We start from the raw sequence: 72,089 nt of genomic DNA, 5'->3' as shown, positions 1-72,089 counted from the left end.
TAGGATCAACAAGTTGGTCAAGAGAGCTGGCTCAGTTATCGGCCTTACCCCAGACTCACTTGAGGTCACTGTGGAGAAGAGAATGAGGTCAAAAGTCAAAATGGTTCTGCTCTTTGAAGGCCACCCACTCCACAGTGTTTTTAAAGGACTCAGTAGCTCTTTCAGTGAGCGACTGGTTATGCCTCGGTGCTCAACTGAACGACTGAGAAGGTCTTTTGTATTTTAATGAACACTGTTAACTGTCCCGCTGCTTTCGCTGCTAGTTTCTTAAAGAAATAGCAGTTTTGGTAATATAATTTAAAATAATTTGGTAATGTAAATTAGTCATTACAAATTACTACAGTCATTGGTTACCCACACAGCACTGTCTGGTGCCAGCCCGACACAAAATACAGCAGTTAACACACACAACTATTAACCATTTACTTATTATTTATTAATTATTTTAACACAGTCTCAGGTCCCTTTGCCTCCAGGAAAATCCTATGCTATCAAAGCAGTCTTCCACCTCCTCCTTTTCTAAAACAGAGCCACAACAGTGTCATCACCTGGTAATCTCACGCTAACGTTACAGCTTCACCAATGACAGATATAAAAACAGTGACATAATGTTAACGTTCACAGACTTTTATAACCTTATGTTAGGTCTTCAGTTCAGATTAAACAGTCGCACTGAATGTTACCTCACTTCACACACACACACACACACACACACACACACACACACACACACACAGAGTCAAATCTACTGCCAACTCACACAAAATAAATAAGTTCATACACAACATACCATTTAAAGTGGCCACTGGTCTCCTTTTCTGTCCTTTTTGCCACTTCCAGATTGTTGTTGTTGATGCTGCTGCATCTGGTCGTGCTTCCTGATAACGTCTGTACGTCTTACGATGTCTTCTCTGGCGATGCGTTTACTGACTACCGTAATAACTGGTGTTTGTCTGCACGCATTTTTCCCCCATTCAATGTCAAAATCAGGGACATTTTCGGGGACAGCTTTTACCAGGGACAGGTCACCCAAATCGGGGGCTGTCCCCGGAAATAGGGGACGTCTGGTCACCGTAGGTTAAAGTGGGAAGAAGCAGCGGGTTTATCGGGCAGCTGAGTGAAGCTGAGTGAAGTGGAGCCTGGGTAGGAAACACTGGGACGTCTGAATGTAATAGTCAGTAGAGGTGCTGCGGTGCTCGGCTACACAGATAGGTAACGAGGCAAGTGGGGGGTGGGGGGGTGGCGGTGGAGCACAGAGGTAGAGGGAGGTGTGGCTCATGACACACTTTGTTTTGGTCTACAGGCAGTGCACAACAGCAAACCTAGCGGTGAAACGATTTCGCTTTTTGTCCCTTTAAAACAAACTTCACAGACTGCGTTTTTTCATCTGCGTAATATTGCGAATATTAGGCCTATCCTGACCCGAAAAGATGCAGAAAAATGAGTCCACGCTTTTTTACCTCTTACTGTAATTCCCTATTATCAGGTAGCTCTAGTAAATCTTTAAAAACTCTCCAGCTAATTCAGCTCTCAATGGTCAGGATCCGTCATATCTTAGAGAGCTCATAGTGCCTTATTATCCCACCAGAACACTGCGCTCTGAGAACGCAGGGTTACTCGTGGTCCCTAAAGTCTCCAAAAGTAGATCAGGAGCCAGTCTTCAGCTATCAGGCTCCTCTCCTGTGGAATCATCTTCCTGTTACGGTCCGGGAGGCAGACACCGTCTCCACATTTAAGACTAGACTGAAGACTTTCCTCTTTGATAAAGCTTATAGTTAGGGCTGGCTCAGGCTTGCCTTGTACCAGCCCCTAGTTGGGCTGACTTAGGCCTAGTCTGCCGGGGGACCTCCTATAATACACCGGACACCTTCTCTCTCTCTGTCTCTCCCTCTCTCTCTCTCTTGCTAACACTCATGTCCTGTTACTGCATCTTGCTAACTCGGCCATACTGCATGTCCCTAATGGCCCGTATACACTGTGCGATTTTGGGCTGTCCCAGACGAAAGGTGACCATCATGGGAGAAACGTAGCTATATCTTTGGTCGTGGCTCTAAAACGGTGGTCTTACGTCGCACTGTGAGACAGGTTCAAGGACGGCCCGCTGTCAACGTCTTGCGGCCAAAGATAACCTGAGATAAAATTCTGACAGTGTCAGAAATTTAGGATGATTATCTCACAGCGTGACAGCTGCTACGACCTACGGCTACTAATCAACCAATAGAAATGCAGCAGGAAATATAATCGCTTGCCATGGAGGCAAAATGCGCAAAAAGAAGTCTGTTGAACTCGCAAAAAGAGGAAAGTTTGGTGGAGCTGTGGCAGCAGAAGCCTTGTCTATTTGATGTTTCCTCCAGAAAAAAAAGACGCTGCATGGAAGGATATCGTGGAGGAACTGCAACTTCCAGATGAGCAAGCTAGCAGCTAGCAAACACAATACACACACACACACACACACACACACCCACACCCACACACACACACACACACACTCTTGCTCCTCTTTTGTGAATGAAGAAGCATTGGGTTTGTGTTAAACGTGGGGTGGAGGGGAGTTTGCAGCCTGTTTCCTACAAAACTGTGGTTTTGAATTTGGGTTCTGAAGGAGAGTGGGTGTTGACTTGGGGAGGAGGGTTGATATAAGAGTTTCAGTGTTCTGCAGAAGATGGGCCTGTGGTTGCCAACGATGAGGGCTTCCGCAATTGGACAGGGCTGGACTTACTTCCTGGTTTTCTTGGCCAATGGGGTCTAACTCGCCATTTAAAAAAAAAAAAAAAAAAAAATTAGTTCCTCATCCTGATTTGACCCTGTCCCCTCCTCTTTGTGGTTCATTTTGCAAGCGGCAACTCATGTTTGGGGCTGTGTTTTTGTTGTTTCTGATATTCCAGATCACAGGAGCTTGACTTGTGATATGTGACTACTAGTTTTGTATTATAAAAAGTTTATTGGTTATGACTGAAGAGGAAAACATGTTGATTATTTATGAACACTAAGTTGGTTTGCTTTTTTGTCGGTCTCAGTGTATTCTCATGATGCACTTTTTAGATTGATCTTATCCCCCAGTGTGTACAATGACAGAACTAAATTTTGAGCAGGGATGTACGTTCCCTTTAAGATAGCTTAGTGAAATTATCTTGTATAGCAAAGGGGTATGATTATGATGTTTATATGGTTTCTATCACAACTTAAATGGGATTACCTGACAGAAGAAGTTAACAGTGTTGAATGATTTTCGGGAAGGAGTGTTAACATATTCTGTGCTATCAGTCTGGGTGTCACAGTATATTGACATGTCCCCTCTGACACACACACACACACACACACACGCACACGCACACGCACACGCACACACACACTCTCTCTCTCCTTTCTCACACACTCTCTCCCTCACACACACTCTCTCTCTCTCTCTCTGTCACTTATACACACATGTAAAATATGTTTATCTTGAAGTTTACATTCATATATTTTTAAAATGTTCATGAAATTTTGTGTGTTTTTATAAACCTCAATTTGTGAGAATATGTTCTTGTTTTTGAAATTTTGTGTGTTTTTATAAATCTCAATTTGTGATAATATGTTCAAACATCACAGCACTTGGAAAATATGTTGTATATGATCGTGTCTGTTTTAAAATAAATTAAATATTTGTTACAAAAACAGCATCTTCATTTTACATTAGGCAATTATTTTGCCATTATTGATTCACAGTATTAAAATTAATGCAGTAATGCTTATTACGGTAGTCTAATATTTGCAGTAATAAAAAATACAGCACTCTATTACTGTGATGACAATGACAGTACAGTTGTTATTACTGTAAGAACAGCTACAGTATTTTATAATATTACAGTATATATGATTTACAGTAAACATACTGCAGAATGTACTACAACTTACTTGCCAGTTCACCCTTTGCTAAGGCCCGCCCCCCCTTAGTTACTGTTGCTAAGTCCGACAAACTTTCGATTTCGGAGCTAGACTGGCATGGCGCTCCCACTGTCGCTAACTGCACTCCCTCAAGAAATACTCACAAATTTTTGGAAAAACAAAAAAGCGATTTCAGACAGAAGCAGACAGAAGGGTCTACAATATGCATTTGAAGGATATGCAGTGTGTGCAGATGAACAGTGTTTAGCTTCACCCCCGTGCCGCTCCCAGCACCCAGACTGGCAGCTGAACTGTCGGGGGGCTGTGGAAGAAGTCAAAAGACGTTCATCTGCGCACAATGTGATGACACACAGCTGGTTCAATATCAGCAAAGTTTCCCTGCTTCCCTTCACTGGTTCCTGCACAGCAGGGGCGGCTTTTTTTCACTGTTATAATCATTAGAAAGCAAAAGCAGCATGTGTATACATTCAGTAGGCTACAGTATATCTTCAGTAGCTAGCTAGCTAACCCTACACTTTTCAGGGTTTGATTTTGGTTTTGGAACAGGAAAGAAACGTACATCTTTTTCCAACCTCTCCAGGTAACGAGTATCATTAATACACAACGTGCCCCATGGAAAAACATTTAGCACACCAAATCCACAAAACCAGCCTGAAAATGAAGGAAATCTGAAACAACTACATTAGAGTAAATGGAGCAAAGCTGTGTTGTTGTCGGACCCTGGTCTGAGCCGGCCCGGTGCTAAGTTATGATTGGCCAGTCTGTGTCTGAGGGCGGTACTTAGTGAAGGGTCAATTGCTGTCAGCAAGTTACTGTACATTTCACAATGTTCTTTTTACAGTGTAGCTTTGTACTTTTTGTGATTCCATTTATGCTTCAAAAATCATGGGGATTATCAAAAACTTTTGTTTGCCACAGACCTTATTTTCTGCAGTATTCCAAAATCCAATGGAAAAAATGTATGGGCTTTTGTTGAAAGAACCAGGACGATGTTAACTTCTAGGTCAGCCAACGAAGAAACACCATCCCCACAGCAGTCTATTAAAGAGCCTTTCACTGTGTCACTGGGACGCTGTAGTGCCGGTTGATTGAGTGGTGATACAGTGTATCTGGTGTGTGCTTACAAACTGTCTGCCTCAGCCTGGATTTATGCCTTTATGGAAACATGTGCAAATGTGAATGAATACGAATATATATAATACAAATATGAATACGAGTATAAGTTGATGAGTAAATGATTGAGTATTCCTCCACAGCTGTGATGTGACAGGCTGGTTTTATTAAAGGGATCCCGATATCCTTCTGGTTAATTATTCATCACATAGCTCCACGAGCACTCAGCTACCTGCGCTTCGCCGGCTGGGTGTGGCCAGGCGGATTTTGCAAGTTTGGTACACCGTGCGCCTGGCGCAGGTACTCCTCTTTCAAACCTCCGTCCCTCCTACCTGCGCAAGTCGGAAAGAGGGAGGAGAGAAGGCGTAGAGTGGGTTTTACACACATCACACCAATCAAATGAGCCCCTCTCCTCGCCCTTAAATGCGCCGCACAAAGGCGTAATGAGAGTTTACTCAATTCGCCATGGCAGAAGAGAGCAGCAGCGTCAGACGGCCAAACTTCTCCCAGGAGGAAACTGATGTTTTGGTCTGGGAGGTCCAAGCTCGCAGTGTCCAAATATACGGAACTGCGAGCAGACCTCCACGGGCTGATGATGCAAAGGTAGCCTGGGAGGAGGTCACCACAATCGTAAATCAATGTTGCGTTTCTCTCTCGCGCGCGCTCTCTCTCTTTCTCTCTCGCAGTCTGTTTCTTTTCTTTTGACTTTTCTAAGATGGCAGATGCTGAATACATACTCCCTATCTGATGCTGTGGCTGTTTGTGGTTGGCTGAGAGGGATGTGAACTCATTAGTTTGCAGCTGTGTTAATCAAATCAAGTTGGGTTTCCATTACGCGTGCCAAACGGTGCCAATCCCCTTTGACCTGACATCAGATGTAAGGGGACAGTCGGTATAGAGATAGAGATTTATGTGCTGATTGCAGATAGTTGCATTGAATAGTGTGTTTTTTTGGGGGGGGGGTATTTATTGCATCATTAATGTGCCTGATATTCTGGAAACTTGCCTGTGAGGTTTTGGTGACGTGTACGCACTGTCCGCCGGTCAGCCAAACTTCGGCTTACACCGGCTGCGCTCCGCCTGCGTTGACAGTAGACCTGGTTTCAGCTGGCGAGCTTTTAGCGCACCTTCGGCGAAGCCTTTTGGCATGAAACTGTCACTGCACCAAGCTGGATCTGTCGACACCTCCCCCTGCTGCGCCGCCACACCCATCTCAGCGCACCTCAGTCTGCCAAACTACCAAACTGAGCATGCCTCGGGTTGCGCTGCTCGAAACTAGCTCTGCGCGGGGTTCGCCACCCTGCGGCACCCTGCGCTGTGCCGGGAAACTAGAGCCCTACATCTCGACCTCTGTGGACTGAAGTCTTGCCTTCCACTTTCCGTAATTTTTCAATATTTGAATATGTTAAAGTTATACTGTGTTACTTTTGATTTGCTGGGGTGAACTGTATTTAATTTTTGATGAATATGTATTCATATTTCTATCTGGAGTCATTTTAATATATTATATTTTTAATATCTTTGATCCATATCTCATACCTAACTCCCTTATTTCAAAACACAGATGGCAGCCAACTCAGACTGTCTGGTGCTGTGTTTGCATACTAACTGTTTGCCTTCCTGCGCCCATAAATCATCAATCTGTCTCATATATCTTGAAAACTCAATTAAGAAAAGATCAAATCTTGAGATTACCTTTCTGCTAACATACTCCAGAAAAAAAAATCTGGTGTTCATTTTATCTTCCACAGCAGAAAATGTTGTTGGAAAAATAATGTTGCAGGTCCTTGGGGTTGTTATTATTAACATCAAGGGCTTCAGAGAGCATTGCTTCAGGTTGCAAGGGGCTCTATCACTGTGGGCTGCCCTACTTTAATCATTAGGTCTGTTTTTATGCAGCAGGCTGCCAAACTAAATATTGCTGCTCAGTGGGCCCAGTCACACAGTAGAGAGAACAAAACCAGCCCAAGTTGCTGTTGTTGATTGTGATAAACGCAAATGATGCTGTGATGCAGATGAGTCAGTAACAATGTTTTTTTTCTCAACTCCAAGTTGCTTAAAAATAACTAGTCTCAGATGTATTGTTGAGATTTTTGTATCACAGAGCTGGCCTGATGCATAATTGAACTAAGTGGCTGTATTGGGCCCCATGGTGAGCAGAGGGCCTACAGGAATACTTGAAATGTCCCAATGACCCAATGAGCCAGGCAGCCCAACGCTTTCTTTTTTTGTACTGGCCAGAATTACTGGTCACTTGTATATGAGTACTCTCATATAGCTCATGCTGCATTCTGCAGTACTTTAGATGGCGGTATGCACTTTTATGGTTGCGATGCGCTATGAAATCAAAAGAAGAAGAAGAAGCACTAGCTGTTTAGATTGGACAAATATTTTAGGGACCATATTGGGCCAATCACATTTGCTGCATGTGCTTTACGTGCTCCTCTCTCACATCTCCGTTCTTGCAAGCAAAGGATGTAGCTGGGCAGGTAAGACAAAATGTCTTTCTCTACCTTAAAAAAAATTAAAAGTTGACTCAGAAAATAGAAAAATCAACAATGAATGGACAGAGCAAAGCATGTGTGCTTACAAATGCCTCTCCATGTCACGTATTAATTGACATGAGACACTGGAGAGGTTGTTTAGTGCTGTCAAGAGATTAAAAAAATGGAGAGATTAATTAATTATGATCTGTAATTAATTGATCTAATTAATGTCTTTTATAATCTCATCTCAAAATTGCAGAGAAAAGCCCTCAACTTGAGGTATTTTCATTTAAATTCATTACATTATTGTGGCAGATGATCAAAAGATTGATATATATATTACAAAAAGTGGTTTTATAAAGTCATATTCATTGTTTTCAACAATAACACATTTGAACACAGATGCAGTACACCTAGCCATTACATTCTATTGTTTTTTGAGATTAGTCCCAATAAAGAGTGCTGCAACCTTCAGTCTTGACCAAGCCCCAACCTCCGGGGGAGATGAGTGAGACCAATGCGGAAGTGCCAAAAACTGCAGTTCACTGACTGTCCACTTGAGGCTGGCTCCGGAAGTGAGTCAATTCCCATAGACCCCTATGTTAAAATGCCCAACTTTAGAGCAGAAATAAACATGTTTACAGGCTGGTACAAAAAATGGTTTTGGTCTCTATAGTTAAGTTCCCCTTTCATGACAACTCTGGGGGGGGGGAATTTTTTTCTAACTCTTCCGTTTAAATGTTATTAAGGTTTGAAATTGTGCATAATTAAGGGCGTGGTCACTTTGACTGACAGGTCGCACCATCACAGGTGGCTAACTAGCATGCTAACTAGCCGCTGGCTCTGCTGCAGAGCTGAGCCTCGATTCGGCCGTCTGCTCGGCGTCATCTCAGCCAATTCGTGCCCATGTTCAAGGCATTGAACCTGTACTCTCAGCCGTGTTTGCGCCTTTCGGATAATTTTTCAGGCAAATATTGGAGTAATATGGCTTGCTGTTCGACTAATTATACCAACAGACCGTCCAAGAAGTCTGTGCTCCAGGTTTTTACTGGTACTGATTTTGCAAATTATGACAGTCCAATTATGATGGACTCCTAATCCATAGGTTTTATAATTACTGTTATAAATCTTTTCATTTATTTCATGTGTACTTTTTGTAACATTTTAAAATGGATGTTTTCATGAATGCAAGCTTTGACTTAATTTTGTTAAACTGTTTGTGAAATGGTTCGAATTTTTGTGATATAAAGAGGATCAGACAAAATTTACTTTAGAGTAAAAGCAATTTTTTGAAAGCTGTCTTTCATCAGTTTCCTGTGATGATTGGAAATATAGTGATTTAAACCTTTAACAAAATATAGTAGTTATAAATGGCATCTTAATGTTTTCATTTATGTCTTAACATTTACCCAAGTTTGCATTTATCTTAGCAGAATGTAAAAAAAAAAAGAAAATGAAAAGCTGATGTTATGTGCTGGTTTTGTTTGAACATTTCTTTAAGACAAATGAAGAAATTTCACTGAGAAACTCTTCTCCTTTTGTGAAAAACAAGGAAATATCTGCACATTGAATAGTTTTAAGTCCCGTAGGAGGTATTATTTATTTGTGACGTTGTGACATATGAGAAGGTTCTGTGGGTATTGCTCGGTATTGAGACTTATATAGTGAGGCTAAAAAAAACCCAGCAACACATAATTGGCTGATTATCTTTCTGCTTGCCTCACTATAAAAACGTCACAGTACCTTTGCCTGATGAAGACCCTCTCAGAGTTGGCAACATAGCGAACAAGTGATACCTCCTTGGGGGCTTCAAAACTATTGTGTCCAGCTAATTCTTTGTTTTTCACTTTGAGCCCTTTTATCCAGTCACATTCTTCTGTGTTAAAACTAGACTTCTACAGAGCAGCAAACAAAGGTTACTCTCCAAAATCTTCTCAGGCTCTGCTGCTGTGTGTAAGATGCTTAGTTATCTTCAAGTGCAAAGTTAAAATAATCAGGCCCACACAGAAATGGACAGCTTAATTTTTTGTCAGTGACAATGTTAAACATTAATGCTTTATGTTTTGTCTGTAGTATATGATTTGTTTGTCCTTTCAATTGACACAGATTTGATTGTGAAATACAACATTCAGTCAGTAACAAAGACAAAAGGAGTGCAAATATAAATAGAATTTATTGAAATTTTAAACAAGTTATAGATGAATATCAAAAACTCAACATTAGCCATGACAGCCTGGGCTATGATCAGGCCTAACAAAATGTGTCCTAAAGGCCAAATTCAAAAGCAGTGACACTGCCAACAGTAAGCAGTTCACTGCGTTTGGAGGTGGTCTTTAAGACAATTAACTAATTTACTTAAAAACATATAATTTCCCCTAGGTGTGAGATGAATGTGTCTGATGTGAGGGTGCTCAATTATGGCACCATTTAAACTATGAACAAATGTAGCCATAACACACATTTCCTGGCCTTATCAATCTTTGCTGGATTGCCACCAGCCTCCCACCTGCATCTTTGGGCCAATGAAGAAAATATTATCTTAATGCCAGGATGCTGGAGGTGAAGCTGGTGCAGGTCCTCCTTCATCATGCTGACCAGCTTCTTGACACTGCTGACCTTCCCCATGTCACTGCCGCCACAGTGGATGATGAGGACATCTGGTGCTGCTCTTCCTCGCAGGGAGTGCGAAAAGAAGGAGAGAAGGCCTCCCCACTGCAGTCAGCCAAACCAGCAGACACGGACGCCCGGCATGCTGAGGGTACTTCCCAAGGTCTCTGCAGCTCTCTGGACACCACGCCGGACATAGCTGTCACCAAGGCACCGAGGCTGGACCCTATCCCAGCTGACATCAGGCGAGAGGCAGGGTACACCCTGGACAGGTCGCCAGACTATCGCAGGGCGGACACATAGAGACAAACAACCATTCACGCTCACATTCACACCTACGGACAATTTAGAGTTATCAATTAACCTAGTCCCCAATCTGCATGTCTTTGGACTGTGGGAAGAAGCCGGACACGGGGAGAACATGCAAACTCCGCACAGAAGGGCTCCCACGCCCGGGATCAAACCGGCAACCCTCTTGCTGTGAGGTGAGAGTGCTAACCACCACACCACCGTGCCACCTTTGCGCTGTCTTCTCTTCTTCAAACTACAACACCCATAATTCATGTAGGAACTGCTGCAGCTAATGTGCAGCCAGTGGGAGCTGCATGACAACTCAACCACCATGATCAGTTTTTAATGTTTTATCAGGCAGTAACTACTCCAGACTCTGCTCTAGTGTAATTTTCGGGACAATCAGGGCCGAAAAATTCGGCACAGTCCCGAAATCCAAGCAGTTGTCCTGAATCCTGAATCCTGCCCTGATTGTCCCGAAAATTACACAGAGATTGCCGGAAAGGTCAGATACTTGCGTGCTAGGGCAGACAGCTTTTCATAGGCTCCTGAGTGAGCAGACCGCCACTGCAGGGGACACTCATCAATGCTGATGCTGGGCTCTGCTCTGTAGCGCTGCAGCTCTCCCATAACTCAAGCACAAAGAAGCCCAATCGTATGCCTACAGACGGATTTTTATAAAAGGCAACTCTGTGGCATACAGAGACAGTAAAGTTAGAGATTAAAAATGAGATTAATGCAATCAAAAAACATAGCGCATTAAATATGGCTGTAATTAATTATTCGCAATTAACGCGATAATTTGACACCCCTACCTATTCTATAGTCTTTAATATTTCTTTTATTTTATCATAACTTCTCAGAAATTACTCAAAAATGTATTTTTTGTGTGCTTCTGAGCACACAGGCAGACAATGAAGTTACATGTGACGGTCTGTCAGACCATTGCGGCCCTTGGAGGGGCGCTGTAATCCTGGCAGTCCTACTGTTAAGAGTGGGTCAGCTCGATCTTACAACTCCGTCTTAGTGAAAGATCTTCTTAAGCTAAGAATGATCTGGGAAACACGGCCATTATCATGTCAACATACAGGGAAAATGTGTCCAGAGTTTATGACATTTACTGGGAGAGCTAGAGCCATTTGACTAAAGCTGACGTTATTACTGCTGTAGCATGATGTTATTAAGCTAAATACTACATTTCTAACAGTGTCTGAGCTGATTTATTGACACAGCATGCTTGTAGGCTGCTGTAATGGGGCACGGCACAAGCGCAGCAAACCAGTAATATCAGTGGGGGCAGCAATGCGCAGTCTAGTCTGCCATTGCAAACAAAGGAGAAGAAGAAGAAGAAGAAGAAGAAGAAGAAGAAGAAGAATAGTTTCTGAGTTAAGGCAAAGCAAGTTTGATTAAAAGAATTACAGTTGACTTGTTTTTCGTTTTTCGATTTCCAATTTCCAAACGAGAAACGGGAGACGACTCGTTTCCCATTTTTTGTTTACCTACATCAAAATGAAAAAGGAAAATAGGATTGTTTCTCATTTTTTGTTTACCTACTTCAAAACGAATAACGAATGGCCACAAAGTACACGGACCGTTTTAATACTTGTGTCATTATAGTGTGATCATGTCTGGCTTAGTGGTGTGTGGCCCTATGGAGTCTTTAAAGCCACTGATCAGAGGCTTGCACTCTGTAATGACACCCAGTGGGAGAAGGATATTGCTCAGTGCCAAGGTCCTCCCTTACTCTGAAACCATCTGCTTCTCATTCTCCCTCCTCGCCTTTCCACCTTACTTTGATATATCTTTTATACGATCTGCTGCTCTGTCCTTCACCCTCCATCCTCTCCGTATCCCTTCGTCACTAAACCTCTGGCCCCCCAAACCAACCAAAGAATCAGTTCATCACATTTTAAAACTGGAGCCTGTCCTCTTCCCTCTGGTAGTGTAAATAATTACAGAGACACTGTTGACATGTGTTTATGACACATGACATTTTTGGAACGTGGAGGGGCTTCTAAGCATCTATTTTAACGCTTGTATTAATAATGAAAATAATCAAATGTGCGTTAGGTTGACAAAAAAAAATGCCCTGTTAACAAGTTAATTTCTGACGTCGTAAGACATTTATTATGGGTGCAACCATTTCACCAGTTTTGGGGGGATACTGGGAGATTGGGAAACTGATGAAATAGTATTCAGTATACATTGTATTAGTAAGTGCCCATTTGATGGCAGTATTAAATCAAATTAGAGTACACAGGGCATACGTAGTGTGTAGTCATCTGTTCCGAGTATGTGTTATGGATTTACCTTAATTCTTTCATTTCATATTAAATGAGTGCCTAAAGTTTTGTTGTTGTTTTTTTTACTACTATTTTATATTACTGATATCTCTGTGGTCTTCTGCTGAATTTGGCATCATGTTTCGCTCAGTAAATCAGCGGTGAAAAAAATGTGTAAACTGTTAAAGCAAATGAGCAGAGTATTAGTTAAGATCACATTTATTCAATTTACATGGAGCCATAGTGGGTTAAAAACCCCACAGCCCAAACCCCCAACCCCATTTCCAATGCTCTCCTCAAGTCTTCAGCTTCACATAAGAACAGAGGGAAAGAAAGAATGGGCACTCTACTAGTATTTTACAAATACCAACCTGTTCGAGAACAGTAACACAACATCCATGTCCGCCCTTAGTATGTTTTCTTGTTTCAGCGCTCTTCAATGAGGAAAAGTTACACTAATGGTGATCTTTGTTTGTCCTAAAATTTCTTTTGAACATTTTTTGTTAATCAGCTGTCGCTCACAGGTAGAGTGGGTCGTCCACTAATTGGAAAATCTGCGGTTCAGTCCCTAGCTCCTTCAGTCTGCATGTCGAAATATCCTTAGGCAAGATACTGAACCCCAAAATTGCTCCCATTGGCTGTCCCATCGGTATGTGAATGTGTGCGTATGGTTATTGAGTAGCAGGTGGCACCATGTATGGTAGCCTTGGCCACCTGTGTGTCTGACTATGTGTGTGAATGGGTGAATGTGACATGTAGTGTAACGCTTTGCGCTTCGAGTGGTCGGAAGACTAGAAAGGCACCATACAAGTACAGTCCATTTACCATTTTCCTAACATCCACTCCAGAATGGTTTAATGGTTAAATGGTTCTTAAGGCCCAGACACCCCAAATTGACTTCAGAGAACCAGCTGCAATGATGGCCCCCTGCTACATCACCTGGTGTCACTGTGTCTCAGCCAGGAAGTTGCACATTAACACACTGCAAAGACTACAGCTGATGGCCAACCAACGTGTACATTCTGCACCTGAGAGAAAATAATTCTCCACACCAGTAGACAGCAGTTGTCTATATTCGTCACTCATAAAGGGAATGCAGTGTAAACCAGGAGCAAAATGTGGATGTTTACCAGGCAGGTTTATCACATTGCATTATGAGAATTCAAGGGGTCCTTGGTTTTGCAGGTTGACTCATACTTGACTAAAAGTAAAAGTGATTTTGACCATTAAAAATGTGTCCAACTTTATATTCAATTTTTCAATTTTATTTATAAAGCCCAATATCACAAATCACAATTTGCCTCACAGGGCTTTACAGCATACGACATTCCTCTGTCCTTAGGACCCTCACAGCGGATAAGGAAAAACTCCCCTTTATATGAATGTATTGTTTCTTTGTTTTAATGTTTAAATGCAGGAATATAGGATATGACATTTAAACCTTATTTCAAAGTCACTGCATCTAGAGCTGGCCAATATACAGGTATTTTATCAATATCGCGATAAAAGATTAGAAATCATTTTAGATTGTTAGATTGTGTTGTCTTTTCTTCAATCAATCAATCAATTTTATTTATAAAGCCCATTATCACAAATCACAATTTGCCTCACAGGGCTTTACAGCATATGACATCCCTCTGTCCTTAGGACCCTCACAGCGGATAAGGAAAAACTCCCCCCAAAGAAACCCTATAACGGGGGAAAAAAAATGGTAGAAACCTCAGGAAGAGCAACTGAGGAGGGATCCCTCTTCCAGGATGGACAGACGTGCAATAGATGTCGTACAGAACAGATCAGCATAATAAATTAACAGTAATCCGTATGACACAATGAGAGAGAGAGCGAGAGAGAGAGAGAGAGAGAGAGAGAGAGATGTTTAAAGTATATATTAATATCTGGCAGTATACATGTGTGACAATAATCATATGTGTATAATAACAGTAGAAGTGTGACTAATGACTAATGATGGCAGCAGCAGCAGGAGGCATCTGGCAGGAACACGGCAGCAGCACAACCACACACGTCACGCTGTCCAGGCACCGCTGCGATATGAGTTAATCTGAGAGACAGTGGAGCACAAAGGCTCCGGAGAAGAAGCCGAGTTAGTGACATCCAGAATGGCCGAGTTAGCAAGATGCAGTAATAGAAAGAGAGAGAGAGAGAGAGAGAGAGAAGGAGAGAAGGTGCCCGGTGTATTATAGGTGGGTCCTCTGGCAGACTAGGCCTAAGTCAGCCTAACTAGCGGCTGGTACAAGGCAAGCCTGAGCCAGCCCTAACTATAAGCTTTATCAAAGAGGAAAGTCTAGTCTTAAATGTGGAGACGGTGTCTGCCTCCCGGACCGTAACAGGAAGATGATTCCACAGGAGAGGAGCCTGATGGCTGAAGGCTGAAGGCTCTGGCTCCTGATCTACTTTTGGAGACTTTAGGGACCACGAGTAACCCTGCGTTCTCAGAGCGCAGTGTTCTGGTGGGATAATATGGCACTATGAGCTCTCTAAGATATGACGGAGCTTGACCATTTAGAGCTTTGTAAGTTAACAGTAGGATTTTAAATTCAATTCTGGATTTTACAGGGAGCCAGTGCAGAGAAGCTAAAACAGGAGAAATATGATGGAGAGTTTTTAAGGACTTACTAGAGCTACCTGATAATAGAGAGTTACAGTAATCCAGCCTTGAGGTAACAAAAGCGTGGACCAATTTTTCTGCATCTTTTCGGGTCAGGATAGGCCTAATTTTCGCAATATTACGCAGATGAAAAAATGCGGTCCGTGAGGTTTCTTTTAAATGAGAATTAAAAGACAAATCTTGATCCAATGTTACTCCGAGGTTTCTTACGGTAGTGCTAGAGGCCAGAGCAATGCCATCTAGAGAAACTATGTCATCAGATAAAGAGTCTCTGAGTTGTTTGGGGCCAAGAACAATAACTTCAGTTTTGTCTGAATTTAACATCAGGAAATTGGTGCTCATCCAAGTTTTTATGTCTTTAAGGCAGTTATGGAGTTTAGTTAATTGATTACTTTCTTCTGGCTTCATTGATAAATACAACTGTGTATCATCCACATAACAATGGAAATTTATAGAGTGATTTCTAATGATGTTACCTAAAGGAAGCATATATAGAGTAAATAGGATTGGTCCGAGCACAGAACCTTGCGGAACTCCAAAACAAACTTTAGTACGTAAGGATGATTCATTATGAATGTCAACAACCTGAAAACGATCAGCTAAATAAGATTTAAACCAGCTTAGTGCAGAACCTTTTAGGCCAATTAAGTGATCCAGTCTCTGCATTAGAATTTGATGGTCGATTGTGTGCTTAAGTAGCCTAGTTGGGATGGGGTCTAAGAGACACGTTGATGATTTAGATGAAGAAATCACTGCGGTCAGTTCTTGAAGAGAAATTGGGGAGAAGCAATCTAAATATATATTAGGTCTTACAGCTGTGTTTGAGGGCGGATAGGTACTATCTGAGGACAGGAGGTCATGAATTTTGTCATTAAAAAATCTCATAAAATCATTACTGCTAAGGGCTAAAGGAATACAAGGCTCAATAGAGCTTTGACTCTCAGTCAGCCTGGCTACAGTACTGAAAAGAAACCTGGGGTTGTTCTTATTGTCTTCTATTAATGCTGAGTAATAGTTTGCTCTGGCATTGCGGAGGCCCCTCTTATAAGTTTTGAGACTGTCTGCCCAGATTAAACGAGATTCTTCCAGTTTGGTTAATCGCCAATTCCTTTCAAATTTTCACGATATTTGTTTTAACTTACGGGTTTGAGAGTTATACCAAGGAGCGAACTTTCTTTGCTTTGTTAACTTCTTTTTAATCAATCGATTTTATTTATAAAGCCCAATATCACAAATCACAATTTGCCTCACAGGGCTTTACAGCATACGACATCCCTCTGTCCTTAGGACCCTCACAGTGGATAAGGAAGAACTCCCCCAGAAAAACCCTTTAACGGGGGAAAAAAAATGGTAGAAACCTCAGGAAGAGTAACTGAGGAGGGATCCCTCTTCCAGGACGGACAGACATGCAATGGATGTCATACAGAACAGATCAACATGATAAATTAACAGTAATACGTATGACATAATATATATATATGTATGTTAATTTATTATGCTGATCTATTCTATACGACATCTATTGCACGTCTGTCTGTACTGGAAGAGGGATCCCTCCTCAGTTGCTCTTCCTGAAGTTTCTACCGTGTTTTTCCCCGTTATAGGGTTTCTTTGGGGGGAGTTTTTCCTCATTCGCTGTGAGGGTCCTAAGGACAGAGGGATGTCGTATGCTGTAAAGCCCTGTGAGGCAAATTGTGATTTGTGATATTGGGCTTTATAAATAAAATTGATTAATTGATAATGAGACAGAAAGAGAGAGAGGGAGACAGACAGAGAGAGAGATGCAGGATAGACGGTAACTAATAGCTTACAACTACATTAATGAAAGTAATATTATAATTATGATTTTGGCTATTGTGGTACAATATGCTGAAAGTATATATTAATAACTGATGGTATACATATGTGACAATCATCATATGTGTATAATAACAGGTGTTAAAGACTGCATTACAATAAAGTGAAGTAATTTTCTGAACTGGCAAGACTGTTCTAGCTGTTCTATTATTTGACTTAAGCCACTTAGTCATTATCCACATTACAAATGATTATTTATCTATCATATTTTGTGAAAGTACCAATAATCACACCTCCAATATTGTTGCAACATTGATATTGAGTTATTTGGTAAAAAAAAAAATATTGTGATATTTGATTTTATCCACATTGCTCAGCCCTAACGGTACCTTTAAATTAAAAATTAAAAAAGTCCCTACAAACTTGTAGAAAGTTGACTCAATGGGCAGGCTGTTCTCATTAACTGTTACTATGTTTTCCAATGAAAAGTAATGCACCCAAATTTATACATATCCCAAATGTGATCAGTGTGCTAACGGGAGTAAGCAAGGAAGCAGTCATGAGCGGTCTTGCAAGGAGGCAGGTTGGGGTGGTGGATGGGTCATAAAAACCTAGACTTTCCTCCAGGACTTTCATCTTGAGACGTGTTTTGGGAACTGTATGAACTTAGTGTAATTTTTGAGGAACGTCCTCACTATGTTTCTGCTCCTAAACCTAACCTCCCTCACTCTACTATCATCATGTAACTTTACGTTAAGGATATAGCGTCATTGGTGGGGCACTAATTTGTAGGATACCATAGAAACTATTGTGTCTGCATTTTTGTGGGATATCATACAAACCATTTTATTAGAATACATTGCTGTGGGTGATAGATGTATGCTAGGGTTAGTATGTGTCTTTCTTGTTCTATTCTTATTCTTAATGTAATTGAATAAGAAAGAGACTATGTCCTATTAGTGGCAGTGCATCAGTGGAGAGTTGTTCTTTTATTGAGCAGAAAGCTATAGTGTAGTAATGATGTATTCTGCATTTGAAATATTTGTGCTCTGGGTTTCTTTTTTTGTTTCTCCACCGTCTTTCTTCTTAGTCCTCCCTTCTTTCTTCCATCCTCTTTTTGTCACTTATGGTGCAGAATCAGAAACAGGTCAGATCCCAGTCACAAAATCTTTTCTCCCTCTCTTCACCTCCATCTCCATCACTCTCCTCCTTCCATCATCCTTTACTTCATCAATCCATCCATCGGTGCATCTTTTCTGGTCCCCTGTGAAGCCAATCCCATTCACACCCTGAAAGAGAGAAACACCTCTGAGAAGTGTGTGTGTGAGGGTGTGAGATAGAGAAAGTGAGACAGACAGCAAGAGAGGTGAAGAGGCATCATCAAAACAAGATGGGCGAGAAGGAGCAAATTTAGACTTGATAAAAATGGATGGAGACACAAAAAGAGGACAACAACAAAAGAAAAAAAAATTCAAATTCAATTTTAAATAGCAGGAGCCCTTCTCTCTCTCTGTGATCCTGTCAGTGTTCTTCATTGCCTGGAAGAGTTCTCTCTCTCTCTTTGCAAAGCTCAACAGAAATTAATTGTGTTTCAAGGAACAGTTCAACATGTTTGAGAGATACACACTTTTTGTTTTCTAAAAAAATAGTTAGAGGACAAGATTGATGCCACTCTCATGTCTGCCTGTGAAATATGAGCCGGCAGGCAATTAGCTTACCTTTAAAACCAGACTCAAAACTTATCTTTTTTGCACAAGCATATGACTAGGTTTTAATTAAGTGGTTGTTTGATGGCACCTTACTAAGGAATCGTTTTTACTATTATTATTCTCATTTCTTTTATGATAGTGTTTCTAGTACCTTTTTATTCGATTCCTTTTTATTGATTGTGCGACCTTCTAATCTTGTGTGTTTTATTTTGCTTTTATGTACCTATTAAGTATGTTATGTTATGTTTTTATTGTGTATGATGCTGTCTGATTTTATTTCTGTTTAAGCACATTGGGTCTGCGCCAGTCGTATGAACTGTGCTATATAAATAAATCTGACTTTGACTTTGAAAATGGTAGCAGACAAAAATATCAGATTTGAGAGGAGTGATGAAGCAATGCGTTTTCATCCCAGCTTATCAAATATCCCCATTTTGTCAGTGGACTTTCACATCTACATATTAGGTGTGAGGTATCATCCTGTGTCTACTGTTGACTTTTCAGGCTGCTGCAACCAATGCCAGGATGTCAACAAAAGCGCATGGTTGGGTTTAGAAAAAGCTTCATGGTTTGGCTCTACATTCATAAGGGTAGCAAATACTGGACTGACTGGGTAAAGGTCTGGGGGTTTATTGGACCCATCCACCACCCCTTCTGCCTGCCCAACAGTGACCGTCTAGTCCTTCAGTTTTGTTGTTACAGGCTGTGTTTCAACCTGACGCCATCCAGCAGCATACCACAACATCACAACATGTGTCGTCTGGCCATGTTATGAACTGGCGCCGCATGTCAGTGCACGATACTGCTGCGACAGGTGTTGTCTGGCCGACTGGTGACGTATCATAAGACTGCAAATGGTTTGATCGGCTTTGTTTGTTGTTGGGAACGTTACTTTAAAAAGTAATTCGTTATAATTACTCGTTACTTTGCCCAAAAAGTAACTGAGTTAGTAATTGAGTTACTGCACTATAACAGTAACCAATTACCTGGAAAAGTAACTATATTTTTATAAAATGCTCAAAATGTCAAAATGCTTGGACACCCCCCCTTAATGGAACTGTATGCAATGAAACTCAACATTAAAGTTAAATGAATGAAATTGACGAAATGAATGAAATCATTATTATAAAACATTGTACACTTACCTACACTACACTGCATTGTTGTGTGGGACAACAAGCCATTTTACTTTCACTGACAGTGCTGGTCTGCTTAACAAGATCTGAATGATGAGTAGGCTACATATTTCACACAGAATCTGAATCTGCACAGTCGTCCCCCTCTTGAAGTCGAATCTTTAAATCCTCTCTCTTTCTACAAATCTTTATGATATTATTTCCATATTTTGCCCACTTTGCCCACCATTAATCACGTGATTTAAATGTGACAAGTCTCATTCTCTCGCCGTCACCTATGTGTATGCGGAGAAGGAGAGGGGCGGAGGGAGCAGTCCGACATATTATCATGCGTTTAAATAACTTATTAGACGGATATATATAGCGAAAGGCGACATTTAGAGATCAAGCCCAAATAAGCAACTCCACTTTAGAAACAAGCCCACAAAACTACCAATATTTGTAAGCGCAACTTTACGAACAAACAAGCCGCGGCTAATAAGTGGACCTGACAACTCTGCTTGTGTGCTTGTGAATACCTGCCTTACTCTGCCTCTGATTGGTTTATGATGAAATTTTAATCTCCCTAAGCCAATCATAATCACTTGCATTTGTTGTCTCTCCCTCCCTTTCCCCTCACCTGCCCTCACCAAAGAAAAAAAAAACTTTAGAGCTCCACTGAGATGGAGCTTGCTTGGGTGAAAGCCGCTTCAGTGAACTCAAGTAAAGCCGAGTAATGGTACATTTTATTGTGAATAAAGGTAACGACGTTATAATGGGGGAGACTGTAACTTTTTTAATTACTCATTACTGAAAAAAAGTAGCGCCGTTAGTAACAGCGTGTATTTTTAACACCGTTATTCCTATCACTGCTTGTTACAAACTGAAGCCTCCTGGCAGCATATAATAACGCTGCGATATGTGGCTTTAGCATCAGGTGTCTGAGACCAAAATCACTGACAAAGCAGTAGTATTTGCTAAGCTGAAATAAAAACAGACTGGTAGACTGTGAGAAGTGAAAAAGATATCTATACTTGCATCTGTAAAGCTCACTTATTAAAGGGATAGTTCAAGTTTTTGGAAATGAAGTTGTGTGAAAGGCTTACCATCTGTAGCTCTGATGTGACCGTGTCACTACTCTCAACGAGCCTCCTGCTCTGAGAAATGGCCCGTAGCTTACCGGAGAAAAAGTAGTTCTGAAGATATAAGGGGGACACGTAACCAAAAGGTTTTAAGCTACAAAAAAGTATGCATGTGTTTTGTTAGACTATTTCAATAATTTTAAAACGTCCCCACATTACGTCAGACCTTGCTATCAACTGGGACTATTTTCTGGCCAGTATCACTCCGCCGTGCAGGCCCGCAAGTCAGCACGTGAACAGAAATCAATTAGACAGTTCATCACCACGCCGTGCAGGTGCGCAGGATAGCAACGGCTAACGAAAACTTCATTGGCTGTTTCCAACAGAGAACCAGTAGGCTATTATTAGTGAGGAAGAAGATGTACTAGCCCTATATATACCTACTACTACAGTGCGAACACCGGCTCAGGCTCACGACACACCCTCGTCAACTGCTGTAGGTAAACAGAGGAATACCAAAATGGTGCAAACAGCTGTGGGAATAAAAACATCGCCGGCTCCCAATTCCATCGGTTTCCTGTTACAGATGTAACCCGCAGGCAACTTTGGCTTGTGTCAATTGGGATAATAACTGTAAAAATTAATCTTAGAGTCACTCTTATCCTATAGACATTTCCTTAACCAGTTATAATTTCTCCTTACCTGTGAGGCCCTGGGCTGATAATTGGCGCTGCTGTCAGGTCCCTGTCCTGATAACCTGCCTGGTTTCTCCCTGTCCCTCTTCTATCTATTGCAATAATATAGATAATAAATGTGCAAAGCAAAATTTAGAAATAGAATTAAGAATAGTAGCTGTGACATAGCTGTGGAAATTAATCGCACAGTCACTTTTATGCTATAGATATTTTCTCTCAGCCAGTTATAATCTCTCCTCACCTGTGAAGACCCTGCATGATCATCCTTGCTGGCCTCTGGTCCACTGTCTCCTCCCTGACCCTGCTCTTTTTATTGTGGCAATAAAGATTAAAAACATCTGTGCAGAGCGCAGAGCACAGAAATACGGGAAGTGTGGGGGACATGTCCCCCCCCCCCCCCCTCAAATTACATCCGAGCCTGCACACGCAGATTCTAGATTCAAGGGGGATGCTTTTTGGTCAATTTTCTAACAAAGGGGAAGGCATCCCCCCTCATCCCCCCTCAATTCGACCACTGCCTATGACGTTGTCATTTTCCACTGTCAGTGTCAACATTATAATTATAATCAACTCTATGTTGTAAACAAGAAGTCTGAGCAGAATAACCAACACAATAAATTCTCAGAATGAACAGCCGTATCTTATACTCTAACCCATAACAATAACTAAAATATGTTACACTATTTTCTTTATTTACTACACAGAACACTAGGATGTTTGCTGTACAGAGTTGATTACTTGAATGATAGTTGATTACTCAGAAATTAATGCTTATAGGTCTGTACAGTGAACATCTCTGTTCTGTGTAGTAACCAGTTTTAAGTTTTAAGCACCACTTGAATTCTCACAATGAAAGAACAACAATGTCCTATACCCTTAATCAGCAGTTACTGCTGCTCAGGTCTGTACACTGTATACTGTGAACATATCTGTGTCCTGTATCATAAGCAAAACCACTCGAAGTCTCAAATTTTTTCACAATTCTCATCCTTTTGAGGTGCTGACACTTCAAAACAACTGAATTTTCAGATTTCCATGTTTGCTACTGAACAACCTTATGAACTCATCCATATCCAAGGCCTACGCTCTCTTGGACTCTATACTTAGCACTCCAAGGTGACCCAGTCTTTCATTGTTCATTGTGGTACGCAAGTGATTTTTTTTTTATCAGTTTCACTGCAGAAAAGCTGCATTTACAAGCAACTGTGCTTACAGGTAGGGCCAAAGCAGTTTTGCACAATCTGAAAAGTTCATAGAAGACCTTGTTAAATGGCTCGAGGAACTCTATGAACTCAAGCAAACCAGCTGCATCCAGCTGCCTCCTTTCTCTCCAAGATCCGCTTGGCTTGGTGAGCTTCACCAAGCCAAGCTTCAGATCGTCCAGGTTTGTGTTGTAAATACATCCAAACAAAAACAAAGGAGCCTCCTCTAAAAATCTGTTGCTTTTAGGATTGAGTGCCTGAATCCATTTCATGATACCACAATTGGTGAGCCTCTCTAGCTCAGCATTTACAGTGTCTATGATGGGATAGTAAACAATCATACAAAAATAATCCTTGCCAATGTCACAGTATCGCTGACCAACTGTGGACATGACAACAGTGTTGTTAAGAACAGAGCTTGTTTTTGGTTGCCTTTTAGACATCCTTTCTGTGCTAATGTTGCACTGCTGAGCCATGCTTAGCACTTAAGTCCACAGCAGCTCAAAAGATGATTCATCTCTGTATTTTACTATTGAGTCCTGCAGTGCCTCAGTGAGGTCAACTGCTCTGGCTAGGTCTCGCCACCAGACAATCAGAGATCTCCGCCTTCTGATAGTCTGGGGACACAAAACGGCTGGCAACAAAGCAGCGCCTCTTGCATTTTTGAAAAGGACACGCCTTCTCGGAAATGTGCGCTCCTCATTTTCTCGTCCGCAAGGAAACAAACACAGAGAGCTTGAAAATGGATGCCGAGAGATTTAACTCCATTTTATCAAACATGTGCTCATCCGTGAAGAAAATATTTTTTCCAGCGGATGTCTTAGTTACAACATTATTGAGCTAACTGGAGTAGTTTCATGTCGTATCCGACAACAGGAGGCTTTTAACAGATGACGTCCTGTTACCTTTGCTGCTGCTGTTAGCTGTCCCTGTCAGCTGCAGCCACTGATGCTTTCTAGATATTGTGATTTCCTAAAACAGAATAAATCCCACACATAGCAACATAAAACTGCTTTGCTAGCTCAGTCATGTTGTAACTAAGATATCCGCTGGAAAAGATATTTTTTTCACGGACCGTTTAATGACTTATTACCTATTACAGACACTGCTAACGGCTAACAGGGCTAACAGCTAATGGTTAGCCCAGCTAAACGTGCACACAGAAATAGTAATGTTTGTTCAATCATTGTGTTTATAGACTTTACAAACATCGGGTTAGTCCAAACGGTGATACAATGATTTGAAAAATGTGATATATAGGCTATATATATAGCTAAAAGCTCTGCTGGTTTTCTACCTGGAAGTATTTGTAGACAACAAGGCGATTTCCTCTAACGTTATAGTCCAGCCGGACGGATGAGTCATGGCCTTGTAAAAGATTATGTTTGTTTCTTTTAGTTGGCGAGAATGTGACGCCGCATATGCGACAAACATCCACTGAACTTTGACGGTGTTTTCTGTGAGCACGGCTGAGCCATTTTGTACCGCTACACGTGTTTCTACTGGGACTATGTTCACAAGCACAAGAGTTCAGCGAGCCACCAAAGGACCGCCCTGCAGATTTACTATTGGTTCTGCAACGTAGGGAGTTTTTTTAAACTCTGAAATTGTATCCGCCCATCTAAACACAAAATCAGGGAGAAAGTCGTCAGTCTTTAGTTAAGCAAAGCGTCTAAAGACTGACTTGTGAGTCTACCACTGATGAGGACTCCAGGATATCACTCAAAAACATTGTATCTCCAAGTATTCTTTCTTTCACTTCTGTCTCCATTATTCTCTTCAGCAATGTCATGAAGGACACGTAGAACAGCTGGAAGCCAGTCCATAGGTTTTGACAGGCATAATACCTGCAAGCCCACCTAACATCATTGAATCTCGGCAACTCTCAAGGCTGTATGTCCTTCCACTTCTGGTGGACATATGATCCAGACAGAAATGCATATAGGCACTGCAAGAAAAGAAAAAAAATTGTGACGCTTCTGATACTGCTTTCACTGTGTCCACGATTACCAAATTTAGGCAATGTGCATTGCAGTGCACATAAAAGGAATGCTTAGCCAGGGACTGTATCCTTGCAGACACGTGACTGTGCTTGCCACTCATCACTGAGGCCCCATCGTAGCCCTGCCCCACCAGCTGTTCTCTGTATTCTGAACCGTACTTTTGCAGGCTATTAACATTTTTTTTAGTTAGCCCAGCAGCATCAAGTTTATCTGCATGCTCAAAATGCATGAAGCTTTCATGGACTGTACCTTTATAGTAGTATCTGAGTACTAATGAAATTTGTTCTTTTTTTAAGTCTTTCGATTCGTCTGCGAGAATACTGAACATCCCACTTTGTTTTACCTCTTCAATAATGTCCTTTCTGACCCTGTCCGCCAAAATCTCTAAAATCTCGTTCTGAATACGGTTGCTGGTGTACTTGGCATTGAAATGTCCCATTTTCTGTTTTCCTAGGGGGTCATGCTTGGCTATGAGCTCCAAAATAGGCAAAAAAAAAATGCCTTTGTTTCCCGAGTCTTCTGACTCCCGGTGGCCACGCTGTGCTATGTTCTGAGTGGCTGTGCATAGCAGAACATTAGCAATTGTTTTGATATACTTTCTGTTTTCTTCCACCTTTTTTGGTATTGATTGTCACCCTTCTTACATTCTGTCCATGCCAGCATGGCATTAAGATGGTGCTCTGCCCTGGCATGCATTTGGAAACCTCCATCTTTGTACATGGCCTTTTTCAGTTTGAAAAGCCAGTAGCTGAGTTAAACATTGTCTGCGGAACAGAGGGGAGTGAAAAATGTCTGCACGCAAAACAAAACGCACTGTCCTGGCACTGAGAGTACCCAAGCCAGGTGTAGACCTTGTACCAGAAGGCGGTGAAGGCTCTCGTCCTACCCTGTCCATGCTGAGTGCCGAGGAAGATCCTCAGGACTGGTTGGGCAGGGCCTGCAGCTCTGGTCTGAGAAATGTCTGGAAATATTAAAAATAAATTAGTATGTGGAAATTAATACTCATGATCAATAATGAAATTTAAAATCAAAAATATGTTTTTTTCTTGTTCCCACAACCAAATGTTTGAGCTTCACTGTGAAGAATGATGTATGTGCATATTGACACTTCCAATAATTTTAACATTAATCTGCGGAAAGATGAAAGTGTCTGGGTCACTGAATATTGAATTGATGGGCCTATGAGAATGACTTGTGACATTACCAACAGTTTGGAGCCAATATTCAACTGATAAGTGTGATGGGAACATTTAAAGTCTTCAGTGCACATACAGAGTGTGGCCTTTACAGTGAAGGAGACATCTTGTGTTCAGCAGGAAAATCTTAAATCGCAAAAAATATTTGCATGTATGTAGATTCTGTAATTTTTAAATGAGGAAGAAGGATTAAGTGTATTTTCAGATGTTTTACTTAAAGAACAAAATAACTTAATTGAATTTAATGATTAAGCAATTACAACTCTGAAGTAACATTTAGATTATCATGTTTTACCTTTTTAAATGTATTAAGGGACAACTGCATTTCAGCAGGCAAGTAATACAAATGAGTAATTAACATGTTGCTCGTGATGGGTTAATAACATTTTTAATAAATATTCTACCTTGAGGACCTTTCGGTGCAGCAAAAGTAGGGTGAACTGGGAGGTTCCTGTTTCTGCTGCAGCTGCTGTGGCTGCTGCAGCTGTCATCTGATTCGGCATGGTCATCATCAGGGTCAGTCCTCTCCATTTGTGCATCTAAAAGTATTGATTGATACAGTCAACACCTCATTAATTCTATTTTTAATTAAACATACATGATTAAATTCTATTTTTAATGTGCCCCCATGGAAGCCCCGCCCCTGATCACAACAAGGCGAAAAAAGTGTAATTCCTTAACTGCTGAACTGTCCCTTTAAGATAAGTCATTGCAAAGAAAATCCAGTGGGCCAAAAGTCAACAGTGAACATGCAATATATTATTCATATTCTCTGTGATTTCTATATTAAATACTAACACTTCTGTGGTGCAGTAATGATGCAGCTTTCACAGCTGCCATGAAATTGAGAATTTATTTTAATGTCAACTGCATGACCCATTTTTGGGCTGCAACCCAGACTTTGGAACAAGCAGCGGAGAGTGGTTGTCTCCCATGATGATTGCAACCATAGTCAGGTTTCCATTCAAATATAACACATTTAACTGAATATCTAGAAAATCAGCAAAAGAACATTTTTAATGCATGTTTTTATCCTCTGCTGTTCTGTGAATATCAGGAGTTGAGCACAAGACATCCAAAACAAGCAAAACTAGCAAAACAAGCTAGTGTGATGTATATGAATTGCTTTGTTTCTTAATTTAAGGAAGGTTAGGGTCTTCTCATATAGCCTGTTCTCATTCTGATTTCGTCTAGTACTGCTGCTTTGTCAGTGATGTCGGTGTCAGACACTGACCAAAAATGCGCCTTTCATGGCGATATGATGTGCCTGTAACAGGCGTAGATTGACATGCTGGCCCGGAACATCAACAACAGATGCAGGAGGATACCTAGCACGTTGTATATAGATGTGAAAGTCCACTGACAAAACGGGATATGTGATAAGTTGGGGTGAAAACGCATTGCTTCATCACTCCACTCAAATCTGATGTTTTTGTCTGCTACCATTTTCAAAGTCAAAGTCAAATTTATTTATATAGCACATTTCATACGACTGGCGCAGACCCAATGTGCTTAAACAGAAATAAAATCAGACAGCATCATACTCAGTAAAAACATAACATAACATACTTAATAGGTACATAAAAGCAAAATAAAACACACAAGATTAGAAGGTCGCACAATCAATAAAAAGGAATCGAATAAAAAGGTACTAGAAATGCTATCATAAAAGAAATGAGAATAATAATAATAAAAACGATTCCTTAGTAAGGTGCCATCAAACAACCACTTAATTAAAACCTAGTCATATGCTTGTGCAAAAAAGATAAGTTTTGAGTCTGGTTTTAAAGGAGGACACAGTTGTAGCAGACCTAAGTTCTTGTGGTAGATTATTCCAGAGAGTAGGACTATAGTGACTGAAAGCACCGTAAGATGATCTAGTACTGATTCTTGGTATAATGAGAAGACCTTTGTCTGATGATCTTAGAGTTCTGTCCGGTCTGTATTCAGTGAGCATGTCAACAACATAGAATGGAGCTAAACCATTTATAGCTTTAAAAACAGTAAGAAGTACTTTAAATCAATTCTTTGTTTTACAGGCAGCCAGTGGAGAGAGGTTAAAATAGAGTGATGTGTTCATACTTCTTGGTTTTAGTTAAAACTCTGGCAGCAGCATTTTGAATAAGCTAGAGTTTAGTTAAAGCCTGCCTTGTCAGTCCAGGAAAAAGTGCATTGCAGTAGTCAATTCTGCTCAGTCTCCTCAGTGAATGTTTAACTCACATGATGCATGTACGTAATAATTTATTTCACTTTGTTGCATTTTTTGGACCTAAAAAAAAAAAAAGAAAAAATGCAGGTTTGTAGGACTGCCCCTTTAAAGTCGGAGATCCCTCAGTTGACTGATATTGCTTCAAGTCAGGCAGTCAGATTTTTTTTGTTGCTGGTTTTTTCCCTAGTCAGTGTGCTGTGCAGTGTACTTGATTTTGCTCTTAAATTTTCCAATACTCTTTGGTACAGTCAGCTGTCAGTCAGGGATGTGATGCAGCGGCACAGATGAGGAAGAACTTTTCTCTGTAAGGCTCTGAAGTAACATTATCTTCTCTCTTCTGCTTGGAAGTGGTGAATTTACCGCTCTCAGATACTTAGTACAACACAGTCTCAGGTTTCTGTTTGATATCTGGTGTCAGAAAAAATGTTGTTGAACATTTTTGATCTGTTGTTAGCACCAGTAGGTAATTTACTATATTGCATGTATGCTGCTATCACCCTGAGTGTACCGCTTATTCCTGTTCAAACTTTAAAACTTTATATGAAAAAAAAATACGAGTCGTCGAATATTCGTATTAAATGGGGAAACTGATTTGACTGACATAATTTTCAGTTGAGTACAGCCATACAAGTTTGTTTTTCATTTACAAATGAAAAATGCACATAGTGTTGATGTTTCAGAAGTGTTTTGGACTATACTTAAAATATTGTGGTATAAAAGTTGGAAGAGTAATAAGTATTTTAAACACTGGTCAAAGAAATAACACTATCAGCTTTTAAAATGGTGCCGAAGTCCTGAAAACATGAAAGAATGCTGTGTGACTCAGAGAGCAACATCAGGTAGCTCAAATACAAAACCTTTTGTCTGCTGTCCAGGAGCTCCAGCAACAAACTACCCCATTAGTGCTGAGTCTTGACATGACTTAATCCACACAATTCACCTTCACTGACGCATTCTCCCCTCTCCTCCGTTAACGTGCTGTTGCTAAGATACCAGCTGCTCATCTTTACTCCTCCACATAAAACCAGCCCGTGCATGCATGTGTGAGAGAGGTTTCTCCCTATCTCCTGAATATCCTTGAAACTTGCATGCGTGCACGCACACACACACACACACACACACACACTAAATAGGCTTGATTTGCAGTTCATTTATCACAGGCAATTGATCTGCATAAATCATACCTCCACACCTGTTCGTCACCTTGAAGGTCACTGACAAGGAAGAAAGGTGTTTTTTTCCTCCAGCCTCCCACTCATCTGCAGACACATTCCCGCCTCCTGAAACCTGGAGACAAATTAAACAAGAGCGTCTGGCTGACCCGAGAGCAGCTGAGACACTTCAAACAACAACAACAACAACTTTCACATCACATTGTGTTTAAATGATGAGGAAGTTTACAGTCCACTGTGCAGAAACTCTCAAGGAGCAGCCAGGATGTGCAGCGCATCACATCAACAAAGAGCAGCGGTGGAATGGAACTGAATACATTTACTGTACCTAAGTAAAGTACAAGTACCTCAAATTTGTTCTTGAGTTTTTCCATTTTAAGCTACTTTATACTTCTACTCCACTACATTTCAAATATCGTACTTTTTACTGTACTACATTTGTCTGACAGCTTTAGCAACTTTTCAGATGGCAGTTTTCATCCCCTTCCTGTCCAGTGAAAACCATGTAGTTATAATAGTAATAATATAGTAATACTATAGTAATAATAATAATAATAATGATAATAATAATTATAAAAGACACAAGACAATAAAAACGGTTAAATGAAGCAAGAGCACATACAAAGATGTATCTGCAAATAGTAAAGTAGTAAAACAAAGTACTAAAAACAAATAAATATACATAAATGTGTATAAACATGTGCATGCATTCACACAAATAGGCACATACATAATATAACCATACACACCCATGCTTTGTGTTCAAGCTTTAGTACACTTATGCACAAAAACACATATTTACATATACAGACGCTTAACAGTGGGACTTTATAGAAATGCCATCCTAAAAAAATGTGTTTTTAAATGTTTTTTAAAAGTGAATGCAGATGTAGATGATTATATCACAACAGGAAGTGCATTCCAGAGTTTGGTAGCCCTGACAGCAAAAGCCCGATCCCCTCTTGTTACAAAATTTGTCCTGCAAACAGCAAGAAGAAGCTGACTAGATAATCTCGCAGCATGTTTGGGCTCATAGGGCATCAAAAGATCCATCATGTACTCAGGAGCTAGTCCAAGTCGTGCTTTGAAGGAGAGTAATAACATTTTAAAATTAATTCTAAAATGGAGAGGAAGCTAGTGCAATGATGCTAGGACAGGTGTAATGTGCTCCCTTTTGTTAATGCAAATTTTGTCACAGTTTGGTTCGCTACAATACAGTAGTGTTGCGGTTCAGCATGTTTTTGATGCAGTAAAAAAGGCAAAAAAGAAATGTTGGAGAAATTTCCTTGATTTTTTAACTTTTAAATGTATGAAAACAACCATATATATATATATATATATGGTATATGGTATATATATATATATATATATATTTTGTATAAAGCAGGAATTACAGTCTGGCTGAAATGGGCCCATTAAAGTCTAGGTAAAGCAAAATCAATAATTTCTTTCTAAACACAGTATACATGTAGGGAACAACAATATTAGGCCTCACCAATGGGCACCATTAATGTTGTAAATTATAGTAGGGATTCTACTGGTGATACTCTAAAACAGAGGATACTATTTGTTGTGATCTAGGCACCAGTGTTACGTTTTACATGGCAGCACCATTTGTTGGGACTTAAGCCTTAACACGGGTCTGACCTCGCAATAGATCTCCAATTAAATTATCAAATTGGCTATCTGAAATAATTAATAATTATGGTGAAGGTATGACATTTTATATTCAAAAGGTCAAAGGTCAACTTCACTGTGACATCATAATATTCTGCAAAAAAACTTTTCTGGCCATGAGTCAACATCATATTTTAGGATTAGAAGAGGTGTCATTTGGTCAGATACTGAATTGGTGACTCTAATGTTAGGTGTCCACCTTGAAACTGTGCTGATCGTATAGATGTTTTTGTGCTGCGGGGTGGAAGATGTATGTCAAGCATCCATGTTTTCACAGGCATGGATGTAAACTGTAAGAGAAACTCGACTGGTGCATGGAGGCATACAACCGCAGGGCAATAATTCTAGTTAATTTTCTGCTCAGTCCTCTGATGGACAGTTGGCTCACTAACTGGGGGCACGTGCAGATCTGTGGTGTACATGAGGTGAGGTTCACTTAGTGGATGACTCAGATTGGATGAGTTTCCGTGCATCTCTGCTTTGTGAAGGTTTTCCTATCATCATGAAATGCCCTCTATGTTTTTGTGATTCAGCCATCTCTGTCATGTTTGCAGGAGTCTGCATCACCCCATGCCAGTCTGGTGATGGTCCTGGAGCTAAGGAAGGAGAGGAGGAGGCACAGCCTTGAGCAGATGAGGCGGTAGGAGAAAGTGTGTCAAACCTGCTACTGTCACATTGCAATATGTTGTAGGTGGGATCTTAGTAACCACCACCTTCAGGCTTTATTTAAACTGAGCCTGTTTTTTAAACTGAGACCTTAGCGGCAGCCAAGGTACCATCAGTGAGCAGGTCAGAAGCAGGCCTGGGGGTAGTTGATGTTATGGATCAAGGTAGGGGGTGGCTGGAGAGGTGAGGTATTAGACAACTCCCGTGTGCTGAGCTGTTGTGGCATCAAATGTTCCTGTTCCTGAGAACTCTTTGGTAAAGGAACAGGAGCTGGGGAGGTTATTTCAACCATTGGTGATAGTGGTATTCTGTCCTGTAATACATTATTTCATGGTGTTATAGTGGCTGTGGGGGGAGCATGTGTCTGAACTGTCACCATGGTGGAGTTAGACCTGGATCTAAACCTAGTTAAACTCTGATTGTCATTATTGTTGATAAAGTGATATTTGTGAGTCACTCTCTGTTCTAGGTTCACCTGCTGGAACTGGACTGAGGATACATGCTGCTGTGGAGATGGTGCCCCCTGATGGTAGCAGAGGGTAATTCTGTAAGGACAACTCCCTTTGCTGATGTAAGGCATCTGGCTGAACTTTCATTAAGTCTAAGATTTTACCTGGTCTTAGCTCATTTGAGAGCCCGCCTGCCAAAAGCCTGAAAACTACTTTTCTGTTCTGTGCCTATCACGGTGTTATAGTGATAGTGCCAAAACACACCAGAGACAAACGGCCAAAACATACCAGAGGCCAACAGTGCGTGTAAAAAAACCCAAAACATCCCTGTTGGCCACAACACACCAGTGGCAAAAAGTGTGTGTCAAAAAAATACACCCATATTATTTACAGTGTACAACCACTATATACATTCAGATGTATTACACAATTGCAAAACATACAGTATGTTTTCCTCAGGCTACAACAATCAAAATATATGACTGTTCCATCTCAAATTGTCCCGCTGTTCACATGTCTTGCATCAATATATTTTTTGTCAGATGACAAGTAGTAGAGGGACTGGAGGAGATGAAGGAGATGGAGGAGGAGAGGCAGTAAGAGAGACAGAAGGAAATGGAAGAGAGACAGGAGGAGATAGAGGAGAGACAGGAGCCTCACAGGTGAGATTGAACTAACAGGAATAATTCAAAATGCAGCAGCACGTTTACTAACAGGAACTAAGAAATGAGATCATATTTCTCCTGCTTCAGCTTCTCTGCATTGGCTCCCTGTCAAATCCAGAATTGAATTTTAAAATCCTACTGTTAACTTATAAAGCTCTAAATGGTCAAGCTCCGTCATATCTTAGAGAGCTCATGGTGCCATATTATCCCACCAGAACACTGCGCTCTGAGAATGCAGGGTTACTCCTGGTCACTAAAGTCTACAAAAGTAGATCAGGAGCCAGAGCCTTCAGCTATCAGGCTCCTCTCCTGTGGAATCATCTTCCTGTTATGGTCCGGGAGGCAGACACCGTCTCCACATTTAAGACTAGACTTAAGACTTTCCTCTTTGATAAAGCTTATAGTTAGGGCTGGCTCAGGCTTGCCCTGTACCAGCCCCTAGTTAGGCTGACTTAGACCTAGTGTGGCGGAGGACCCCCTATAATACACCGGGCACCTTCTCTCCTTCTCTCTCTCTCTCTCTCTCTCTCTCTCTCTCTCCCTCGTGTGCATCTTGCTAACTCAGCCATACTGCATGTCACTAACTCGGCTTCTTCTCCGGAGCCTTTGTGCTTCACTGTCTCTCAGGTTAACTCGTACTGCAGTGGTGCCTGGATATTGTGAAGTATGTGGTTGTGCTGCTGCCGTGGTCCTGCCAGATGCCTCCTGCTGCTGCTGTTATCATTAGTCATACTTCTACTGTTATTATACACATATGATTATTGTCACATATGTATACTGTCAGATATTAATATATACTCTCAACATATTGTACCACAGTAGCCAGAACTATAATTATAATATTATTACTTTCATTAATGTTGTTGTAAGCTACTGTCATTACCGTCTGTCCTGCATCTCTCTCTGTCTCTGTCTCTGTCTCTCTCTCTCTTTCTGTCTCATTGTGTCATATGGATTACTGTTAATTTATTATGCTGATCTGTTCTGTATGACATCTATTGCACATCTGTCCGTCCTGGAAGAGGGATCCCTCCTCAGTTTTTTTCCCCCGTTAAAGGGTTTTTTTGGGGGGAGTTTTTCCTTATCTGCTGTGAGGGTCCTAAGGACACAGGAATGTCGTATGCTAGAAAGCCCTGTGAGGCAAATTGTAGTTTGTGATATTGGGCTTTATAAATAAAATTGACTGATTGATTGATTGATTGAATCGTGAAGGATATATGTTGATAGTGAGATTCAGAATTGTGACTAGGGGTAAGTAAAAATATTGATTCATGCATAATTTATTCACTCATAATTCATTCATTCATTCATTCATACATACTGGAGATATACCATGGCAACAATAACTACTTTCTGTTAAATACATAACTACACACTGTAGTCAGTACATATTATATCACTCTTATGCTACGTCCCAATTCCTCCCCTTAGCACTAGCCCTTGATACTATCACTCCCCTTGGTTGGGAAACAATAAAAGCTTTCTGTAACTTCATCGTCATACTCTCTCCACAGTAGTCAGTATACGACCACCGCTTGTAGACCCCGAACTTTACGGAAATGTAAGACAAAAGCGGCCAGGTGTATTCCAGCTTACTTTTACTTTGATAAGCTCAAACACACCCTCCCCCTCTATCTCCCTTTCTCAATATGTGTAGTAAAAAAATAAAACTGACAATAAAATGCACTTAATGGTTTTAATTTCATATTAATATAAAATATAAAATAAATATAAATATTAAAACAAAATATATTTGTTTTAATCATGTCATTTATCAATGGAGAATAGTTTACTAGGGAGGCTAGGCTAGGGAGACATCATGGCACATTTTAAGGAGCCTTTGCAGCTATGTCAAATTTTGCCTGAAAAAAGGACTGTCTCCTTCCTTCCTACATCTCTGACCGAAGCGACCATGACAATATGCTATCAAGTGGGTAGCACTGGGCCTGAAAAAGATTCTATTAAAACTTGATAATCATAGATATTATAGTTTACCCTGGGAAGCAAATACAGAGTCAGTGTATATTCATGTAACTGATAACATTAGAGAATACATTAACCAAGACATTCTTATATTTAGTGTAGATATCTAAATATGCATTATAAAGCAGTGATCAGTTTCACATGACGTGAAATTGCATTAAAAAAATCATCAATATACAGGTCGCCGCCATGGAGCACTTTTATGCCCCCAATGTGAAAATCAAACCTACGCCCTTGCTTTTATCTCCTGCAGGTTAGATTATTGTAATGTCCTGCTCTCTGGTCTTCCCAAAAAGAGTATCTCAAATCTACAATTATTACAGAATTCAGCTGCACGAGCGCTGACGAGGACCAGAGTGTCGGAGCACATTACACCAGTTTTAAAATCGCTGCAATGGCTCCCCATGCACTTCAGGATCGATTTTAAGGTTATTTTATTAGTTTTTAAATGTCTGAACTGTCTTGGGCCTTCTTATTTATCTGACCTGCTTTTACCATAGCAACCCTCGCGGACCCTGAGGTCCTCCGGCACAGGCCTTTTAACCATACCACAAGTTAGGACTAAAACACACGGGGATGCGGCATTTAGTTATTATAGGCCCCGATTGTGGAACAGCCTGCTGCCGGAGAACCTCAGGGCTGCAGAGACTGTTGATGTTTTTAAAAAGAGGCTCAAGGCTGATCTTTTTAATCAGGCTTTTAACTGATCTCTTTATTTATCTATTTTAAATTCCTTTGATTAGGCTTTTAACCGATTTATCTATTTGTCTTTTTTTTAATGCTCTTACCCTTCCTCTTTTTACGTTCTTATCTCATTTAATCTTTATCTTTTGTTATTGTAGTTATAGGTTTTAGTTTTGATGCATTTTATGTCTGTTTTAGATCATTCTTATCTATTAACTTAATTTTATGAGTTAAATAGCTTTTTGTTTATTTGGTTCATTTTATACCTTTCATCCTATCCTACTGTTTTAGTCCCTCAGCTTTTAGCGCCAGTGTTTCCTCATGGGGGCCTACCACACTGAGGGCCGAATTCACAAAGAATGAACTGCGGCCGCTGACAGCACCTTGAATTGCACTTCATTTGCACCCGCAGTTTGCTCCGTCTTAACGTCCTATTCACAAAGGATATTGCGCTAATGATATACCAGCGCAAACACGCCCACAAAGTTTGGCAGCTGAGTGCAGTTTGCCCCTGATTTGCCCTGATTGCAATTAGCCACATGGCAAAGTATAAATGCTGGCTTTGCGGCAAGAACACCGTCGCAGAACAATGGCAGACTTTGTTTGGCAAAGTACTGAATACTGTATACCCTCATTTGATGTCTGCTGGTGAGTCAGTTGAACAGTGTCGGATGGGTTGAAGGTGTGGATTTGACCAAGTTTGCACTTTATCACTATCCCCTCTCACTTGTAGCTGTTTTTTCATTATCTTTTGAATTTAATATGAATTATGGAACCGTTTTTGTTCACGTTTGTTTCCCCCGTTTTGTAAAATAAATTATTGAAAGTCGCTTTTGCAGTGCGTGACAGAAGTGCGTTTTGAGAACGACCGCAGACTGTCACCTGTTCAAGGGATCAGTATCTTCGGATGCCATTAAAGTAATAATGATTATAATAATAATGTCAAAATATTATTTACAGACTGATTTAACAGACGATCACTGCTGCCACGATCACTGGAAAGTCTGGGCGAGAGGCTTCCACAGAGGAGCGCCCAGTTTGCACCAGCTTTCTAAAGACGTTATTTACTTCACTCAAACTGCGTGTGGCCATTAGCACTGGTGTTAGTGAATTAGACGTTGTTTATCAATGAGGCTCATTTGCATAGAAATGGTCGATTTTTCTGCCAAATATATGCATATTACCTCATTTAAATACGTGCAGATAACACCGGAGCACCGACACGCAATCTGCTTGGCAGCGCAGTTAGTGGAGCATTTCACCCTCTGCGCGTGCTCTGTGAATTAGACGGTATCTGTTTGCTCCATTTTTACCGGTTTAGTGGCCGCAAAAGCCATGCAATCCTTTTGTGAATTCGGCCCTGAGAGTTGTTCCTGGTCTACCGATGGGGGTGCCGTCCCGTGGACAGCTCTGACCTTGGTAGCTGAAGGGCACTGCACCTCAGTGTGGAGGCTCCTGTCTCCAAAAACTAAAACACTAAATGACTAAAAGGCAATATCATAACATAAAACAAGTATGAGATGAAATAATGATAAAATGCATTAAAATTTAAGGATTCAGAAAGAAATAAAGATTTAAAGATTAAAATAATATTAATAATAAATAAATTAATAAGGGGCGGCACGTGGTGTGGTGGTTAGCACTCTCGCCTCACAGCAAGAGGGTTGCCGGTTCGATCCCGGGCATGGGAGCCCTTCTGTGTGGAGTTTGCATGTTCTCCCCGTGTCAGCGTGGGTTCTCTCCGGGCACTCCGGCTTCCTCCCACAGTCCAAAGACATGCAGATTGGGGACTAGGTTAATTGATAACTCTAAATTGTCCGTAGGTGTGAATGTGAGCGTGCATGGTTGTCTGTCTCTATGTGTCAGCCCTGCGATAGTCTGGCGACCTGTCCAGGGTGTACCCTGCCTCTCGCCCAATGTCAGCTGGGATAGGCTCCAGCTCCCCCGCGACCCTCAAGAGGATGAAGCGGTTAGAAGATGAATGAATGAATGAAGTTTATTTTGAATATATGCAAATAATTTAAAACCAAGGAAAGCAAGTATAACAGAAGCATAGCAACAAATGAACAGAAAAAAATAAATAAATAAATGAAAGAGAGAGTGAGAAAAAATGCACATATTCGAAAAGAAGTGAGAAGAAGTAAGACTTATATACTCTCACCCCTTATCCATGAATTACAGAAAATATAATATTCCATGTCGATCATAGATTAAGTTATATATCATTACAAAATTACTTTTTTAATGTATTATTAAATAGCTTCATAATTCTCGCAATATATTTGTGACAAATACATTTAATACACAATACTTTATACCTCCACTAATATTGTAATATTCATTAGTAATTAATAGTAATAATAATATCAATAATTATAGGCTACAGTACATTATTATTCGTTTATGTTTATATGTTATTCATTTGATAATTTTTATCTCTAGAGTTATCAAAGTAAATATTTATCAGTCAATATGTGTATATGTATATATATATATATGTAATGTGTGTGTGTGTGTGTATATATATATATGTATATGTGTGTGTGTGTGTGTATGTATATATACAGTAATATCAGACCGCAGAATGCCGCTACTGACCAATCAGAATACAGCATTTAATAGAGCCGTGTAATAAGTAAGGGATAATGTATAATGAGCCGGTGAATACTGGGAAAATAACTCCCGACAGGGGAATAGAACCCCGACGCGCACCTGCTTATTACACGGCTAATTATCAGTTAAATAAATAATGTTGTCTGCCTCTGCGAAGTGCATTAAAACTGACCGGATTCGACAACTTTTGGTGAAAGTTTTGTACTCACCCAGGCTTAGTGGACTGAACCGAGGCATAAAACTCGCGTAAAATGTCATTAAGCATGACTGCCGAGTGTGTATTCAAATCCGTCTTCTTTTGTTTTTGGCAGAGAAAGTCCGTGGGTATTCTTTTTCTTCAGCGGCATCCGTTAAAATCAGCCACTTCTGTTTGTTTTTTCCCTCGGAAGTTGTTTGACAGCTGCAGTGTTGCAGGGCAGCATCCCTAGCAACGCTGGGCTACATAGCAACTGTGTGTAATGACCGTTGCTACTAGCAGCGGTCATTACACAGTAATATCAGACCGCAGAATGCAGCGACTGACCAATCAGAATACAGCATTTAATAGAGCCGTGTAATATATATGTATAAATATATATATATATATATATATATATATATATATATATATATATATATATATATATGCCACATACGCATATACATACATACATACATACATACATACATGTAAATACAAACCACACAAACAAAATAAACATAACATAGAACACAGCCAATTCACAGAAAACAGCCAAATAACCAGTAACCCCTATGACACCTAGTGATTTTCAATACCTCCTTCCTCCCTGTACCTAGTGAACACCATGTTTTTGTACATTAATTTAAATTGTTTCATATTTGTGCATTCCTTCAACTCCACAGTAAACCCGCTCCATAATCTCACCCCACAAACCGATAGACAAAAACTTTTCCTAGTTGTGCGTATGCAGTGTATTTTGAAATTAGATTTACCCCTTAGATTATAACCCCCTTCTAGCTCACTGAATAATTGTACTGTTGAACTGTTAAAATAATGAGTTTGTGTGCTCCTGGTACCCGACATTATGAATTATTCATATTGCTTGCTTTTGTAGAATTGTTAGTGATGATATTGAAGTTTTGTTGTTATTGCCCCATATCTCTGCACAGTACTGTAAGTAAGGTGAGACTAGTGAACAGTATAGAGTGTGAACTGATTTCTGGTCCAAAACCTTCTTTACTTTATTTATTATTGCAATGCTTCTTGAGATTTTTGTTTGAACATGTTTGATTTGTGATTTCCAGCTGATTCTGTCATATGTGTTTACCCTGAGAAATTTCATTTAATGAACTGTTTTAATTTCTACTCCGTCTATTCTTATTTGTACTTGTGTTTTTGTTTTACAGTTGCCAAATAACATTATTTTTGTCATTGCCAAATTTAAAGATAATCTGTTTTTGTTGAACCATATTTTTAGTTTGTTCATTTCAGTAGTGATGTCCTCCTGTAATTGTTTCAGATTATCCCCAGCGCAAAAAATGTTAGTGTCATCGGCAAACAAAATTAATTTCAATAACCATGAAACCTTACAGATATCATTAATATGTAAAATAAAGAATTTGGGGCCCAACACTGACCCCTGGGGGACACCACAAGTAATGTCCAAACACTTTGAGGAACAGTTTCCAAGCTTTACAAACTGCTGTCTCCCACTCAGATATCTTTTAACCCAATCCAGTACGATCCCCCTAATTCCATATCTTGAAAGAGGTACAGATCTTTAAGTAAAAGTAGTAATAACTTTTTGTTGTTGTCTGTTGACGAGCTGCAGCGCGATGCACATGCTTGGGGCAGCACTTGATCTAGAGTAGCCGGATTAGAGGAAGTTGTTTTAATAAAAGAGTTAAGTTCCTCATCAGCTTTCTTCCTCATGCCACCAGGGAATGTGTTTTTTGTACTTCACTGTTATTATTCCAGAGTTATGGATAGTTTGTAAAAATTACAAAAGGTTTTTGATTGATTTGATTCAGGGTTATCATTACAAGTTCTAGTGTAAGTCCTGCAGGGAACCTGCAGGGATCTTAGGGACCCTCTCACACTTACCTGGGTCATCTGATGCTGACAGTTCATAGTGGTTACACAGGGGAGATGGTAGTTACACTGCTGTGGAATACCTAATACCAAACGGACAAAGGTTAGTGATGTAATCCACAACAGGCTTACTGTAGGCAAATTACAGCCTAAAATCTAAAGAGACCAAACTCCAAAATCAATTGTACTAAAAAGAAAAAGGAACAAAGGGGTGAAAAAAGGGAAAGAGAAGAGATTATATCTATCTATCTATCTATCTATATATATGTATATATGTATATATATATATATATATATATATATATATATATATATTATTACATTAAATATTCCACAAATCAGAAGGACTTGCACTGCAGTTCATTTAAAAATGGTGCTCTTCTGCCATCTGCTGGGCATTTAGAGGAAGGCCCAAAGGTTGTTTGTGAAATAATACAGAGGCAAGCAAGTTAGAAAGCACCGTTTGGCTGAAGTTCTAGAGTTATGCCTGGAACTTTATAATCTCTTTACCAGTGGGTGGGCAGCTAGCCCAGCAATCAGGCTAATCACTCAGCCAGTTGTTGGCCCAATCATGGGTGTCAGTTCCAGGAGGCCCTGGTTGTGTTGCCCACTTGTTTAGGCCGTGCAGTGGTAGTTGTTGAGTTCCTACTAACAATGCAACAGAGAAAAATAAAAATTAAACTGCATAATATCGAATAACAATCCTCCCAACTTAAACTTAGGCTTAAAATTAGTTAAAACCAGCTACTATTTCCTGTAAAAAAGGAAAACAGTCCCAACATTTCACCTGTTAAGCTTCTTCAGGGGAAAGAGTCTGAAGCCCTTTTTAAAATTGAAAGCCCCTTATAATTTCGGCTGAGAAAATCCCTTCATTTTTCCAAAAAGGCTTTTATTGTGAAACATTTGCAGGATCTTGTGGAGGATTAAGCGACTTGCATAGTTTTCATGCATAGACTGTATATGTGGTACTTCAAATGTAGCCATCTTGTGATTAATTACTGCCATCTGGTGGCACTTTTTTACATTACAACAATAACAGTTCAGCAGGGACATGAACAGCCATTGACATCCAGTTCAAAGGGTGCACTGTTATGTGTTTAGTTAACATCCAGTTTTGAAATGAAGACCAAAATTCTTTAACAAGATCACATTCAAAGAAAACATGCTCTACTGTTTCAATGTCACTCTCACAAAATCCACACAAGTTGTTGTCCCAATTAAATCTTACATGTAGTAAGTTGTTAGATGGATAGCTATCATTTAATATTTTAAATGTAGGCACAAATGTAATGTAATATTTTAAATAGCTTTGTGTGGGATTGGATAAGATAAATATCTCTTCCTTATTTTTCTTGCCTCCACGTCATTGTAATCACGCAGAACATATTTTCTTTTTAGCTGGTAAGGATAGTACTGTGTATTTAAAACATTTCTAATAAATTTATTAGAGAATTGTTCACTCAGCTGTTGGAATCTGTCCGCTAAAGCTTGCAGCCTCTGTTGCCGGGTTCATTTCGGATGTTCGCTGTGGTTTCGCCACCATGGTGCAGTAATGCACCATTAAGCTGGATGCTAACCGCAGTTAAACAAGAAGAAGAAGAAGCGGAGGCTTATTGGTAGGCTAGGCATTTTCGTGTTAACAGGTCATTTTTTACCGTCTTAAGATGTACAAATTTGGCGTGTTAATGTGAACGTCACATTAGACGTTTTGGTCCTTTCCGCGTTCCATAGCTCGCCCCCCTATTAATCAATTACAGCGGCTCCACCAGCAACGGGAGCAACGCGACAACCCCCGTCTGTCGCGCAACAGCTCTCTATTTTACGTGGCTCTTCTATTTTTGTCGCGCTACACTCCCCTACACGACCCTCCAGCAGATAAAAACTACATGAAATAGTGTGCTAAACGAGCACTATGTGTTTTAAATGAATAAACCATTATTAGAGGTGATGTGATGATTTTTTTTCATCCATTTACCCATGTTTATCCGTGACATTGTGTAAATGTCCGTGGCGGACATTTGAAAGCGAGTAGGTGACAAACAGTACAGTAAACTTGTAGATAACTCAAATATATGTAATAACTTAGGTGGAAAATGCTTTAACATTTCATGAAGCCTACATGCAGCCTCTCGGCTCGGCAAACGGTAAACAACCCCGCTGGCTTCTCTACGTGTCGCTTCCGTACGCAGTCAGTGGAGCCCAGATGAATATGCCGTGACTTTTTGCCCCTGTGTATGCTAGCTGATGAAGGTCATTGATCAGATAAACTGAAATTTCATTTTAGGTCAGTAGCTATGATTGATAAGTCGCAGGCTTGGTCAGGGCGGGGCTAATGGGGTAAAATGAGTATTAGCATTTTTTGCTGTGTTATTGATGGTTAGAGCCGCATTCACATCCTCAGTCTCTGCTTTTATTCCATATGCTGCCACCTGCACCTCAGTAGGGTGGGGCTGTGGCAATCTATGGATGTGGGGTATGCATGGCAGGGGGGTTGAGTCACTGTGGAGCAGCCAAATCACAGCCACTAATCAGCACTCTCAAATGGAGAGTGGCTCAAGGGATTCTGAACTTTTTGGTTTTTAGGGTTTCTTTTAAGGTTTGTCATTTTTCATTTCGCTGAAGATCAGTAAAAAAAGGTCAAACCTGCCAACCTCTCTGCTGACATGGATTTAGGTGAGAAGCTTTGCTATTTCATTAAACCACTGACAATTTTACCATATGCTTCCTAAGTATTGGAGGCACGACACATCTGTTGTGTCTTCCATTTTTTTTTTGTGTATTTTCTGCGTGAGCTGACACTAGACAAGCCTAGCACCTGTCTACTCTTTAATGCCAAAAAGAAATGTGTGCACACACATACATAGACAGGCACACATGAACACACCTAAACACTGCATACACACTGCAGCTGCAGCCCACTCTGCACCTCTCAGCGTAGCTCTCCAGGAGCAACAGTACAAATGAGTCAGGAAAATGTGTAGGTGGACTCTACATTCAGCCCAGCCATTAGAGGAAAGGAGATGTGTGTGCATGTGTGTACGTGTGGGGAAAGATGTGGGGGCACAGGTTCTGAGTAGCTTTTAATTCTGGCTGGGCTTGTAATGTTCCACTATAAGAGGCAGATCATGCCCCATGGATTTGGTTTTGGTTATTGCAATTACTGTGCTCATCCTTTCTGTATCTTGGGATACAAAAATGTGCTGTTTCTTCTCTACTAATGAAACAATCAATTTGCCCAAATTACCCGAGAAACATAATTCTCTCTTGCCTCCATGCAGGTATTTTTGGTTTTCATGTGCTTAGATTGTGACGTTATCAGTCTCTGATCTTTCTGCCTCCACCACAATACAGTTGAGATGAAATCATTTTAGTTATGGTGCTCACAAATGTCTCTTCCCCAAAATCCAAATACGCCAAAAGCCCCTTTTCCACTGCAGGAACTTTTTATCATTTACCCGGGATTTTGAAAAACCTTGGTGTGTTTCCACCGAAAAAACTTTACCTCAAACCCAAACTTTCCCTGAAAAAAGTACCTAGTAGGGGGTAGGACTTTTCATATTACCCAGAATTCTTGAGGGGCGGGGCTGTGTGCTGAAGAACGCTGATTGGTGGAACACACACTTGCAGCATTCCACACTTCCATGCCAGTGAGGCTGCAGACTTTATTTAATTTATACAAGCTTCACTTTGCTTGTGTTTTGCTTGAGGATGGATACTGAAATCTGGTGCTAAATTAGCCCCAGGGCTAAATTATCAAAGACCGTAGTATTGATAAGTGCTAACGGTATCAGTTCTCTTGTGCCGGCGCTGAACTCCTCCACATACACACACATTTACACACACATTTGCCTACATGACACGGTAACCAGTGAACAGCTGAGCAGGTGTGGTGGAAACAAAATGAAGATAACTCAAAAATTACTCGAGTTGACGGCAGCTACACTCGTTACTGCAACCCTTAGTGAGTAAGAAACGAATACTTTATCAATACATGTGTTCAGCAAGCATGAACATGTAAACATACAGACGGTGATATTCAGTATGCTCCGTCCACATCTCTCATCCACTGACACTAAAGTTATGTCTTACACATGGACAGCACGCTAGTTCAGCTAATGGCGAATTGTTACTAATAAACTCAAATGACAGCTGTCTGTATGTAGACTAACTTAGTTTGACACTTATCTTAAAATACTTTTAAACTTAGCTGCTGGCTGAGACAAACAGCCCCAATTCTCTCTACACCAGCATGTAACCAGCCAAGCTGGCGGAGCCAAATACAGGGCACACGCCGTCATCAGCCTGATTTTAACACATTTTCCAGAACTTTGAGGTGTGGTGTAAACGCAAACCACACAGATTACCAGGAATTCTTTTACCCAGGTAAATACATTTCTGGTAATAAAAGTTCCTGGAAATGTTGGTGGAAAAGGGACTATTGACTGTCAAAAGTTTTCACTGGAGCAAAGGGCAGACTAAAACAATGATTCATGCAGGAATCTGACTTCGTCACAAGCCACCCACGGAAACCACTAATTCATGTGTATTCACCTGTCTCTGTAGTTCTAATGTGTGAAATTGAACGTATCATAAGCCACAACAATCCAAATAGAATACAAATTTTAATTCATCCATGTCTGTGAAGCAAACAGTAAAAAAGTGTATGTGTGTGTGTGTGTGTGTGTGTGTGTGTTTAACTGGTGTTTTTGATGGGCATAAGCCCAGTTGTTTAAAATGATCAGAATGATTCAGATCTGGAAATCTCATGTTTTGCGACACAGGATTAGCTAATGCATCTTAATTTTGTACAATTTTTTGTGCAACATTTGACTGGATCACCCTGATCTGGATAAAAACATTTTATGATTACCAAACCCAGATAAACAAAGCTCTAAATGGGACTATGTACCACAATGTAAGTCTGCCTACAAACACACAGCAATAAACACGTATTGCCATTGGTGCCACCAGAGACACTGACACTGTTAAACAAATCATGGGCAAAATATAAATAAATGTATATGTGAACAATTTGAAAGTTTTATTACATTTTGTTCCTGTAGTCCACCCTAAATCCAGCCTTCTGCTGGGATCAGGATAATCCTCATTTTTTGTTTTCAAAGGTATCCCAATCAACATAAAAAGTTTTCACACGCACACACAAATACACACTTAAGATTTGATTCAGATTAAAACCAAGACTGGATTGCATGATCTTACCCGATTACATAGCCCTTTTTTATTTATTTTGAACAAAATCTGATAAAATCACTTCTGAACTGGGCCCTGAGTCACTTACATGCATCTTATTTTGCATTATTTAAATGCATCTGTGGTACAGGCCTCTTTATTTCTTCTCTCCCTCTCTGCTCCATCTTTCCTTTAATTGTGACGATCCATTTCACTGTGTGATTTGTCTAAAAAACTGGTGAGGAGGCATGTAGACAGTTGGTATGTGCACTGCAATTAACCAATCACGTCTCACAGATTGACAAGTGTGGCTTACAAACAGGAGCTGTGGCCTAGCTGTGTCATACCTGATTTATGTTAGTTAAGGGTATGTCAACTCATTCCTGCTTATCTGTTTTAATATCATTGGTCAACATGATTGTTCACAAAAGGCCAAAACAACTGGCAGGCCAAAGGAAAATATCAACACGTTCTTATCCAAACTCGTCAAATACCGCTGCTTTGTCAGTGGGTATAAATGTCAAAATATGACACGCTAGATACCCTCCTGCATCTGTTTTTTGGCATGTCAATTTCCACTTGTTACATACATTGTGTCTTTTCAAAAGTGAATGTCCAGTTTTACTTACTTACCACTGGTGTCCTCCAACGAGTTGTTAGGTTGCCGCCACAACTAACGACCCTCTGACCACAATTTTTGCCAGCCACTTTCACAATGGAGGCTTTAAACATAGACAGGGGCCTTAGCCTGTTGTACATGTAGTAAAGTTGTTCTCTATCGTCTCGAGACTATCTCTCCACTCCGTTACATATTCCATATGTACGGGATATGACCCCCGCTGCTTGTCAGGGTACTTGGATAATTCTTTAAGACACACCGGCTTGCCCGGTAGCTATAAAGCGCCAGCGCAGGCGTGCGATCACTGATTGTTTGATCTCCACGTGTGCGTCAGGGTGCAGTGTCTCTCAATCCACGTAAGAGAAGGAACTAGGGTGCAGTTGTTGAATCCGCTTACCTGTTGTAAGTCGGGGCGTCTGTCTTTGGCAGCCTCCCTGGATTACTGTATCTTGGTGCTCTTCCTGTCTGTTTTCTGTAGCGAAGTCATCCTGTCTGGTTGAGCCGGAGGTCCTCCGGCTCCCGGCGGTGGTGGCTGTGTTCCTCCTAGCATATTGCTCGCGGCTCGTGAGCTAACGCGCTTGGTGGATACACGCCTGGTGCTGACTGTGTTGGTACGATGCTCTCTCCCCAACGTATTGTTCACGGCTCGTGAGCTGACGCGTTCGGTGGTTAGGTACTGACTGGGTCAGCTGCAGTGTTGGTCGTCTGAGGGGCGGGCCAGAGCTGAAGCTCCGGCTCCCGGCTCTGGTGGTGTCCTCTGCCGGCGTATTGCTTGCGGCTCGCGGGCTAACGCGCTTGGCGGCAAACGCCGGTCTTCCTCTCCAACAGTCTCCCCCTCCAATAGTTCAAGCACTCCCTTGTCCACCCCACCATAGCGTACGGCTCCCACGGCGGCCGGCACGCACAGTTCATTACAAGAAACAAACACACACGCAAAAAAAAGGGAAAAATAAGTAGTTAGCTTTGGTGCTACGGCTAACAGGAAGTGATTGAGTACTTCCAGGTCAGTATGGCGGCTCAGGAGGGACATTGTTGTGTGGGCTGTGGGGTGGCGATGCCCCTAGAGGATGGGCATGATAGCTGCGTTTTATGTTTAGGGCATGAACATGCTTTAGTTTCAAGAGAGAACCCTCAGTCGTGCATGGATTGTTTAATTCTGCCTGCACGTACCAGAGAGGCCCGTTGCCGATTTTTTGCTCCAAAGCGTATGGGTGCTCAGGTTTATGAGGGACCACAGCTTAAAACTAGGAGAGTGGTTGTGGCTTCGGAGGGGAGGGGGGAGTGTTCTGGTGCCTGGCAGGCTCCATTACCTCCTCTTCAGCCTATCATGGTTCGGCCTCCGCTGAGCTCTTTTCCTCCCTTGGGGGAGGAGGAAGAGGGGGCGGAGGAGGAGGACGTAGATGTGGAGACCATCTCTTCCTCAGAGGATAATGTTCTCTCTTGCGCACAGCCGTCTGTGAGTGAGGTAACTAGGGGAGAGGTAGCCCATCGTTTTGAGAAGGTAATTAGCAGGGCCTCTAGGGCTCTGGGTGTTGCCCTTCCCGAGAACCCCAGGGCTACATCCTCTCGGTTTGAAGAGTGCGGAGGTGCGCCCTGCCTCTACCCAGGTGCCGCTCCTACCTGATTTCAAGGAGCTGCTGTGCCAGCAGTTCCACACTCCAGCCACTGCCCACAAGTGGTCTGCAGCGTGTCGCCGGTTTTCCAACATGCACGACAGGGACCAGATTGCTTGTGGGACACTTCCCCCAGTGGACCGGGCCCTCACTCCATTGGTGTCCCCCTCCAGCTCCATACTTGGCAATGCCACCTGCTCTAGTAAGAATTGCAGGGTCATGGATAGCCTGCTCGCCAGGCTACATAAAGCCATGTCGGTGCAGACTCGGCTGGCAAATACAGGCGCTATATTGTCCCTTTACCTCCGTGACTTGTCTCGGCAGGTTCAGGTTGACACCAGCGTCGGTGAGGAGCTGCAGATGGCCTCCTCATGCCTCTCCTCTGTGATGAGGGAGCAGGCTGAGGTGGCAGGCAGTGCCTTAGCTTCCTTTTGGGTAGCTAGGCGCCACTTGTGGCTGTCTCAATCCCAGCTGCAACAGGGTGATAGAGACTGCCTGCTTAAAGTGCCGGTGGAACCCACAGCCATGTTTGGCCCTCACGCCGCTGCCTTGTGCAGCAGGCGCAGGAGAGCCGCCGCTGTGCTAAGGAGGTTTCGGTGGGCCTTGTCAAGCGTGTCGCAGGCTCCGGGCCTAGACAGCCTCGCTCTCGGCCAGCACCAACTCCTGAGGCCTCGTCATGGGGTCAAGGGGACCTCAGACTCCAGCTTGAGGCCTCCTGGCAGCATAAGCGCCGCCGCCAGGGCAGGGGCAGAGGACTGACTGCTAAGGCAGAGGGGTCCTCTAAGCGCCCTCAACCCTCCTGACAATCACCGGACTCGGGCCAACCAGGTTCCCCCGTCTGCTGCTCACAGGAGGGCCTGGTTGGCCCTGGAGGCCGACCCGTGGGTGGTTTCTACCATCATTCAGTTTTTGCGCCGACCGCCAGTTACAAGAACACCCATGTTTACAACAGTGGCCGATCCTCACCAGGAGGCGGTTCTGCAGGCAGAGCTGTCCGCTCTCCTGGAAAAAGGGGCCATAAGGGAGGTGGCCTCAGGGGATCAGCGGGCTGGGTTTTTCTCCCGCTACTTTCTGGCCCCGAAGAGGGACGGAGGGCTTCGCCCAATTCTGGACCTCAGGGGGCTGAATCAGTATCTCCGGCCCCTGCGATGCCGGATATTGACGGTCCCCAGGGTGAGACAGGCAATCTCTGCAGGAGATTGGTTCGCTACTATAGGCCTGAAGGATGCCTACTTCCAGATACCCATCTGGAGGGGTCACTGGCGCTTCCTGCGGTTCGGCTTTGCCGGCAGGGTATACGAGTTTCAGGTGCTGCCGTTCGGTATTTCTCTGGCACCACGCACCTTCACTCGATGTATGGATGCGGTTCTCTCCCCCCTGAGGCGCAAGGGCATCAGAATTTTGAACTACCTCGATGACTGGCTGGTTTGCGCAGTCTCAGAGGAGCAATGCCGCCAACACGTAGCCCTGCTGTTGGACCACGTTGGGAGTTTAGGCCTGCGCCTAAACTACAAGAAGAGCAGGCTCGAACCGGCCCAGGTGACCTCCTTCTTGGGTATGGTCCTGGACTCGAAGAGCGGTACAGTTGCTTTGACCCAGGAGAGGCAGCTGGCCTTCAGGTCCTGTGTTGCCCTGTTCGGCTGCGCTCTGGTCGACTGGGGTCTCTGCCTTCGCCTCATGGGCCTAATGGCAGCCATGGTGCAGGTAGTCCCTCTCGCTCTCTTGCACATGCGGCCTGTACAGAGGTGTCTGCTGAGCTTGGGTCTGTGCCCTCAGAGGTCCCACAAGACCAAAGTACTGGTCTCTCGGAGGCTCCACAGAGCCCTACGGTGGTGGAAGGTCCCCGCGAACATCAGGGCGGGCCGCGATCTGGGTCCAGTGATCTATCGCCAGCTGGTGTACACCGACGCATCCCCGGCAGGGTGGGGCACGGTACACGAAGGCTGTGGGGTCAACGGTGTCTGGACCGGCCGGTGGCAGGGTCAGCACATAAATGTCCTGGAGCTGAGGGCGGCTCTTCTCGCTCTGCGTCATTTCTTGCCGAGACTGAGGGGTCACCATGTGATTGTCCGCACCGACAGCACAGTGGCGGCCCATCAACAGGCAGGGGCTGGGCTCCCCGGTCCTGTGCAAGCTGGCTACAGTTCTCTGGCAGTGGGCTCACCCCCTCTTCCTCTCACTCAGAGCCGTGCATGTGCCGGGGGTACTGAACTCCGCGGCGGACATCATGTCAAGAGGGGGCCCCCAGCCAGGGGAATGGAGGCTCCATCCGGAAGTGGTTTCCGAGATATGGCCGCCTCGGCAGGGCAGAGAGTCGACCTGTTCGCGTCAAGGAGTCATCCCATTGCCCGCTCTTTTCTCCCTGCGAACGACGATCCCCCCTTGGGCTGGGATGCTCTGGCTCATCCATGGCCCAGGGTTCTGCTCTACGCCTTTCCCCCCTTCGCTCTTCTCCAGCCTCTTCTTCGAAGAGTTCTGGTGGAGCATGTGCGGGTGATATTGGTGGCGCCTCTGTGGCCCCACATGGCGTGGTTCTCAGCCATTCCGCCTCTGCTGGACGGGCCACCATGGGAGCTCCCGCGCCGGAGGGACCTTCTCTCCCAGGCGAACGGAGCCCTGTTCCACCCCTTTCCAGCGGGGCTCAGGTTGGTGGCTTGGCCCCTGAGAGGGACAGGCTCCTGGCCTTAGGGTTACCAGGGCCTGTCGTGGCTACGATTCAGCAGGCCCGGGCTCCATCCACAAGGGCAGCTTATTCGTACCGTTGGCAATTGTTTGCTGCCTGGTGTGGGTCTAACCAGGTGGACCCCTACTTAGCCTCAGCTCAGCAGATCCTGCAGTTTTTGCAGTCTCAGCTGGAGGCCCGGAAGGCTGCGGTAACACTGCGAGGATTGGTGGCGGCAATCAAAGCAGTGCGAATCGGTGAGGTTGCACTGGATGATGAGGACTGTGCCCTCATTTCTCGGTTTCTCCGGGGGGCCCAGAGGCTTACGGTGCGAGCTGCTGGTCCCGCAGTTCCCTCGTGGGACTTGGATGTCGTCCTTGGGGCTCTTCAGAGTCCCCTTTGAACCCCTTGGGGGTGCTGATTTGAAGTGGCTTTCCATTAAGACCGCCTTTCTGCTTGCTATTACCTCAGCCAGGAGGGTGAGTGAACTTCATGCATTGTCGGTGCATGGCGACTGCTGCCGGTTCTCCTCGGATGGTTCTAGTGTCGTTCTGAGACCCAACCCAGCCTTCCTGCCTAAGGTCCTGACTGAGTTCCACCTGTCTCAATCGGTTGAGCTTAGGTCTCTCTCCTCTCCTGATGCTGGTGAGGACGCTGAGCAGGGTCGGTCCGCTCTGTGCCCTGTGAGGGCCTTGACAGAGTACATTTGGCGGACTCAGGCTATCCGGAGGTCCGATCAGCTCTTTGTCTGTTACGACCCTGGATGTCTGGGAAGACCTTTGTCTATGTCCAGACTGTCACACTGGGTGGTGGACGCTATCCGTCAGGCTTACATCCTGTCAGGTGTGTCTGTTCCATCAGGGGTCAGGGCGCACTCCACTCGGGGTGTGGCTGCCTCCTGGGCCTTGTGGCAGGGGGCCTCCCTTGCCTCCATTTGCTCTGCCGCCACGTGGTCATCCCCGTCGACCTTTACCAGGTTCTACCGTCTTAACGTCGCTGCCAGCCCCTCCCTTGGGGAGCGGGTGCTGGGCTCGGCCCAACGGTAGACACGTTGTCTCCCCTCGGCCTTGCGTCTTGCGGGCCGAGTGAGCGGCTTCCCTGTGGCCAGCCTAGCCCCTGCGTCTTGCGGGGCCCCTGGCTGGTTCGCTTTGGTTGCCTTGCGTCTTGCGGGCTTCCATGGCACCCCTTTCCCTCTCAGGATGGGCCCTAGCACCTGGCGGGGCCTACTCTTGTGTCTTGTATATATTGTATATTTGTACATAGTTCGTTTGTTGCACGTTGTGGTGTGGGATTGTGGGCTGCACCGTCTCCTCTCGGGGTGTCTTAAAGGTCTACCCCGTACATATGGAATATGTAACGGAGTGGAGAGATAGTCTCGAGACGATAGAGAACGGTTGGTTACTGTGTAACCTTGGTTCTCTGAGTGAAGAGACTATCTCTCCAGTCCTTAGGCCGCTCGGAGACACATTTCGATCAAACTATCAGTGATCGCACGCCTGCGCTGGCGCTTTATAGCTACGCAATAGGGCGTGGCCGGGCAAGCCGGTGTGTCTTAAAGAATTATCCAAGTACCCTGACAAGCAGCGGGGGTCATATCCCGTACATATGGAATATGTAACGGAGTGGAGAGATAGTCTCTTCAATCAGAGAACCAAGGTTACACAGTAACCAACCGATTTAATACATCACCTTTTACAGATCAAGTTCACAAATTGCTTAACTGGAATAAAATTATTTAAAATAAGACCATGAAAACAATTATTAATTTATTTACCACTTTTCTATACAGTATATGATGCTACTGAAATAACAGTCAGAAAAACTGACTGACATAAGATGTGCATCATTTTCAGAAATGGGTTTCATAATATACAGTCTCTCAAAGTGTATGATTCAGTTTTTCCATGATCTAGTGAAAAAAAGTAAACAGAAACTGTGATGAATTGTAATATCGAATCACAATACTTGTAGAATCAGAATACTTAAAAATCACATATTGAAATGCTTGCCAAGTATCATGACAGTATGGAATCAAGAGATAAGCATATCATCCCAGCCCTGGTAATTTGAATGAACACACTGACATGGATTTAATTGCATAACCTTAATAGCATGTGAGATTTTCATATAATGTCTATTTTGATGCTCCCTATGTGTCTGCACAGGAGGCATTTTATCTGCATTTCTTAATCATCCCTTGTCACACACATCTGACGGAACAGATATGTGTGTATTTTAATCAATACAGCTCTCTTTGCAGGCTATGTAGCCTTTCACTCATGCTATGCCTGTAAACATAGCTTGTAGCATATGACCTTCCTTTTACATTCATAACTACAGTGTTGTGTATTTCGTTCTGAGCCCACATGCATGCATGCTCTTTTCTTTTCTTTTTTTTTTAAAGCTGTAATGGTTTTATTTCATCAATCTCAGCCATTGTGACACTTCAGACTCATCTCTACTTCCAATAGATAGGCATAAATGGAAGTATACAGACCTGTCATCAACTGTTTGCAAATCAATACTTCTGTCTGCTCCACAAGAACAGCAAAGTAGGGCCGTAACGGTACATGTATTTGTGTCAAACCGTTCAGTACGCGACTTTCAGTTCGGCACGACCCTGTACCGAATTATTGGGCGCAGGATTTTATTTTATTTTATTTTTTTTATTTTAATTCCATTTTTGGGAGCCGAACCATTTAAAATATCTAGTTCCCCGACAGACATAATTGAGTGACGGACCGAGTCCGACCATAAATCTCCGCTCCACTTTGTGCAGCACATTCTCGCATTTTGACAACATGGCAAGTGAGCCTGACGAACCTGAAGACCCACCCGCAAACCTTAAGTCCTCCGTTTCGGAACACTTTGGTTTCAGGGTAAAATACGAAGATTGAAATAAACAAGTGGACAAGACAAAAGCAGTGTGCCAACACTGCAGAACAGCGGTCGGGTATGTACTTGGAAACACGTCTAACATGCTAATGCATCTAAAGCGACACCACCCGAGTTTGGAAGTTAACCGGCACGACTAGAAAAAGCAATCTGGTGCAAACTACGATATCGTCGTCGTTTAAAAAGAAAGAGCGCTTCCCTGACCATCGCGCTAAAGAAATAACCAGCGCCATTGGAGTTGAGTAAAATTGTTTAAGCTGCACTTTAGATATAAGCATGTTTTGTTTACTGCACTTTAACAAAGTGGGAAAGCTAAGTAAGTTCCTAGTAAAACTGAATCTGAGCAGGCTTTAAAGCTGACCAGCTGCACTATACTTTTTATTTTAATTGAGTAAAACTGTTTAAGCAGAAATGTATATTTATATTTTTCATTCAAAAAATGTGTTAAAAAACAGCAGGATTTTATTTTTCACTTTTATATTTCTATTTTCATTCAAACAATGTGAAAAAGCAGGATTTTATATATATTTGATTCATTCAAAAATTGTGTAAAAAGAGTTAACTGTTGTGGTGGTATGTTTTAATAAGGTTACCAATGAGTAAAAGATATTTAATAGTTGTCTATTTTTTTCATTACCGTACTGAAAAGAAAAGAACCGTGACTTGTGTACCGAGGTACATACCGAACCGTGATTTTTGTGTACCGTTACACCCTTAAAGCAAAGAAATTAAATTTCACAGATAGTGTTGCATTGATTAGCGTCTCCAACAATGCCAGATCAGCTCTCATGACGAATGACCATTACACATGGCTGTGGCTATTTACAGCTCCTGTATTATCATTTATTTATCATACCTGTAGAAGTAATATTTCAGTCTTCATCATCATTTTTCTGACATTTAAAAATGACAATTTCTTGTACAGCACAAATCTAGGAACAGAATTTATGAAAGAAATGGAGGGAAATAAAATAAGGCCTTAAATGTAATAAAAAAAAAAGTATTTAAAATATTTTTTAAATAAAATTCTTTGTCAACCTGCACTAAGCAATCCTGAGGTTACGTGCTGACATATTGCGGTAAGCGTGTTGTGTCATTTCCGGTGTTTTCTGTGACAGCGTCTCTGTGCTGCTCAGAGTTGGGTATAACGCATTACAAAGTAAGTACTAAGTACGAAGTAGAGTACTTTGATTACTTTTTGCAGTAACGAATAACTTAACGCGTTAGTTTGCTGTTTGAGTAATCAAATACTTAAGACATCAGTTACTTTTAGAACGCTGGTCCTTCAGCTCCGAAACAGCAACGGCTGTCATTATGCCTGGTACACGCTACACGCTGGTACTCACCAATTATCCCTGATTGTCTTTCACGGCGTGTGTGATGTCATCGGGTTATTCTTGTCCTATTTATATTACTTTCACTATTATTTGAGTCACTGCCAGAACTGTGTCTGTTCATGTGCCAGCCGACATGTTGTTGTAGTCACCTAACAGCGTCAGCAGATGGCAGGAGCTACATTTGAAGCGCCATACATAAACTATCAAGCTACTGTATCTTCCACAGGAAGTTCTGACAAATGTTTCAGAATAAAAGCCTATTTAGAAAATGGAGGAATTCTCTAGCTGAGGTTATAAGGGGCTTTTAATTTGAAACAAGTGTTCAGTTTGAAATGACGGTGCGATATGTTAACTTTATAAAGACAACGGAGCGGATAAAAAGTAAATATATAAACACGCAGAGGGATTAATAAATAATGGACCGTTTATAATGTAGTTTGTTTCAAATGAAGCTGTGAGCCTCTGCAGTTGTGGTGGGTAAAAGCCCCGCCACTATTTGTTAATGTTATTACTTATTGTCTTATTAGGAGAGACAGCATTCATCCCACTTTGGATGGAGTTGCTCTCATATCTAGGAACCTGGCAAATTTTATTAGTAATTCAAAACCGTGACAACCCAGAGTTGAGATCAGGACTCAGAGTCGCAGTCCTATATGCTTCTCTGAGCTTCTAGTGCAGTTACCCACCCAGAATTCTATACAAACAGTGTCTGTCCCCCCACCACCTAATTTATCAAAATGTAAAATTAAACAAAGAGGAGTTGTGCATAACAACCTCATAAAAATTAAAACCTTTTCTGTGACAGAAAGACAAAACAGGAGAATTAAATGTGGACTGTTAAATATCAGGTCTCTATCATCTAAAGCAGTGTTAGTAAACGAATTAATATCAGAAAATCATATTGATTTACTCAGTCTTACTGAAACCTGGCTGTGTCAAGATGAATATGTCAGTCTAAATGAGTCCACTCCTCCCAGTCATAATAATACCCACATTCCTCGAGGCAGCGGCCGAGGAGGGGGAGTTGCAGCCATTTTTAACTCTAGCCTGTTAATCAGTCCTAAACCTAAACTAGATTATAATTCATCTGAAAGTCTTGTACTTAGTCTTTTACACCCGACCTGGAAAACCTTGCAGCCACTTTTATTTGTTATAGTGTACCGTGCTCCTGGCCTGTATTCTGAATTTTTATCTGAATTCTCAGAGTTTTTATCCAGTTTAGTTCTTAAATCAGATAAAATTATTATTGTAGGCGATTTTAACATTCATGTCGATGTTGATAATGACTCCCTGGCTATCGCCTTTATCTCATTATTAGACTCCTTTGGCTTCAGTCAGGGTGTACATGAACCCACTCATTGTTTTAACCATACCCTCGATCTAGCTCTGACGTATGGAATTGAAATTGATAACCTAACAGTCTATCCACAGAATCCCTCGCTATCAGATCATTATTTAATAACTTTTGATTTCTTTTTACTCGCTTACATGCCACTCAGCAACAGTAACTATACTAGGTGTTTATCAGATAAGATAAGATAAGATACACCTTTATTGATCCCATAATTGAGAAATTCCAGTGTTACAGCAGTCAAGGAGAAAGAGTCAGATTAAAAATTTCAAATTTAAACTTAAAAAACTTAAATAACTAGGTATGTAAATAAGTACAAAAATACAAGAGACGGCGATAAATAACAATAACAATAACAATAATAATAATAATAATAATAATAGGAAGTGGATAATAATGAGCAGCAGTGAATGAAAATGAGCAGTGGATAAAGAGAGCGCATCTGTTGCAAGTGATTGTATGTGCAAAACAGCAGACAGCTGTGGTGTCCATAAAGAGTCCAGAGTGTCAATAAAGTGTCCATGGTGCAGTCTACTGTGAGCAGTGCTGGTTATGTAGCCTGACAGCAGCAGGCAGGAAGGACCTGCGATAGCGTTCCTTCACACACTTTGGGTGAATCAGTCTATCGCTGAAGGAGCTCTCCAGAGCTTTTATCTCCTCCTGCAGAGGATGGGAGTCATTAGTCCTCAGAGATGACAGCTTGGCTGTCATCGTCCTTTCTCCCACCACCTGCACAGAGTCCAGAGAGCATCCCAGGATAGAGCTGGCCTTCTTGGTCAGCTTGTCCAGTCTCTTCCTATCAGTCGAGACGCTGCCCAGCAGGCTACTCCGTAAAAGATGGCTGATGCCACCACAGTGTCAAAGAAGGTCTTCAGGAGTGCCCCCTGCACTACAAAAGACCTGAGCCACCTCAGCAGGTAGAGTCTGCTTTGGCCTTTCTTGTACAGTGCTGTTATGTGATTAGTCCAGTCCAGTTTATTGTTAAGATGAACACCCAGGTACTTATAAAATGTCACCATCTCAATGTCCTTTCCCTGGATGTTCACCGGTGTTGGGGGGAGGACTCTGCGCCTGCGGAAATCCACCATCAGCTCTTTGGTTTTCCCTGCGTTGATCTGAAGGTGGTTCCTCAGGCACCACTCCACAAAGTCCTGGCTCAGTTCTCTGTACTCCCTGTCGTCCCGCCAGCACCGTCCACTGCAGGGCCCCCGTACTGCAGACAACCAAGTCCGATACACAATCCTGGGTCCTGACATACTGCGGCCGGTCCGTGAGGTAGTCCAGGATCCAGGATGTGAGGTGATTAGCCACCCCTATGTGCTCCAGTTTGTCCCTCAGAAGTGCAGGCTGTATGTCGTTGAAAGCGTGGGGAAATCAGAGAACATGATTCTCACAGAGCTTCCAGGCTTCTTCAGGTGAGAAAGAGCTCTATGCAGGAGGAAGATGATGGCGTCGTCCACCCCAATGCTAGGCTGGTAGGCAAACTGCAGCGGGTCCATTGAAGGGCCTACAGCAGGGCGGAGACGAGACAGGACCAGGTGCTCCAGAGTTTTCATGAGGTGCGATGTTAATGCCACCGGTCTGAAGCCCTTGTCCTTGGGGCTTTTGTCTTGAGCACAGGTACCATGCAGGATGTCTTCCACAGCTGTGGTACACTCCCCAGCCTCAGGCTCAGGTTGAAGATGGTTTCAACTATCCCGCACAGTTGGTCTGCGCAGGACTTCAGGAGCCTGGAGCTGATGCCATCTGGACCCGCAGCCTTCCTCGTCTTTATCCTCCTCAGCTGATCTCTCACCTGACAGGTAGTGAAGGACAAGCTGGAGCAGGGGGGCTGTGTGCTGGGGGGTGGGGGTGATGAGGTGGGGGGAGGGGCGGGGGGTGGTGAGATGTCCGGGGGAGCGGGGGTGGGGGAGGTGTCGAAGCAGTGTGCCAGGAGTGTAGGTGGGGGGGAAGGTGCAGGTGAGGATGAGGGGGGTTGCAGCCGTAATGTCTGGGCCAGGGGAGGAGCAGACTGATCAAATCTATTGAAGAACAGATACAGATCATTCACCCACTGCTGGTCACCTCTGGCCTGGGAGTCTGGTTGTTTGTGTCCTGAGATGGTTTTCAGACATCTCCAGACTCCGCTGACATCGCTCTGCTGCAGCTGTTCCTCCATCTTCTTTTTATATCCTTCCTTTCCCCGCCTGTTTTTCTGTAGCTCCTTCTGCACGGCCTTCAGCTCCTCTTTGTTTCCAGAGTTAAAAGCCCTCTGCTTCTCCTTCAGGAGAGCTTTTAACTCTGGAGTACTCCAAGGTTTGGTGTTGGAGAAGCAGCGTACAGTCCTGGTGGGTACGGTGTTTTCCACACAGAAGTTTATGTCTGTAATGTATGATGTCATACTGTCAATGTCCTCTCCATGGGAATCACTGAGTACCTCCCACACAGTGGCCTCGAAGCAGTCTTTCAGGGCCTCCTTGGCCTCCTCAGACCATCTTTTCACAGTGTGTGTGGTTGCTGGTTCTCTCGGCACCAGAGGTCTGTAGACAGGCAGGAGATGAAGCAGGTTGTGATCAGCTCAGGTCAGGGACATACACTGCTACCATAATGACATGAGAAAACTCCCTGGGTAGATAATATGGTCTCATGCCAACAGCAAGCAGCTCAATGTTCCTGCAGCAATGCTGTTCCTTGATAGTGATGTGCCCAGAGTTACACCATCTATCATTCACAAACACAGCCAGCCCCCCTCCTGTCCTCTTACCGCTGTCCTGTCGTGTCTGATGAGCTGGACTCTGTCCAGCGCGGCGATCATGTCCGGTACTTCCGCGTTCAGCCATGTCTCGGTAAACACCAGGACACTGCTCTGCTAGTAGGCTACTCACTCTGATGGCGAGTCAGCGCCGACAGCTCGTCCATCTTGTTTGGGAGTAATCTTACGTTCCCCATGACGACGGACGGGAAGACGGGTTTGTACCGTCTCCTCCGTTGTCGGCGCCGCACTCCAGCGAAACATCCCCGTCTCCTTCTCCGCAGCTCACCGGGAATGTCGTGCCTGTCCTCGGGCTCACCGTGGTGTGACATAGCGCTAACAGCTGGTCCCGGGTGTAAACAATGGAGGCAGGCTGGGCGCCGGATCCCCTCACACGATCACGTCCAAAGAAAAATGGGACAAAGACCACTATAAAGAGAGCGGTCTTCGTCTCCATAACAAAACAGTACATAAGTGCTAGCTAGCTAACTGAAAAAAAAAAGAAAAACCTCCAAATAAGAAAGTTAAATGAAAAGAAATTGAAAAAAGCTCAGCGGTGAGCAGGAGCTGTTGTAACAGGCGTCCACACTGGGGGCGCCATCCTGTTCATTAATCAGATAGTGCTGTCGCAAAATTTAAGGAAATGATTCCTCCGTCGTTAAATTTAATACCAAGTCCTTCAGTAACAGACGTTTCCCGTACCGACTTTAACCTTTCCCGAATTGATCATCTTGTTGATAGCGCTGTAGGCTCCCTGCGAACAACACTCGACTCTGTAGCTCCTCTTAAAAAGAAGTTAACAAAGCAAAGAAAGTTCGCTCCTTGGTATAACTCTCAAACCCGTAAGTTAAAACAAATATCGCAAAAATTTGAAAGGAATTGGCGATTAACCAAACTGGAAGAATCTCGTTTAGTCTGGGCAGACAGTCTCAAAACGTATAAGAGGGGCCTCTGCAATGCCAGAGCAAACTATTACTCAGCATTAATAGAAGAAAACAAGAATAACCCCAGGTTTCTTTTTAGCACTGTAGCCAGGCTGACTGAGAGTCACAGCTCTTGTATTCCCCCGTTAAAGAGTTTTTTGGGGGAGTTTTTCCTTATTCGCTGTGAGGGTCCTAAGGACAGAGGGATGTTGTATGCTGTAAAGCCCTGTGAGGCAGATTGTGATTTGTGATATTGGGCTTTATAAATAAAATTGATTGATTGATATTCTTTTAGCCCTTAGCAGTAATGATTTATGAGCTTTTTAATGACAAAAATCTAACTATTAGAGGCAAAATTCATGACCTCCTGTCCTCAGATAGTACCTATCTAACCTCAAACACAGCTGTAATAGTACATTCACACCAAAAGCGACCTGAGCGCCAGCGGTCGCTCAGGTCGCTGGCATCGCGCTGCTTGGCAGCAGCTCCAGCAGGCGCTTGCAGCGGCCAAAGGGGCGGGGCCGGCTGCTGCAGATGTGTCCATCAAGGCTGACACGGCTGTTCACTTTACAAGGATGAACAAATATATCATATATGTCTTCACTTTGTATTATCCATGACTTTCATTACACAACTAAAATAACGCTAATAAACACAGTCAATATAGAGTCCTTTATAATTATGATTTTACTCTCCTGTTGGCACGTAGGACCACTGAAAAATGTAATTGGTGGTAAATAAGTGGGAGCTCTTTAATCGCACTTTCGGAAGCCTGCTTTGTACTGCATCGGCGTATTTGCTGAGGAAACACAGGGACCGGAGCCGTCGGGCCGTCTGGGTCCACAGAGTCCTGCAAACCCGGCAACTCCACGGTGAATTTCACCGGCTCGTACAGCTCCGGGAGAGCCCAGACCTCCATACCCAAATCCCGGTCTGCAATTGGCTGCTGCTTCAGCAGCGGCGCTGCTCATTTGCATAAAGTTCAGCTTCTCTCAACTTCTACTTGACGCTCTGGTCGCTGGCATCACGCCGCTCGCTGCAGCCGACGCCCCTGACGCCCTTTATAGCAAGCGTATATTGAAAATGAATGGCTGCCGGTCGCTTATGACGCTCATGACGCTTTTGGTGTGAATGCACAGTAAGACCTAATATATATTTAGATTGCTTCTCCCCAATTTCTCTTCAAGAATTGACCGCAGTGATTTCTTCATCCAAATCATCAACGTGTCTCTTAGACCCCATCCCAATTAGGTTACTTAAGGCTTACCTTTAGTTAACACTCATATATTAGAAATGATCAATATATCCTTATTAACAGGCTATGTACCACGGTCTTTTAAGGTAGCTGTAATTAAACCTCTACTAAAAAAGCCCAACCTGGATCCAGAGGTGTTAGCCAACTATAGACCAATATCTAATCTTCCCTTTATGTCAAAGATCCTTGAGAAAGTAGTCACAGACCAGCTGTGTGATTTTCTCCATGATAATAATTTATTTGAGGAATTTCAGTCAGGATTTAGAGTGCATCATAGCACTGAGACAGCTCTAGTTAAAATTACAAATGATCTTCTAATTGCTTCAGACAAAAGACTCGACTTGTTTTATTAGATCTTAGTGCAGCGTTTGACACTACTGACCATCAAATTCTGCTACAGAGACAAACATTTAATTGGCCTAAAAGGTTCTGCACTAAGCTGGTTTAAATGTTATTTATCTGATCGTTTTCAGGTTGTTCACATTAATAATGAATCAGTCAGTGAGTCAATGGAAAGTTTATTTCATTGAGCTGACAGTTCCTTGGGAAGACTCAGTGGAAGCAGCCTATGAAAGAAAAAAGCTTAGATATGCAGACTGCAGAGCAGCGAGGATGGAAAACTAGGATTTGTCCAGTGGAAGTGGGGTGTAGGGGATTAATAGCAAGATCAGCTGTCTCGCTCCTGGGGGAACTCGGAGTGCGGGGACAGAGTTTGAGGAAGGCAATGAAGGAAATGTCAGATGAAGCAGCCAGAGCCAGCCAGTTTATTTATAAGAGAAGAAATAATGTCAGTTGGGGGCCAGCAGGGGGAACTACTAAGCAGGGTACCTAACTCCTTGAGATCAGGTGGAGAGATCGACTTCCTCTCAGGAGGAAATCCAGGAACAGGAAGGTTAGTGAGTGTGTTTGCTGATCCTGTGAGTTTATCTATCTTCTTTAACTTTAGCTTATATTGTAGTTATGCTATGTAGTGCGTGAAATACAGTATGGTGAACGCTAGGAAAGGTAGTATCAGCACAGTCTCTACCTGGAGCTCACATGTACGGAGCCTAGGGTTATTGAAGGTGGCAGTGCTGTTTGGGCTGAGAAAGCCATGCGTAAGTAGGGTAAAGGAGGTTATTGGGTTGGTGCAGGGAGCAGTGAGACCTGGCATTAGGGCAGTGTCTCTGGGATGCCAGAGGTCACTGTCTAGCCTCCTGGAAGTGTCGCGGGACCAACTAGACAAAACACTGGTGAAAGAAGGTTCCTACCCGATGACCCCAAAGACATGTTAGTTATCACTGCTCACTGGTTTGTATAGTTAAGCCTTGCCATAATAGCTTATCATAGGGCTTACGAGGTTATTCACTGAGTACTGATCCTTTTCTAGAGCACAAACTTCTTGTGTTTATTTTAATCCTTACGTACTAAAGTTTGTTTTGGATTTCCGCAAGGTTCTGTGCTCGGACCAATCCTATTCACTCTATATATGCTTCCTTTAGGTAACATCATTAGAAATCACTCTGTAAATTTCCATTGTTATGCAGATGATAGACAGCTGACGTTATTGTTCTTGGCCCCAAACAACTCAGAGACTCTTTATCTGATGACATAGTTTCTCTAGATGGCATTGCTCTGGCCTCTAGCACTACCGTAAGAAACCTCAGAGTAATATTTGATCAAGATCTGTCTTTTAATTCTCATTTAAAACAAACCTCACGGACTGTATTTTTTCATCTGCATAATATTGCAAAAATTAGGCCTATCCTGACCCGAAAAAATTGGTCCACGCTTTTGTTACCTCAAGGCTGGATTACTGTAACTCTCTTTTATCAGGTAGCTCTAATAAGTCTTTAAAAACTCTCCAGCTAATTCAGAATGCAGCGGCACGTGTACTAACAGGAAGTAAGAAACAAGATCATATTTCTCCTGTTTTAGCTTCTCTGCACTGGCTCCATCATATCTTAGAGAGCTCATAGTGCCATATTATCCCACCAGAACACTGCGCTCTGAGAATGCAGGGTTACTCGTGGTCCCTAAAGTTACCAAAAGTAGATCAGGAGTCAGAGCCTTCAGCTATCAGGCTCCTCTCCTGTGGAATCATCTTCCTGTTACGGTACGGGAGGCAGACACCGTCTCCGCATTTAAGACCAGACTTAAGACTTTTCTCTTTGATAAAGCTTATAGTTAGGGCTGGCTCAGGCTTGCCCTATACCAGCCCTTAGTTAGGCTGACTTAGGCCTAGTCTGCCGGAGGACCCCTCTATAATACACCGGGCCCCTTCTCTCCTTTTCTCTCTCTCTCGTATCCTATTACTGCATCTAGCTAACCCGGCCATTCTGGATGTCACTAACTCGGCTTCTTCTCCGGAGCCCTTGTGCTCCACTGTCTCTCAGATTAACTCATATCACAGCGGTGCCTGGACAGCGTGACGTGTGTGGTTGTGCTGCTGCCGTGGTCCCGCCAGATGCCTCCTGCTGCTGCTGCCATCATTAGTCATTAGTCATACTTCTTCTGTTATTATACACATATGATTATTGTCACACATGTATACTGCCAGGTATTAATACATACTTTCAACATATTGTACCGCAGTAACCAGAACTATAACTACAATATTATTACTTTGATTAATGTTGTTGTAAGCTACTGTCATTACATGCATCTCTCTCTCTCTCTCTCTCTCTCTCTCTCTCTGTGTCATATGGATTACTGTTAATTTATCATGTTGATCTGTTCTGTACGACATCTATTGCACGTCTGTCCGTCCTGGAAGAGGGATCCCTCCTCAGTTGCTCTTCCTGAGGTTTCTACCGTTTTTTTCCCCGTTAAAGGGTTTTTTTGGGGGAGTTTTTCCTTATCCGCTGTGAGGGTCTTAAGGACAGAGGGATGTCGCATGCTGTAAAGCCCTGTGAGGCAAATTGTGATTTGTGATATTGGGCTTTATAAATAAAATTGATTGATTGATTGATTGATAGTTTAATCATAGAAATACAGCTTTTACTGAAGCCCACGTGTTGAACAGTCAGTGAACACAGACCATTCCAGCCAGCGTTCAGAGTTCCATGCAGCAGTGATGTTGCAAAAGTAGTGAGCCTTAATCCCATGAGAAAAACAGGTTATTTACATTTTCTTCATGGACACACGTGGATGATTTTTTTGATGTAGAGGTCTGATATGTGGGGAAGCAGAGTGGTGTGGTTGGGTAAGCTGCTGACCATCAGTTCCTACAGCCATACACAGATGCTGTCAATGAGCTGAAAGAAAAGGATGTCAACTGTTGGGAGGCAGGACCTACTGGTAGTGAGTCATGAATCTATTCAACTGCAAGACTAACATTGGTTACATATTTTTGTACACTAAATATCTTGAAACGGCCAGGGGCAGTTCTACAGCATTTTGTAGTCCTCTTGCTACCCTGCAGATTGACCATCACCCCATGCTGCATTAGGGAACTTCGGCTCTACCACCTCCAAACTTTCCCAAACTCACTCTCCTTTCTCCACTGTAACTTTTCTTTTCTCCAGTGGTGATTGAACTGCTTGGTGTAGAAGCGCAGGATGGTTGGTTTATTTTTTAACAGCTTGCAGAACATAAGATAAATCCAATACTTGTTTCTTTTTCTTATTCCTCGGCTGTTACACTCTAAGATAGTATCTCTGTATCTGAGGGAAAAGGTCGCCAGTTTATATTTACTTCAGTTACTATCCTTCCGGCATACAACATAATCCGTTACATAAAAGAGAAAAATCAATACCACACACACACACACACACTCACACTCACACACATTCACAAACTCATACAAAGCCATGGTGGTCAATTATAGTGTATATTATGTAATTGCTGTGTCACTACTAATGTAACTATCTGTAAAACTGTAAAACTAATGATCCATTTTCTATGCATTGTATGGTTTCATCTTAGTCATTCAGCAGGCAAGAAAGCATCCAGAAAAGCAAGAGACAAACTGCGTGAAGAAATAGAAGAACTAAAAAGGAAACTCAAACATCAATGTTGTGTCATTCATTCAACCCTGTTACAGTGCATTCAACCCTGTTACAGTGTGTTCAACCCTGTTACTTGATACATTTTCATACATTTTTTGATAATAATAACAAATATTAGATAAATGTCTATTGAACTGTATGCAGAGTTTAGAAGACAAGTAGAAAATATATGAAAGCCTAATCTAATGTTTATGTTAGCGTTTATTTTCATGATTTATGAAGACCGCTTGTACATTAAGTTGCCATATCCTACTTGACAGTCAAATTATTATTATTTAGAATCAAATAAAATATACCTATAATAAGTTATTTTACACAAAGGACAGATGATTACCAAGGCACTGCAAGAATTAGTTTGAATATGTTTTAGAATTATATTCACATAGGAATCAAATTGTCCCGTTATGGGGTTGAATTTAAAACAATCTAAGTGACAAAGAAATTCCTAATAATGTTTGGGATTTCATGCCTAAGGTGGGAAAACGTATTTTCTCAGAGGTTTAAATAGTCCTTCATCAGATGCAATGTTCAGAAACACAATTATTTGTGGTATTTTTTTCAGTAACCAGAGAACCCAAAGTACACCGAATTCAGAGAATCACCCGGCTACCGTTGTTGCAATACGTGTTTGAAACAGTGAGGCGTTAGAGTGCGCTATCCGTTTGAATGCAATATATGATTTCAATGTTAGATGGGAGGAATTCTTACACACTGTGGCTTTAACTTTTAGTATGTCTTCTAGTGACACTATCCTGACTATGACAGAGAGTTTATGACACACATCAGGGGTGCAATCTAAAATGATGGAGAAATACTTGGATGTTTTGATCTCTTTCACAATGCTTTCCATTATTTTTGAACTGATGCAGTCTATCAGTTAATTTTGGATTGTTTTGCCCAGAAAATGTAGGCTACATGACTGCCAGCTCCACTTTACACCCTACTGAAATGCTGCTTCATCACTGAATCAAATTTGGCGATGAGCTCCACCTCTTTTAGAAAACTGCCATAGTCTGGTTTATTTAGTGTGTCTGTGGATTCCCTTAAAGCCATGTTTCTTTCAGCTAAGGACTGAATTATTGCCACCAATAGATGTAGAACGTCACGCCACCCTTTTCTCTCAGCCTCAGCGAGTGCCATCTCTTGTTTATCTATTGTGAGCCCTTTTGCAAAACGGACCTCCAAGTCCCTCCATTTTGCCATTTGAGCATTATGCTCCTAGCTATCCTCATGGACCTTGAGCAAGTGGCTTGCATTTTTCCAATCCTTTAATCCTTCCCTATTCAGTTTCTAATCTCTCTTGGAAAACATTTTGCAGCACAAGCAGTGCAAGCTATCATCTTTTAGAGTACATAACCCAACTTCTTCTGATTTTTTTCTCTATTGACTAAGACTGTTAATACTCATGTTGACACCTCCGCCCGTCCTTTTGTTTAGGGAATTTGAAGCTGTTTTCAGTTTGAAATAGGCCTCTGAACTAACTCACTTCTTACCTTATCAGTTAGAGGAGATGGCAAGGCAGCAGAGTCTATTGGTGCAGCCTTCATTCCTGATGCTGCATCACAGGGTTGTGCTGAGGAGGTGGAAGCAACAGGAGGAGCGTTTGGTATTTAGATACTTCAATAGCACATCTGAAGAGAGAAGAGGAGTATGTGACACCATTATTGGGTGTTACAGTCTAATAATGAAATGATTCCAAGAATGACATTAGAGGATCAGAGGAAGATGAGGGAGAGGAGAAGCTGAATCCATCTGAGCACACATCCAGGTTTGTCAGTGTTTCATCAGCGGAGCTCAATGACTTGGAGAAAAGCAACATACTGTCAGATCAGAAGGCAGAGTCAGCTGTGCCTGTGAAGCGACAGTCCACCATGCAGTCACCAGAGACTTATTTCACCGGCTGCACAATTAATGGAAACGTGCAGATAAAAGTGCATAAAGAGTAAGTACCTGGTGCACCATGTCTGCGTTACATAGCAACGGTGACAGCGGAGTCCTGAGGGAACTATTTTTGTCGGCGGAAGACAAAGAAAATGCTTGAAGTATCTATTTTGTCTTCATTTTTCAACATTTCTTAATCAGCCTTGCTTATTTAACTGTTGGCCTGCGGCCTCGTGCCTACGACCGAATCACAGCCGTGACGATATCACAGTACAACATCACGAGCTTGAGTGTGATATTGCTTAAATAAATAAATAAATATATATATATATATATATATATATATATATATATATATATATATATATTCACTACTAAATCAGTACTTAAGTTTGTACGACATCTATTACTCGTCTGTCCATCCTGTATGAGGGATCCCTCCTCAGTTGCTCTTCCTGAGGTTTCTACTGTTTTTTGTCCTTGTTAAAGGGTTTTTGGGGGAGTTTTTCCTGATCAGCTGAGAGGGTCCAAAGGACAGAGGGATGTCGTATGTAAAGCCCTGTGAGGCAAACCATGATTTGTGATATTAGGCTTTATAAATGTCAATCAATCAATTTTATTTATAAAGCCCCACAGCCTGACAGGGCTTTACAGCATACAGCATCCCTCTGTCCTTAGGACCCTTACAGCGGATAAGGAAAAACTCCCCCAAAAAAAAACATTTAACAGGGGAAAAAAACAGTAGAAACCTCAGGAAGAGCAACTGAGGAGGGATCCCTCTTCCAGGACGGACAGACGTGCAATAGATGTCGTACAGAACAGATCAGCACAATAAATTAACAGTAACCTATATGACACAATGAGACAGAAAGACAGAGAGAGAGAGAGAGAGAGAGAGATGCAGGACAGACAATAATGACAGTAGCTTACAACAACATTAATGAAAGTAATAATATTATCGTTCTAGTTCTAGCTACTGTGGTACAATATGTTGAAAGTATATATTATTATCTGGCAGTATACATGTGTGATAATAATCATGTGTATAATAACAGTAGAAGTATGACTAATTAAAACCTCTTCTGTGACAGAAAGACAAAACAGGAGAATTAAATGCGGACTGTTGAATATCAGGTCTCTTTCGTCTAAAGCAGTGTTAGTAAACGAATTAATATCAGATAATCATATTGATTTACTCAGTCTCACTGAAACCTGGCTGTGTCAAGATGAATATGTCAGTCTAAATGAGTCCACTCCTCCCAGTCATAATAATACCCACATTCCTCGAGGCAGCGGCCGAGGAGGGGGAGTTGCAGCCATTTTTAACTCTAGCCTGTTAATCAGTCCTAAACCTAAACTAGATTATAATTCATTTGAAAGCCTCGTTCTTAGTCTTTTACATCCGACTTGGAAAACCTCGCAGCCACTTTTATTTGTTATAGTGTACCGTGCTCCTGGCCCGTATTCTGAATTTTTATCTGAATTCTCAGAGTTTTTATCCAGTTTAGTTCTTAAATCAGATAAAGTTATTATTGTAGGCGATTTTAACATTCATGTCGACGTTGATAATGACTCCTGGCTACCGCGTTTATCTCATTATTAGACTCCATTGGCTTCAGTCAGGGTGTACATGAACCTATTCATTGTTTTAACCATACCCTCGATCTAGTTCTGACGTATGGAATTGAAATTGATAACCTAAAAGTCTTTCCACAGAATCCCTCGCTATCGGATCATTATCTGATTACTTTTGATTTCTTTTTACTCGATTACACACCACTCAGCAACAGTAACTATACTAGATGTTTATCAGATAGTGCTGTCACAAAACTTAAGGAAAAGATTACTTCGTCGTTAAATTCAATACCAAGTCCTTCAGTAACAGAGGTTTCCCGTGCCGACTTTAACCTCTCCCGAATTGATCATTTTGTTGATAGCACTGTAGGCTCGCTACGAACAACGCTCGACTCTGTAGCTCCTCTTAAAAAGAAGTTAAAAAAGCAAAGAAAGTTCGCTCCTTGGTATAACTGTCAAACCCGTAAGTTAAAACAAATATCGCGAAAATTTGAAAGGAATTGGCGATTAACCAAACTGGAAGAATCTCGTTTAATCTGGACAGACAGTCTCCAAACTTATAAGAGGGGCCTCTGCAATGCCAGAGCAAACTATTACTCAGCTCTAATAGAAGACAATAAGAACAACCCCAGGTTTCTTTTCAGCACTGTAGCCAGGCTGACTGAGAGTCAAAGCTCTATTGAGCCTTGTATTCCCTTAGCCCTTAGCAGTAATGATTTTATGAGCTTTTTTAATGACAAAATTCTAACTATTAGAGGCAAAATTCATGACCTCCTGTCCTCAGATAGTACCTATCTAACCTCAAACACAGCTGTAAAATCTAATATATATTTAGATTGCTTCTCCCCAATTTCTCTTCAAGAATTGACTGCAGTGATTTCTTCATCCAAATCATCAACGTGTCTCTTAGACCCCATCCCAACTAGGCTACTTAAGGAGGTCTTTCCTTTAGTTAACACTCATATATTAGATATGATCAATATATCCTTATTAACAGGCTATGTACCACAGTCTTTTAAGGTAGCTGTAATTAAATCTCTAGTAAAAAAAGCCCACCCTGGATCCAGAGGTGTTAGCCAACTATAGACCAATATCTAATCTTCCCTTTATGTCAAAGATCCTTGAGAAAGTAGTCGCAGACCATCTGTGTGATTTTCTCCAGGATAATATTTTATTTGAGGAATTTCAGTCAGGATTTAGAGTGCATCATAGCACTAAGACAGCTCTAGTTAAAATTACAAATGACCTTCTGATTGCTTCAGACAAAGGACTCGTCTCTGTACTTGTTTTATTAGATCTTAGTGCGGCGTTTGACACAATTGACCATCAAATTCTACTGCAGAGACTGGAACACTTAATTGGCTTAAAAGGTTCAGCACTAAGCTGGTTTAAATCTTATTTATTTGATCGTTTTCAATTTGTTGACGTTCGCAATGAACCATCCTTACGTACTAAAGTTTGTTTTGGAGTTCCGCAAGGTTCTGTGCCAATCCTGTTTACTCTGTATATGCTTCCTTTAGGTAACATCATTAGAAATCACTCTATAAATTTCCATTGTTATGCGGATGATACTCAGTTGTATTTATCAATGAAGCCAGAAGAAAGCACTCAATTAACTAAACTCCATAATTGCCTTAAAGACATAAAAACTTGGATGAGCACCAATTTCCTGATGTTAAATTCAGACAAAACTGAAGTTATTGTTCTTGGCCCCAAAAAACTCAGAGACTCTTTATCTGATGACATAGTTTCTCTAGATGGCATTGCTCTGGCCTCTGCCACTACCGTAAGAAACCTCGGAGTAACATTTGATCAAGATTTGTCTTTTAATTCTCATTTAAAGCAAACCTCACGGACTGCATTTTTTCATCTGCGTAATATTGCGAAAATTAGGCCTATCCTGACCGAAAAGATGCAGAAAAATTGGTCCACGCTTTTGTTACCTCAAGGCTGGATTACTGTAACTCTCTATTATCAGGTAGCTCTAGTAAGTCCTTAAAAACTCTCCAGCTAATTCAGAATGCAGCAGCACGTGTACTAACAGGAACTAAGAAACGCGATCATATCTCTCCTGTTTTAGCTTCTCTGCACTGGTTCCCTGTAAAATCCAGAATTGAATTTAAAATCCTACTGTTAACTTATAAAGCTCTAAATGGTCAAGCTCCGTCATATCTTAGAGAGCTCATAGTGCCATATTATCCCACCAGAACACTGCGCTCTGAGAACGCAGGGTTACTCGTGGTCCCTAAAGACTCAAGTAGATCAGGAGCCAGAGCCTTTAGCTATCAGGCTCCTCTCCTGTGGAATCATCTTCCTGTTACGGTCCGGGAGGCAGACACCGTCTCCACATTTAAGACTAGACTTAAGACTTTCCTCTTTGATAAAGCTTATAGTTAGGGCTGGCTCAGGCTTGCCCTGTACCAGCCCTTAGTTAGGCTGACTTAGGCCTAGTCTGCCGGAGGACACCTCTATAATACACCGGGCCCCTTCTCTCCTTCTCTCTCTCTCTCTCTCGTATCCTATTACTGCATCTAGCTAACCCGGCCATTCTGGATGTCACTAACTCGGCTTCTTCTCCGGAGCCTTTGTGCTTCACTGTCTCTCAGATTAACTCATACCGCAGCGGTGCCTGGACAGCGTGACGTGTGTGGTTGTGCTGCTGCCGTGGTCCTGCCAGATGCCTCCTGCTGCTGCTGCCATCATTAGTCATTAGTCATACTTCTTCTGTTATTATACACATATGATTATTGTCACACATGTATACTGCCAGGTATTAATACATACTTTCAACATATTGTACCGCAGTAACCAGAACTATAACTATAATATTATTACTTTCATTAATGTTGTTGTAAGCTACTGTCATTACCTGCATCTCTCTCTCTCTCTCTCTCTCTCTCTCTCTCTGTCTCATTGTGTCATATGGATTACTGTTAATTTATTATGCTGATCTGTTCTGTACGACATCTATTGCACGTCTGTCCGTCCTGGAAGAGGGATCCCTCCTCAGTTGCTCTTCCTGAGGTTTCTACTGTTTTTTTTTCCCCGTTAAAGGGGTTTTTTTGGGGAGTTTTTCCTTATCCGCTGCGAGGGTCATAAGGACAGAGGGATGTCGTATGCTGTAAAGCCCTGTGAGGCAAATTGTGATTTGTGATATTGGGCTTTATAAATAAAATTGATTGATTGATTGATTGATTAATGACTGATGATGGCAGCAGCAGCAGCAGGAGACATCTGGCAGGACTACGGCAGCAGCACAACCACACAAGTCACGCTATCCAGGCACCGCTGCGATATGAGTTAACCTGAGAGACAGTGGAACACAAAGGCTCCGGACAAGAAGCCGAGTTAGTGACATCCAGAATGGCCGAGTTAGCAAGATGCAGTAATAGGATACGAGAGAGAGAGAGAAGGAGAGAAGGTGCCCGGTGTATTATAGGGTGGTCCTCCAGCAGACTAGGCCTAAGTCAGCGTAACTAGGGGCTGGTACAAGGCAAGCCTGAGCCAGCCCTAACTATAAGCTTGATCAAACAGAAAAGTCTTAAGTCTAGTCTTAAATGTGGAGACGGTGTCTGCCTCCCGGACCGCAACAGGAAGATGATTCCACAGGAGAGGGGCCTGATAGCTGAAGACTGGCTCCTGATCTACTTTTGGAGACTTTAGGGACCACGAGTAACCCTGCATTCTCAGAGAGCAGTGTTCTGGTGGGATAATAAGGCACTATGAGCTCTCTAAGATATGACGGAGCTTGACCTTTCAGAGCTTTATAAGTTAACAGTAGGATTTTAAATTCAATTCTGGATTT

General features: G+C 42.3%; 1 long non-coding RNA gene across 1 annotated transcript; it reads right to left on the bottom strand.

Moving 5' to 3' along the window:
- Window positions 1–25,752: 25,752 nt before the first annotated feature.
- LOC125905689 (uncharacterized) lies at window positions 25,753–38,687 on the bottom strand. The gene is made up of 4 exons (XR_007451684.1): window positions 38,420–38,687; window positions 29,486–29,588; window positions 26,497–26,631; window positions 25,753–25,857 (listed from the first exon to the last, which is right to left on the bottom strand). It is a non-coding gene; the product is annotated as an uncharacterized LOC125905689 (long non-coding RNA).
- Between the last annotated feature and the right edge of the window lie 33,402 nt (window positions 38,688–72,089).

Source organism: Epinephelus fuscoguttatus, linkage group LG2 (genome assembly GCF_011397635.1).
Source record: "Epinephelus fuscoguttatus linkage group LG2, E.fuscoguttatus.final_Chr_v1".
Lineage (NCBI taxonomy): Eukaryota > Metazoa > Chordata > Actinopteri > Perciformes > Serranidae > Epinephelus > Epinephelus fuscoguttatus.
Note: the sequence above shows the minus strand (reverse complement) of the source record. Positions and strands in the feature narration are given on the sequence as shown.